This window comes from Daktulosphaira vitifoliae, unplaced genomic scaffold (assembly GCF_025091365.1).
Source record: "Daktulosphaira vitifoliae isolate Bord-2020 unplaced genomic scaffold, ASM2509136v1 Scaffold_2, whole genome shotgun sequence".
Classification (NCBI taxonomy): domain Eukaryota; kingdom Metazoa; phylum Arthropoda; class Insecta; order Hemiptera; family Phylloxeridae; genus Daktulosphaira; species Daktulosphaira vitifoliae.
This window is the reverse complement of record NW_026099573.1, coordinates 9,922,820-9,994,908: the sequence shown is the minus strand read 5'-3', so window position 1 is coordinate 9,994,908 and position 72,089 is coordinate 9,922,820. Positions and strand designations below refer to the sequence as shown.

The 72,089-nt window shown below is 25.2% G+C and overlaps 5 protein-coding genes across 12 annotated transcripts in view; all 5 read left to right on the top strand.

The window, feature by feature from the left end:
• Window positions 1-9,519, top strand: part of LOC126897387 (trifunctional enzyme subunit alpha, mitochondrial) — a 9,638-nt gene extending 119 nt beyond the window's left edge. Inside the window, exons 1-12 of the mRNA XM_050670935.1 lie at window positions 1-106; window positions 1,367-1,458; window positions 1,524-1,796; window positions 1,891-2,141; window positions 2,220-2,430; window positions 2,748-2,923; window positions 3,451-3,621; window positions 4,902-5,124; window positions 5,480-5,689; window positions 6,212-6,407; window positions 7,747-7,949; window positions 8,637-9,519. The exon at window positions 1-106 is cut by the window's left edge and continues 119 nt beyond it. Of these exons, the coding sequence (XP_050526892.1) occupies window positions 34-106; window positions 1,367-1,458; window positions 1,524-1,796; window positions 1,891-2,141; window positions 2,220-2,430; window positions 2,748-2,923; window positions 3,451-3,621; window positions 4,902-5,124; window positions 5,480-5,689; window positions 6,212-6,407; window positions 7,747-7,949; window positions 8,637-8,840 (2,283 nt within the window). The 5' untranslated portion in view covers window positions 1-33 and the 3' untranslated portion in view covers window positions 8,841-9,519. The remainder of the gene's footprint in view (window positions 107-1,366; window positions 1,459-1,523; window positions 1,797-1,890; window positions 2,142-2,219; window positions 2,431-2,747; window positions 2,924-3,450; window positions 3,622-4,901; window positions 5,125-5,479; window positions 5,690-6,211; window positions 6,408-7,746; window positions 7,950-8,636) is intronic.
• Window positions 9,520-14,421: 4,902 nt separating this feature from the next.
• LOC126897395 (LIM and SH3 domain protein Lasp) lies at window positions 14,422-20,165 on the top strand. 4 transcript variants are annotated; one of them, XM_050670946.1, is made up of 9 exons: window positions 14,422-14,709; window positions 14,828-14,924; window positions 14,996-15,090; window positions 16,970-17,054; window positions 17,688-17,788; window positions 18,210-18,301; window positions 18,363-18,587; window positions 18,700-18,809; window positions 18,916-20,165. In XM_050670946.1, exons 2-9 carry the CDS (start codon window positions 14,856-14,858, stop codon window positions 19,093-19,095), a joined length of 957 nt encoding a protein of 318 aa, XP_050526903.1. In that variant the 5' UTR covers window positions 14,422-14,709; window positions 14,828-14,855; the 3' UTR covers window positions 19,096-20,165. The 4 variants fall into 4 exon arrangements, with proteins under 4 accessions (XP_050526903.1, XP_050526902.1, XP_050526904.1 ...); XM_050670945.1 differs by having other exon boundaries at window positions 14,818-14,924; XM_050670947.1 differs by having other exon boundaries at window positions 14,797-14,924.
• Window positions 20,166-23,439: 3,274 nt separating this feature from the next.
• Window positions 23,440-44,820, top strand: LOC126897386 (uncharacterized). The gene is made up of 17 exons (XM_050670934.1): window positions 23,440-23,811; window positions 29,293-29,856; window positions 30,149-30,496; window positions 30,877-31,007; window positions 31,074-31,316; window positions 31,372-31,497; window positions 31,824-31,999; window positions 32,210-32,399; window positions 32,482-32,589; window positions 33,941-34,068; window positions 34,343-34,427; window positions 34,493-34,612; window positions 39,977-40,057; window positions 41,375-41,500; window positions 43,014-43,136; window positions 43,243-43,321; window positions 43,738-44,820. Exons 2-17 carry the CDS (start codon window positions 29,349-29,351, stop codon window positions 43,878-43,880), a joined length of 2,715 nt encoding a protein of 904 aa, XP_050526891.1. The 5' UTR covers window positions 23,440-23,811; window positions 29,293-29,348; the 3' UTR covers window positions 43,881-44,820.
• Window positions 44,821-54,369: 9,549 nt separating this feature from the next.
• LOC126897397 (acyl-CoA-binding domain-containing protein 5) lies at window positions 54,370-63,091 on the top strand. Of its 5 annotated transcripts, none has more exons than XR_007702092.1 (9): window positions 54,370-54,651; window positions 54,804-54,941; window positions 57,237-57,430; window positions 57,785-57,917; window positions 59,932-60,017; window positions 60,083-60,236; window positions 60,302-60,405; window positions 60,451-60,606; window positions 61,629-63,091. XR_007702092.1 is itself a non-coding variant. In XM_050670955.1 (9 exons), the coding sequence occupies exons 2-8, from the start codon at window positions 54,881-54,883 to the stop codon at window positions 60,600-60,602; spliced, it is 864 nt and encodes a 287-aa protein (XP_050526912.1). In that variant the 5' UTR covers window positions 54,372-54,651; window positions 54,804-54,880; the 3' UTR covers window positions 60,603-60,606; window positions 61,562-63,091. The 5 variants fall into 5 exon arrangements, 4 of the variants coding, with proteins under 4 accessions (XP_050526912.1, XP_050526913.1, XP_050526909.1 ...); XM_050670955.1 differs by having other exon boundaries at window positions 54,372-54,651; window positions 60,471-60,606; window positions 61,562-63,091; XM_050670956.1 differs by having other exon boundaries at window positions 54,373-54,553; window positions 60,471-60,606.
• Window positions 63,092-71,777: 8,686 nt separating this feature from the next.
• The window catches only part of LOC126897416 (uncharacterized), a 4,270-nt gene continuing 3,958 nt past the window's right edge, over window positions 71,778-72,089 (top strand). The window contains exon 1 of the mRNA XM_050670978.1: window positions 71,778-71,938. The gene's annotated coding sequence lies outside the window, so the exon portion shown is untranslated. The remainder of the gene's footprint in view (window positions 71,939-72,089) is intronic.

Below are 72,089 nucleotides of genomic sequence, written 5' to 3'. Positions count from 1 at the left end.
ACTTAACGATTATTTAGCTTTTAAATTCAAAACATGGCGTTGTGTAGACTGGTTGGGATTTCTAATGAAATGTCCATAACCAATATTAAACGAGCATTGACCACTGGTAAGATCAATGTATATTCAAAATATTTTCTAGTTAAATAATTTTAATTAATATGACTTAAAATGTTTTTCTTTTTACTATTCATTTTATTTATGGCGGTATTTGTAAAATTTGACTCGATTGTCCTAATAAATATTTTAAACCTATGGTACCTTTTTACTTAATAATATGAAAATCTATTTTTAAACATGAAATTTATATTAAAATAGTGTACAAATTTAAGTATTTTAATGTATATTGTTATTAAATCTCCTAGATATTTTTTCCAAAATAACTGTAAAAATATTTTTGAAATAGGATGAGAATAACTTATTGAATGTTTTAAAATCTAAATATGACTGAAATATATATTAACTATGACACCAATTGATCTGACTAATAAAATATGTCTGAATAAAAATCATTAGATTTGTATTAAACTACTTTAAATAATATAGATATTAGTTTTTATATACAACAAATTATAAATATTATGAAGCTTTAGCATAACTAGGACATTACATTACTTGGCTAGTTTCCATTTTTACTTATTTTTGTATTTTAAACTTATTTTTAATTGAGCACCCAATTTTTCTTGTGTAATATGTAAAAACTTCATTATTAGAAAAAAAAATTAATAAATAATATTACTTCTGCTGTTTATTGATACTCATTTTGATAGACAATTTTTTTATGTGTGAAATAATAGATATTAATAATTAACACTATATAATAATTTTAATTGATAGTTGAAAAATAATTTATTACTATATTATTGGCTTATAGTAAAATACTTATGACCCTTTCTTTTCTCAAGAAAAAGATATTTTGGAAATTCTATTTTTGTTTCCAAATTGTTAAATAGTATGAATTAATAGCAACATAAGTACAAAAAAACGGTTTTTAACAAAATTTTAAAATATTGGGCCTTTTTAGAAATTCTCAATTTACATAATTTCATTAAGTACCTTTATAAGGAAATATTTTAAAAATATTATTTTTTTTACATTTTGATACAGTTGAATGAAGTTTATTATATACTAGATTATTATTTAGATCCTATCTATAAAAATTAATGTGGATTTATTATAAACATAAAAAAAGTAACACATAATGTCACTCTTGTAAGAAGTCAAAACATTGAAGTTGTTTATCTTAAAATATATTTTTTTAAGTTATGTCTTTATTATACTGATAGTGTATTAGTAATTTATAACTAAGTTAAATAATTATTAGTATAATTATTAGGATATATATATTATTTGATTTATAAATTTATAGGTCATAGATTATTTAGTCAAAAAGTTCAACATACATCAACTAAGGTTGTTGATGATATTTTAGTAATTACTTTGAATACTCCTAACTCGAAGGTAAAACAAGCTAAATTTAATCTTTAATATATTATTAAGTTCTTTATTTAAAAATATGATTCTAGGTCAATTCACTTTCTTATGATGTAATGAATGAACTTCAATCAAGTTTAAATAAAGCTACACAAGATCCAGCTATTAAAGGAAGTGTTATTATATCTGGCAAGCCAAATTGTTTTATTGCTGGTGCAGATATTTCAATGCTACAATCTTGTCGTACAGCACAAGAAGTTTATAAAATATCTCAAACTGGTCAAAATATGCTTAATCAAGTTGAAAGGTCCTCAAAACCTATTGTAGCAGCAATTATGGGTTCTTGTTTGGGAGGTGGTTTAGAAGTAAGCTTTTAATTTTAATGTATTTAGGTTTTTACTTTTTCTAAGTTATTGTTTTTTTTTTAATTGTTTTAATTTTTTTTATACAATTTTACAGGTAGCATTAGCTTGTCATTATCGAATTGGAGTTAAAAGCAAAGGTACTTCACTTGCTCTACCCGAAGTTATGTTAGGATTATTACCAGGTGGTGGAGGTACTCAGAGATTACCAAAACTTGTATCACTTCCTACAGTACTTGATATGTCTTTGACTGGAAAATCCTATAGAGCTGACAAAGCTTTAAAAGTTGGTTTGATTGATCAACTTGTTGCTCCTCTTGGACCAGGGTCAACCACACCAAATGAAAGGTTTGATGATTGTTACTTAAAAGTTTTTTTTCTATTTCGGTTTATTTCTAAACATTATAATGTATTCCTCTTAACTAGAACATTAGAATATCTAGAAGAAGTAGCTGTTGATGCAGCTAAACAAATAGCATCGGGAAGCAAAAAAATAAAAAGAAACAAGAATAAGACTTTGGTTGATAAAGTACTTGATTTGGGTATGAAAAATGAATGGATTAGAGATAAGTTTTTTGATAATGCCAAAAGTAAAGTCTTAAAAATGACTAAAGGATTATACCCAGCTCCTATAAAGGTATTTTACTTTATTTATCATGAAACTTAAAGAAAAGTTTTGTATAAACATTATATTAAAAATAAAATACCAATAAATTATTTAAAATATATATTATTGTAGATTTACTTACAATAGTGTACTGTAAGTATATGAAATAGTGTAAATTATTTCATAATTTTCACTTTATAAAACATATGTTGTATTTTAAACTATATCTTTTAAAGTTTTTCTATTATGGAGTAAAAATTATAAAGTATTATTTGATTAATTTTCCTATTGTAATATTAATCAAATCTTTATTTTTAGATTATAGATATTTTACTTTAACTTTTTAGATATTAGAAGTTATCAAAACTGGAATAGCTGAAGGAAATATTAAAGGATATGCTGCTGAAAGCCAAGGTTTTGCTGACTTAGCTATGACTCCACAAAGTAAAGGATTAATTGGACTATTTAAGGGTCAGACTGAATGTAAAAAAAATAGATTTGGTGAACCAAAATCAGCCATTAAGTTAGTATTCTTGGAAATATTTGTACAAAATATAATATTATATAACTTTTGAACATATTTGTTAATTTTTATAAATTATTAGAATTATAAAACTAATCAAAAGTCATAATTTATAACTATAATATATCTGGGTATTGTGGACAATGTAAAACAACTTTTTATCTAATTCATTATAATATATATTCATTTGTGATATTTACTAAATCATAGATTATATCTGTACCTCAATTCAGAAGGGCCAATCTACAGAAAAAAAAAAAAATTCAAATAAATTTTGTAGAAAATCCTAGTAGGTTGGTAATACAGTTTGATTTATACCTTAAAAATAATTCTCAGTATACTAAAGGAAATTTAAATCATGTTAACAATATTTAAATTTAAACTTAATTAATAGTAACTTAATAATTCTATAGTTTTTTTAAAAATAGCAAACAATTTGTTTAATTTTTCTAAATAGGTCCTTTTAGACCTATTGTAAAAATATTTATCAGTGTAAAACAATTTATCAAAGTTTTTTTACTTTTTAGAACTGTTGGCGTTCTTGGAGCTGGTTTAATGGGTGCTGGAATAGCTCATGTAACTGTTGATAAAGGATTACAAGTTATTTTAAAAGATGCAAATGAACAAGGTTTAGCTAGAGGTATTGGTCAAATTGAAAAAGGGTTATCTGGTGCGGTTAAACGTAAGAAGTTAACCACGTAAGTGATTGAGGAAAAACACATTATATTATTTTATGGAATGATTTAAACTTCTCTGACTAAGAAAATAACATCTCACACTTTTAAACTTTAAAAAAATACTTAAATTAATAATAATTATATTTATCACTGTTATCCAGTACAAACTATGAAAATCTTATGTTTTTATAATGATTAATTAATAGTATTAACTACTTTTAATTACTAGTTCTGTATTCATAAGAATTTATTTTTAATTACATTATATTTGTGTATAATGTAAGATATACTTATTTTCAGATATCGGTTTCTATAACATTCTAAAGCATTCTTTAAAACTCTTTAAGTTATTAGTATTTTTGATTAGGTAATATATTAATTTTATAAATATAATATTATATTTAATAATATTATAAATTATGTATTATATATTAATTAAGCCAATAATAAAATATATTCTATTGGTTTGATTTAGATAATACTATATAGGACAAATAAATTAAATTTTATTAAATATCTACAATTATAAAAATTTTTAAAAACGAGTTTAAAAAAATCAGAGTTTGATGACTCATACGTGATAATTTTAATGTATTGAAATATAAGCTGATTGGATAATATATAATCTGAATAATAATTAAAAATACAAATAAAATAGTAATCATGTATATTAGACAAAATTACATAATTATATGAAACAATACTGATTAACTTTGTTGACATAACAATCAGTAAGTATTTAATACATTAAATAGAGATGAAAAGAAGTTAGTAGAGATGAAATCAAGTTTTGAGTACTTATTTAATAGTCAATGCTCTTGGTTGTTTGGTTAACTATGTGTTACACAACATCTTTAAAAGTATAAAACATAATTAATTTTTACTTTTCGGAAGTTAATAGTTTTCTATGTCCTATAATGTTCAAAAAAAGTTTTGTCTTGTCCCTCACTATATTATAAAAACATGTTGACCAATGACCAACCTAGGTTGCTTATCACTACTGACCCCCCGTGCCTAGCAAATAGCACCTAGTGCTAATGTCAATTGCGGTTGTAAGTGAATCTCCTATAAAAATAGAAACATTTAAATTAGTTAATACTATTTTAAAGGGGATAAAACCAAAATCTTTTTTGAAAATTATAGAACATAATACTATTAACTTTAAAAAAAAAATTAAAATATGTCTTATACTTTTAAAAATAATGTGTGAGATACAGTTAATCAATAACCATGTAGATTTAGTTTAACATGTAAAGTGTACTGTTAATTTTGTTCATATTTTAGTAATGTATAATTTTTAGGATCGAAAAAGATAGGTACATGTCTGATTTGACTAGTACTTTGTCATATGACTCTTTTTCAAAAGCTGACATTGTTATCGAAGCTGTTTTTGAAAATATCAATATTAAACATCAAGTAATTAAAGAACTTGAACAAGTAATACCTAAACATTGTATCATAGCAACTAATACAAGTGCTATTCCTATCAGCAAAATAGCTGCTGGCAGTAGCCGACCTGAAAATGTGAGTTAAAAAGTCTTTTATGTAATCAAAATTTTAGTATTGAGGGTTGTATAATATAATTAACTATTAATTATTTTTTAATTTTGAATTCAAAATTACATGTAGAAACATATTAAATTCTAATTTGTTGATTTATATTAAAAAACATATTTATTAGTGAAACAATTATTATATTATATAATATTTTAAAATAAATTCTTTAAAAATATATAGGAGTTAATTAGTAACATGTCTGAGACATTCATAAAGGAAAAATCTTTTTTTTTTGATATTAATACAAAACATTTTGTATCTTTGTTGTACTTCAATTATTATTTTATTGTTTTATAAAATTATAATTATTATCTATTTTTAGGTAATTGGTATGCATTACTTTTCTCCAGTAGATAAAATGCAACTTTTAGAAATTATTACAACTGACAAAACGTCAAAAGAAACGTCTGCAGCTGCTGTTTCTTTAGGTTTAAAACAAGGAAAGATTGTTATTATTGTGAAAGATGGTCCAGGATTTTACACAACACGTATTTTAAGTACTATGTTATCAGAAGCAATACGTTTATTACAAGTATTTATTTATTTTTCTAATTTCAAAAAATAATATCCCCATTTTTTGGGTTTTAAAAAATATTGTTTGAGCTATTTTTTTTATAATTATTATTATTAATTTTTTATATAACTAGTAGTTATAATTATAAAGTGACATATGTTGGAAGCTATATCTCTATTATGAATAGGTGACTACATAGTCACTTTAACAATGACAAATGCCTAGCCCCCTATTTTCAGCTATGATGAGGTTGTGTCAGGTTGATAATTGGTGTAAAATTCCCTGTCAAATCGTAATATAGACTCTAAATATTTGGGATAAAGGTTAAAGAGATGATTATGACTCTTATTTCATATTATAAGCATCTGATTAAATAATAATTTAGTAAAAAAAATTCAATTACTCAAATATTTTAATATTGAATTGAAGAAATTTTATCAGTATGATTTATATTTAATTTACCTAACATTCTTTAACAGTATTTATCACTAAAAATTATAAAAATGTTATATAATTTATTTTTGTTATTGTTAATTTAAGGAAGGAGTTAGTCCAAAACAGTTAGACAATATAACAAAAAGTTTTGGATTTCCAGTAGGAGCAGCTACATTGACAGATGAAGTTGGAGTAGATGTTGGTTACCATATTGCCTCTGATTTGTCTAAAGCATTTGGTGCTAGACTTGATGGTGGAGATCTCAACTTTGTAAAAAGTATGGTAGATGGTGGATTTTTAGGCAAGTGTATTTTATTTGTATTGGATGACTTCACTAATGAATGAACAGTTAAGAATTTTTTAACTTTTAAAGTATCTTATTAACTATATTTTAATTCTACTCTCATGAAATTAATACTAATTTGTTCTCTGAAATAGTCTTTATAATAATTATTATTTACTTAAACATAAATATTAATTCATATTTAATCTTGAAGTCAGAATTTCCCAGTGAATGAACACAGTTTAAAAATTGTGATATTACAGTAGGGCTTAATTTAAATATTTTTGTGCTGCAATTTGATTACTTTTTTAATTAAAAACTTGATAGTGTTCATTCACTGGCGATGTCACACTATATTATATTTAACAGAAAATATTAAGATTGGTTCACAATATTTTGACAAATTTAATAAGTTTTTATCTACTAAATATTTTGTGTTACTCTTTTAAAATTATTATAATACTTTTGGACTATGAAAATACTATTGAAAATAATATATTTTTTTTTCTATGTGAGAAATGTAAAAAAAATGTTGCTTTTTTTAAGTAGATTTAAAAAAAAATATTTGTAGCAAAATTATCTTTTAATAATTTGTAATTAAATTTCTACAGCATTTTAAGTTTTGTAAAAATTTAAATATTTTCATGTTTACCTGGGCCACGATAAAATCAGAAAAAAAAAGTTAGAAGTATTTAAAAAAAAGATATTAAGAAAAATCTTCAGTCCAAAGAGAAATAATAAAGTAGAATATGTAATGAGGAACAATGAAGAATTTGAACAATATTTTTAAAGAACTTTGTATTATTATAACTCTAAAGAGTATGAGGATTTTATTGTAATTATAAGTGGACAGGACACGTATGTAGAATAGAAGGAATAATTGGATTAATAACTAGATGGAAATTCAATAATAAGAGATCTAGAAGACTGCATTGACAATAGACTTAAAACTTTTGCATGTAAAAGGCACAAAGAAGAACGTGCAAAAGATAGAGAGAAATAAAAAAAATATGTTGTTGTGGCAATAGACCTTAAAAGTCTAGAAAAAAATGTTCATATTTATTAATTATTTAGAAATAATAATAATACAAAATATTTAGTAGACCAAGAGTAATTAAATTTGTTTATTCAGATGACTCCCAATAACCATAATTAAAATAATGAAAAGTAAGTTAGATAGTTAAATAAAATAATGTAATCAATTTTATTATTATATATTTAAATTAACTGTTAGCATTTATGTTTGATGATATTATGATTGGGTATAATATAAATTATATGATATGAATATTGAAAAATACAATATTGTTCTATAATTCTATTACATATTTGTATAATAAATTATTTTAAATTTTAGGACGGAAGTCTGGAAGTGGCTATTTTATTTATAAGGCCAATACCAAAAATAGACCAGAAAATGATGAAGTTATTTCTTTACTTGAAAAATTCAAAATGGAACCAAGAGGAGAACAAACTGTTGAAAATCAACAGCTTCGTATGGTATCTCGATTTGTTAATGAGGCTGTTTTATGCTTAGAAGAATCTATTTTAAATAGTCCAGTATGTAAATTATGCATTGACGTTTTTGAAGCATTTGACTATTGATTTTGTTTTACATGTTTGTGAAGTTTTATAAAAATGTAAAAATTATAGTTTAAAAGATCTTTGAAATATATTGAAGAAGTTTAATGGGAAATTTTAAAAGTTAAAGATCAGAGTTAAAATTTAAAATTTAAATTAGAATATTCTTTCTTTTTTCTTTTTATTTAATAAAAATTAAAAATTTGGTACAAATTAGAACATGTGTATGAGTTAGGCATTTAATAGGTGTCAATTTAGCTCAGTCAATAATACGTCGTGTCTCGGTTCATAGGTACAGGGGTTTGACTCCATTGCATTAGATTATGTAGTTTTTTGGTTTTCTTTAACACGAGCATAAACTTTCAATAAGAATGTCAAAGATAAATTAATAATAATAAAAATAATAATTTATGTTAAGTATGAAAGTAGACAGTTATTTAATAGTGTAGCTTCTATGAATTAGAATCCTAAATAAATATTTTGGAAGGTGCTACTATATATTTAATTTTTTTTTTTTCGTGTCAAATTGAGATATACAGATTTTATATTTACTTCTTGATGTTTATTTTTATTTTTTTGGTCTTTAATAATAATTATAATAATATTATTAAAATTAAATAAATAGTTTTGAAGTATAAACTAAGTTGTTATCATTATTTTTTTTAGGTTGAAGGTGATATTGGAGCAGTTTTTGGTCTTGGTTTTCCTCCATTTTCAGGTGGTCCTTTCAGGTGGGTCGATTGGTATGGTGCTGACAAACTTGTGGCAAAAATGCAAACATTCCAAAATGACTATGGAGCACCGTTCCAACCATGCCAATTATTATTAGATCATGCTAAGGATAAATCAAAGAAGTTTTATCCATCTTAAGAGACTTGTTAAATTTACATGTATATTCAGTAAAAATAAGTAAATTGCTTGGGAATTTCGAAATTTTACTTATAATAGATTAAATTAACAATTTAAAGTCTGTAAAACATACTTATATAATTTCTTTATTTTTTTAAATTGTTGGTAATTAAAGTTTATAATAATAATAATATTAATTATTTTACTTATTTATAATTTTGTTTGATTACTGATTATAATAGATATATTTTTTAATGAATTAATTTATATTCAATTGTTTATTAACAATGTCCCTTTATTTTTACTAAAAGAACAGACTAAGTAATGTAGCACTAAAAAATGATAGATAAGAGGGATTTTTTTATTTGTAGATTTAGATTTTCTAAATGGTTTAAAAACAAAACAAAATTTTAGATTCTAAAAATAATATGCGATCCTTTTCTATTACATGTAAAAACTTTTCAGAAAACGAAAATATCCTTATTGTTAATAAGTTATAAAATTTTAAAGGTCTATTGAGCCGTCTTACTCATGTGTAGGCATCATACTTTAATTGTGTTAGGCTATGTAGTTTTTCCTTTCGACTACAGACATTTGCTTTTAAGGGTTTATATTAAATTTAATGTAGTAGTTTTAGGTTCGATGTAATTGCTCATTGAAGATAAGTCAAAAATGAAAATATAAATTCATTTTTTTTTTATTAATTGTTATTAATGTGTAAAAAAGAATTTCTATCAAAATGTACATAACAATAAAATTATAATTGTTTTATTAATACCAATGTAAGATTGAAAGCTTCATATGAGATAGTTTACGGAGAAAGCGTACTAAAATTAAATTTACTATAAGTGAACTTCAGTAACAATGATTATATGGTTAAAATACAATTTTATTTTGTATGAAAGGTTAATAATATTCCCTCCAAACAAAACTAACTACGCTACTGCTATACTCGCCCACCTTACACTGTAATGAGTTCATGATATATTAGCGAACAATGTTGGAGTATCTAAGTGTAATAATTTTATATAGTTCTTTACTGTTTTACTGTGCTAACAATATTTATTTTTTTAACTAATTGGTATAGCAACGATTAGCTAACAAATAAAGTAGTCTTGCTATTCAAAACGTTAGTAAAACAAAAGAACAAAATAAGACGATAGGAAAGAATCTGTCGTATAGGTAATTTATATTAACTAAACATACTTAAAAAAATACGATAGCATAGTGGGGTAGAGTCACAGTGTGGACGTGGCATAGTTGTGTGAAGTATAGAAGATATCTCACAGTGATTAAAATCACTATCATAAAAAACGCTTCGATGCAAATCTGTAGATAGTGTTTTAATGTAAAAAATTGGTGGATTAGTTAAGTTTTATGATTTATAAGTGTAATATATGAATAAATATTTATTATACCAATTAAATATAGTATGAAATTGATATTAAATAATTTATATTGTAATTTTTTACAAAAATCGTATTTTTTTATTAACTTTGATGTCCGTTTTCACCATGAAAACAAAATAAAGTTCGAAATTTTTTTTTTCATATTAAAGTATAATACATACGATTTAATTTAAGATATGTATAAAAGTATCAGTATTTCCGAAACACTATAAAAAGTTCAGTTGAAAAAGTTAATTTTTTGTGAAAAAGTTGTCACTTTGAATCCCTTCTTGTGGGCAAATAAAGGGTCAAATTCATAAAAAATAATAGGTAAATACCTTATGAATCTACAAAAAAAAATTATATTGATTTGATCATTTTTAAAAAACTTATGGCAGTTTTAAAATGTCGAAAATCAGTGATTTTTAAAGTTTTTGGAGATTTTCTCTATTTACGGGGAACGAGGGATATTTTTTCAATTTTTGAGGGTAATTTCTTTGACTAGATACGATTAGTGATCTTTTGACGTATCGTTGAAAGAAATTGGTTCGGTGAGAGCTGAGAAAATGTGGTAACAGGGACAAAAATTAACACATAGTAAAGTTAATACCTTTCATTGTAGCTAAAATTATGTCAAATAAAAAGGGATAATCATAATTTATTTATAAAAAAAAAATTGTGTAGTACCATACGTTTTTAAAAAGTTATAGCAATTTAAAGTTGAAAAAATAAAATCGAAAATTGCACATTTTAATACAAAAATATCATGTTTTTTAACTACGGTAATAATTTGCACATAAAAGATAAGTCGTCAGAACAAATTTTTATTTAAAACATTTTAGGTAACAAGCTTAAATTTAACTTATGTTTAAAGGATGTAGTATTTCCGTAACACATTAAAAGCTTAAATTGAAAAAGTTGATTTTTGTAAAAAAGTTGCTATTTTGAATCTTCCCAAAAGTTAAATTTAAAAAATTTTACTTTTTATACGTATGTTGAAAAAGCTAAATTTTAGTTCAATAATGTTATTTTAAATCTCCTTTGTTATGGACAGATTACTCCTTAATCTTAAGTTCAGAATTTTGTTTATTCGAATTTAAACTGTAAAATGAATATTTATTTATTATCAAGTGATATCTGAGAAAAATGAATGACAGACACAAAAAAAAACCATCTTGTAAAATATTTTAATATGTATTAGAATTTTTTCCTCACAAGGGTAGACTACAATGATGGGTCTTTGATATTCATTGAAGTTATTCGATCTAAATAGAATAAAAATCAAACGGACTTCAAACTTTTTTCTAATTCAACGCAACCTTTCATTCATTTTAAAAGTATTAAACTAAAAATAACAATTTATGCTAGTTTAAAATTTCAAAGCAGCTTTTCTTAACTTTTATGATGCAAAATAATCAAAATAAGTTTAAATTTACGTTTAATGTATGTTAGATTCATGTAACTTTTATAAAAATTGGTGAACGCATTACTATGGCAAACTCTTTTAAGGTATTTTAAAATAAACTAAAAATAAAATATAATTTAAAAACAAAAATATCATGCTTTTTAACTACAGTTATAATTTGCGCATAAAAAATAAGTCACTAGAACAAATTTTTTTTTAAACATTTTAGGTAACAAGCATTAATTTAATATATGTTTAAAGGACATAATATTTTCGTAACAATTTCAAAAGTTAAGTTTAAACAATTTACTTTCTATACGTATGTTTTAAGTTGACAGATAAAGTGTCAAATATTAAAAAAAATTGTATCAAATAAATGGGAAATACGTATTTACATAAAAAAATTATTTTGGTTCGTTCATTTTTTAATAAGTTGGCAGTCATAAGAAAAAAATATAAAAATATACCGATTTTAAAAATCACAATTTTTTGGGGATTTGCCCTATTTACAGGGAACGAGGGAAATTCTTTCAATTTTTAAGGGCAATGTCTTCAACTAGATTCGATTTGTGATCTTTTGACGTACCTTTGAGAAAAATCGGTTCTGTGAGAGTTGATAAAAAGTAGTGACACAAAAAATAATAAAAATAAACACATCATGGTAAAATGAATGCATTTACAACTTCAATTTGGAGCTAATATTATAACAATGTGATTATAATATTATATTTGAGTACCCTTTCAAATTTACAATGAATTGTATTCATTTATAAGTATGTTATAATTTTCAAAATAGTTTTTTTAAATAAATATTGTTAATTAGTTAGAATGTCAATAGTTTGAGCTGTTTTAATTATGGAATATAATATTAGAAATCGTGGGAAATGCTCCTTGCGTGTTTAATTTCATAAATTTAATTTTTAGAAATGTCTACTTTTAAATACAATTGTATCAACTATATTTTTATTTTTAAATCATGTTGTGTTATTACCAGTGGCTAGGAGGGGGCAAAGCTTTTAATAGTTCTTAGGAGAAAATTTTAATAATAAAGAGTAAAATCTACTAATATTTTCAACATGCTATTGATAAAAAAAAAAAATTTATTTCAATATGTTAACATATCATTATAGGTTAAAATGATAGGCTTTTTATTTTGCTAATTAATATTATTTAAGGTGACCCTAAAAATATTAGAGTGCTAAATTTCATGTAGCCATCCCGCCCTAAAGTATTAATTGTCGCCTTGATAATTACTAAGATAAAATCTAAAATGATGTGCTCAAGAAATATTATTAAATATTATCTTATTCTCAATAATAAGATTATATAATAATAATAGGAGGAAAGGAAAGGAGTATATTAGGGCCTAATAGCAATTTTATATGTTGTTCGACACTTAGGTGTCACATATGAATTACACCTACTTGTGTGCAAATCTATTTTAAAAGTGTGTAGTACTAAATTCCTTAAAGTATAGTGATTAATTATAATACATATTTTTGAATTTTAACAGGTTAGACTTGGGTTAAACGTAAAAAATGTTTAAATACGGGTGCTGGGGAATATCGTTCAACAAATATAAAATGAAGTAAAATAACTAACTTTTAAATATGTCTCAGTGAGTAGAATGATCAAGTTTTACCCGAATCCTTATTTTTTGAAGATTGTAATTTTTATTTTCGGGAGCTAGATAGAAGTGGGGAGGATTAAGCTTACCTAGAATATCTATGAAAAGGACGCCATACTAATACAGTCCCTAGGTTACTAAAATCTTTAATGTGTTACTGGCGACTCAGGAAAACGTTTAAGAGAGCAATTTCAATGCAAAGAGTGCCAAAACACAGTGTCAGATTCGGGTTTTTATTTTGGGGAGTTTTACATAAGAAATTTTTTACTCCAAAATACATTTTCAATGTATATATATATATATATATTTTTTTTTTTTTCATGAGGGTTTCATCCCTATATCTTTTTTTTTGAGAACGTTTATGAATTCAAGGTAGATAATATTCGTCATGGCCTCTTCTTCAAAATTGATACTTTGCTATAGACTGATAGTAATTTTTTTTTAGATAGGGCGTTAAACTGTATATTCTATTTTACATTTGTGCAAGTCGAAAAAAATTTTTTTGTCTTGATTTTCATAAAATTACTACAAAGAAAAGTTGATAAGGGGAAAGAAATAGTTTTCAATTGTATATTGAATGAAATATCGAGTTCATTTTTGAAAATAGCTACATTATCATTGCTATCTTATGATAGCCAAGAAAGCTAATAATTAAATAATATTTCATATCAAAATGCTAATGGGCTAAAGCCACCACTTTGAAGTATACCTGGATTCAACATTGATAAGTGCGTGTTCATACAGCGTTTACCTTAAAGTTCTTGTCCCCATTAACCTACGGTATATACCGAAATATTATTAGAAATCAGGTACATATGTACCCGATTTATAATATTTGGAGTCATGAACTAGTGTTAGGTCTAATGTAGTATAAGTAGTTATTAGATTTTTCTTGGAGAAATTCATATTCTTCGTCGTTGTTTAATGAAATAACTAAATTTTAATTACAAATTTCCACGAAAATTTTTTTTTAACGTTATACTTATTTAAGTAGACTTCTTATAGTATTTTTATACCTACTATAATAGTTCATAGTTTTAGACAAAAGTGAGAAAATGTATGAGAATTATTACTTGGAATGACGCATTCCGATACCCCTTCCCATAAATGTTGTGTTATGTCCACCGGCCACTCTATCAAAGTACTGGCGCTAACGTTCCGCCTTCATTATCAATTATTAATATTTTAAGGATATTATAGTAATAACAATAATAATGTTTCCGAGTTATCATTTTTTGTACTAATCCACATCTATTCTGTGAATAAATTTCGTCCAACTCTAAATTTCATTTGTATTTTTCAAATAGGATTTTATTCTTTTATTATTCGATTGTCAATTTTAGACATTCGTATTGTAATCGTTTATCCCCGACATTTTCTCTTTCATTATCCACAGAACGTGTGACGTGTGCGACTCTATTAGCACAATTCTCTTGTTTGACATCGACAATCTACTGAAAAAATAATCAGGTAGCTTAAATTTAATATTTAGAAAGACGTTATGAAGTTCATTTTGAATGCTATTATTTTGTGTGTAATTTATAATTGTTGTTGAAGTGAAGTGTTAAAACTCAACAGGTTATTACAGTTGTTTAGGGTCCTTTTGAACTACCAAAATGAACAAAAAGTGTGCTAGATGTGATAAAACCGTTTATTCTATTGAAGAACTCAAATGTTTAGACAAAGTATGCACTGATTGACTAAAATATCTTTTTAATGTATTCAAATCTTAATTAATTTTCAAAAAATTTTACAGGTATGGCATAAGCAATGTTTCAAATGTCAGTCTTGTGGTATGACACTGAATATGAGAAATTACAAAGGATTCAACAAAGAACCTTACTGCGAAGCGTAAGTATTTGTTTAAATTAACTCTTTAATTCTAATTTCTAAAATTAATAAAAAATGTTATGCATTTTTGTATTATCATTTGTATAGTTTTTTAAGAACTCTTATAATTCAAATTTATTTATCTCAAAAAAAAAAAAAAATTAAATTAATAATTTTTTGTTACAAAATATTTTAATTTTCATGCTAAATATAAAGTTAGTCTAAATTTTTTGAATAATTAATATGTTATTTGTTCTATAAAGTGATAAGGTTCAAATTAATTAATTTTCTTTTTAATAGTTAATTAAATTTTCATAAGCTTTATACAATTGTTAGAAAAAATAAATTATCAGATAAAAATTAATATTATTTATTTAATTTGCGCTAATATTTATTGATGATGATTATTATTGATAATGTGCTGAAATCTGTTTAAAGTAAATAAAATACTTTTTGTAAATAAATAAAATCTTAATAATTTTACCTATGTATTACATCATACAATTTTATTTTATTTTATGAATTTGGTTGCAATAAAAATAAAATAAAAATTATACACATAGGAAACATTCTACGTTTTTAGGCCTATAAAATGAAAAATTTACTATGTGTATTGAACAATTTTTTTAGGTACATGAAATAGTACTAAGATGTATTCCATGCATGAGACCCATAATTTTAAAAACTAATGAATAATTCATAATAAATTGTTTGGCTTTTTCCATGAGTATTTACTGTTAATTATTTCAATTATTTAATTATGTAATTCAAAGATATTTTTAACTAAATATCTAAATTACTTAAACAGTAATAATATTTTTCTATGAGAAATTTGATTATTTTATTAGTTTAAAAAAGTGAATTGCTTAAATCATCACATTTTTTTTTATAAAATTTTCACTATAATACAAAAAAATTGTTTATTAAATAACTGGTTATGATATGTTATAAGTATTTTACTAATTTTGTATCATTCAATAGGTAAGGAAAAGGTTAAAAGTACTAATTAGTTAGGTAACTAAATATTACTATCACCCACATTCTTATTCTCTACTTAATAGTTTGATAAATCCACTGGCTTAGGCAATGATTATGAATTATAGTATAAATTTTTTGTTTATAAGGATGTAAAAGTTAATTTTAATTACTTAATATTTCTAAGAAATAATTTATTTACTCATATTTAAATATATTTTATCAATTTATTATTTCATTAAGAGTAATTATTGTGATTATAATTCAAATGTTTATCATAATTTAATCATATCATAATTATTATAATGTATAAATTTAATACATTTTTAGTAGATAAAAATGAAAACCTTATTATTATTATTCATATTAGAAATAATATACAGAGTAAACTGTTTATCATAACCCTCCTAATTATTCACAAAGTAGATACAATATTGTATCCCTTATACTTATGACAATGTCAGCTTAATATTTTTAAATGACAATGTGTATATTTAAGTAACTTATTAAACAAATCTAGTCTCAAGCTCCCTTGCTAAATTCTCATATGATTATTTTTAATCTAGTAAGTATTAATTTAAAAATAAAAATTCATTTTCATGTAAACAGGTTTGGTTTTAACAAAATCAAACTTTTTGAAGTCCAAATAGTAATATTTGTCAAGTTTAATATTTATCTTTACATTTTGAACAAATGGATAATTATCCTTAAGTTTTCAGCATCTAAATTCAATAAGATATTATTACCAATTTTAATTTAATTTAAATATATAGATATATGTAAAACAAAAGTATGTGTTTCATATATTTTAAAATACATTAAAAAATAAGTCATTTTTGTCCTTTTAGACTATGTTTAAAGCATACATTTTATTATTTATCACTAATTAAAAAAAAAAAAATTTGTATCATTAATTTTATTACAGACACATACCAAAAGCCAAACATACAACCGTGGCAGAAACTCCTGAATTAAAAAGAATTGCTGAAAACACAAAATTACAATCTAATGTAAGTGTTATACTAAACATTATATTTTGAATAGTAAAAATCATAAACTATCATCACTTATACTACAACAATGAGAATCCCAAAATTTGTTAAAATGAGATTTTAAGATTTGTAGTTTAATTATAAATTATAAAAATAAAACCACATTTTTATTAAAACATATATAATTAAAATTAGTTTATTGATTATCCTTAAAATCTGCAAAATGAGATACTGTTATAGTATATATAATAAGTGATATTTTATGATTGTTTATAATAATAATATATATATAAAAATTACACAACTATTAGTGAAATATTATGTTTTATTGCAAACTTTTTTTTTGGATAAATACTTAATAGTAAGTAATTCAATTATTGTAATAAGTTAAATAAGCTTAAATGGGAATTAAAGTATAAAAGTAGTTGATTAGAATTATTTCCTAAATATTATAATTATTATTATTTTTTAACTGAAAAATTGTGTTCAATCTTGTAAAATAGTTTAGCTTATTTTTAATAATCATTATTTGTTCCATACAAATTATTATCTTAATATTTATTTTGTTATTATTAAAACTTTTTAATTTTTGTACTATTTTTTCTTCCATGCTAACTATTTAATGCTTAATATTTATAATATTTGTTTAAGGCAAAATATCATGCAGAATTTGAAAAAACCAAAGGCAAATTAACTCAAGTTGCTGATGATCCTGAAACTCTAAGAATTAAAGCAAATACAAAAATTATAAGGTATAATGATTTTGTTTTTCAAATTCATTAAAATAACAAAAAAATGTAATGCACATTAAATTAAATTTTATTTTTTTGTTTTCTATATTATATTGTAACAAGGGGTGGTATGTTAAGTTAGTGTTGTGGTGGTGCCTAATGTGTACTGTTACAGTTGGTCCATTTGCTGAGTGAGAAATCTTTTCATTATAATTCGAGTCACAATTTTTCTCATTAGTCTGAGACTGATCATTAGCCCTGGAGCATATAGAAGTTATGAAAATTTCATTTAGAGATATGCCGCAATAACCCTAAATGGGCTGTAAAAGCAAATATGATAATAATTCTATATCCAATAATCTGTGATAATGTGGTTAATAATAATTATTATTATTATATTAATAAAAAAAAAAAAAAAAAAAATGTTTTTTTGTATTTTTAGCAATGCAGCATATCATGGTGACTTTTTGAAGAAGGCAGAAATGGAACAACGTAGAAATTTAAATGGAAATAACACAATCAATGATGTACCTGGTAAAAATGTTATATTTTTAAATTTGGAAATTTACATAAATAGTTGTCATTTATTTTTTAGCAAACAAAAATATTTTTGTAAATAAATCTCAAAATCATGATACCATAGTTAAACAAAACAATGCACCACAACAAAATTATAATTCTCCAAACAATGATGGGAGGTATTTACATAAAAAGAATGATAATGTCCATTATCATCCTAGAATAGAAGAATCAAATAAAGTTCCAGCATGTTTAAACCGGCAAACTTCTACTTTAATTTATTCTTCAGATGGAAACACGGGTAATTTTAAGTAATATTTTCTTAAATTTTAAATAATATTATTTTATTATTATTATTTCATTAAATTTTATATATTTTATTTACGTATATAAAAATTATATATTTTTTTTAGTACCTAATACATACAGTCATCACATTGGATCAATTGCTGATTATGATCCATTACAAAAGCAAACACCTTATGGTAAAGTGAATCATATACCAGACAACCACAACTTTGGAGTGTGTATATATAAATTTATTAACTTTAATATCATGTTATTATTTATAGAAAAATTAATTTTTGTAAAAAAAAGTAGGTTATGTAATATTTATTTTTTTTACATAGAGAGTTTACAGAGCTATGTATGATTATGAAGCTCAAGATCACGATGAAGTTTCATTCACAGATGGAGATTTAATAGTAAATTGTGCTGCTGTTGATGATGGTTGGATGACAGGTGTTGTTCAAAGAACAGGAAAATCTGGCATGTTACCTGCAAATTATGTTCAGCCAGCTGCTATTTAAAATTAAAAGTTCTATTTTTATAACTTTTGTTAAAAATTTATGTTTTTAAATTTAATTAAAATCAGATTTTTAAATTGAATTCCTTCTAATTTATAAAAATAATTAATATAATAATATATATTTGTGATATATCAAATTTACAACGATTGTATTACTAAGTTTCTACATATAGAAACAATCCTTAATCACATTCCAATCATTTTGTGGTTTTAATACATTTATTTGTAAAATTATACCTCTTCATTTTAGTTTTAAAAATTTCTTTTTATTTATTTTGTTTCTTTTTAAAATTTTCTCTTGTATAATTTTTTTCTTTTGATTAAAAACTTCTTTTTTTTTGAATTTGTAAGTAAATACTCTCAAAAATTAAGATGTAGCTTTATATTAATGTGCCAATGATATTTTTCAAGTCATTTGATTTTTATTTGATTTCATGAAGTTTAAGACAAACTTCAAATTATTAAATTGGTCAACTTGACATTTATTATGTATTCCTACATTAAACCCACTGAAAAGCTTATATTTTTAAGGGTTGTCTCACATTTCTATTGTATTTCCTAATAAGAATTATTTTACGTATATAATTATGTTATTGCTTATGTTAATTTAAACTACAGTATTTAAAAAAATTTTTATGATTCCTTTTTTTTGTGAAGTATTATAATGTATTAAATTATTATTGGATTATAATTCTTATTGAATACTTTTAACATTTCACTTATATTTTTCCATACATAATTGTACACTAAACTTGTATCTTCCTAGACTATTATGTTTGTGTTATTTCAATATCATTGTATTTAAGTTAATTAGTCTTTTTTTTTAATGTTAAATTTTTGTGTGTTGTTATAATATTTATTGTGACTGCTAAGTTTCAAAAAATTGTCACTGAATTCGTTCAGTATTAATTTTCAATGCGCTTTGTTATTTCATATTATTTTAAGATATGTTAAATATCTTCATTTAATCATATTTTCTTTTACCATTCCTCTTATAGTTTTGTTCATTAAATACATTATTTTTAATTGTTTAATTATTACAATTTACTAATAAACTAAATTTTAAATTGAGTTGATTGTTAATAATTTGATGTGTTGAATTCTACAATTAATGGAATGTTTATCATTATTACTTATAATGAGTTTTTTTTTAATTTACTTTATTTTATTTTACTAGTTGGTTCTTTAACAATATTAATATAAATATTTTTATTAATATAAAAAGAGTATCAATATTTATATAATTATTACAAATATTGTAAGATAAGAAGAAAATAATTTATGAGCTACATTTCTGCTATATTCAAATGGTTCTGCATTATAGACCAATCTATAATATGCTTATAGAGTGGTTATTATTTGTGCAGTGATTCAAAATGGAAGTAATACTATGTTAATAAATTATTTGGAGAAGCGTAAAATTATAATCTTAATAAATACGAACTATTTTTTTTAATGAACATCATATCATTTATTTTTGATTGACTTTTTTAAGGAATAAAAACGGTATCATAGTGGAGCGTGGCACAGTATGGACGTGGTATAGTGGGACAAGTATAGTTGATATATGACAGTGATTAAAAGTTCTATAATATTTAAACTGAAAGTGAAAGAATATGCAGAAATATCAGAAACTGATGAAAAAGATGAAATTAAAATTTTGATATAAAATAAAATGAAATTTGATCCGGTCTCAAATATTATTGTGCATTTGATTTGAAATGGTCACGCACTACTATATTTGAACTGTCACATAATATTATATAGTGCACTGATCATATAAATAGGGGTAGGGGATCAACTCTCAAAGTTTAAAAGAACGTTAGCACATTGGAGTCGCAGCATAGTGGGGATGTGGCATAGTTGGGACAAGTATAGATGATTCTGACAGTAATTAAAATCACCATCATAAAAAACTCTTAGTTGCAAATCTTTAGATAGTGTTTAATTTTAAGAAATTGGTGGATTACTCCAAAAGCAAAATTAACTCCTATTTTTTGTTCTACTTCGACAGCCATTTGCACATAGGACGTCGGTACAAATTTTTTTTGAACTTCTAGTTCATAAAATAAGCTTTATTTTATCATATAATTAAATGACGCATATTTCCCAAAAATGAAGTTGAAAAAGTTCTACCTTTTATACAAGTTTTCAAAAGTAGCATGTTTTTTGACTACTGAAGCCGTTTGCACGTAGAAGATAAGTCGTCGGGACAATTTTTTTTTTTTTAATTCATAGTACGTAATATAAAATTACATTTTACATATGTTTTAAAGACTCAGTATTTCCAAAACATTTTCAAAACTAAAGTTGAAAAGGTTAAAAGTTGCTATTTTAAATCCCCTTCTGTGGGCAGGTGAAGTGTCAGATTTTTAAAAACATTTTATCAAATAAATTACTGAAACTTTCAATATAAAAAAAAATTATTTTGATTTGTTCATTTTTCAATAAGTTATAGTATTAAAAAACAAAGTGAAAAACAACCCAGCACAGTGGTGACGTGACATAGATGGATCAAGTATAATGATATCTGACAGTGATTAAAATCTCTATAAAAAAAAAACGCTTCGATGCAAATTTTTAGATAGTGTTTAATTTTAAAAAATTGGTGTATTACTCCAAAAGCTACATAATCTGCTAGTTCATTATTAATATCCTAATTAAGATAAAGTATGTCGAATGAAAAAGGGATTATTAAAAAATATTATTTCTCATAAAAAAATAATGTTCATCCATACACTTTTCAATATGTCATAGCATTATAAAGTTAAAAATGTAAAAAATAAAATCGAGAATTTTCACACAATAATAGCATTCGGTAGCCATTTTCACCGTGAAGATAAAATAAAGTCCGACATTTTTTTTTTTTCATAACAAAGTACATTACATTAGCTTTAATTTAAGATATATATAAAAATGTCAGACCTTCCGGAACATTGTCAAAAATCAAGTTGAAAAAATTAATTTTTTGTGAAAAAGTTGTCATTTTAAATCCCCCCCTGTGGGCAAGTAAAGGGTCACATATAAAAAAAAATATACCAAATGAAAGGTAATGATATTATGCATCTATATAAATAAAAATTATATTGATTTGTTCATTTTTGAAAAAGTTATGGTAGTTTTAAGTAAAAAAAATTTCAAAAATTTCGAAAATTAGCGATCTTTAAATTTGTAATTTTTTTGAAGATTTCCACCATTTACGGGGAACGAGGGAATTTTTTTCAATTTTTAAGGGTAATGTCTTCGACTAGATACGATTTGTGATCTTTTGACGTATCATTGAAAGAAATCGGTTCGGTGAGAGCTGAGAAAAAGTGGTAACAGACACAAAAAAAAANTCATCAAAATCGGTTCAGTGAGAGCTGAGATTGAGCGTATACAGACACAAAAAAAAAAAAAAAAAAACACACATCTTAGTAAAACCAATACCTTCTCAGCTTCGCATCGAAGCTAAAATTTCGAAATTTTCCGATTTTAAAAATCGTTATTTTTTATATGATTATAATATTTTCTAAAAACATTAGCAAATTATCAATATATATCTAACATCAAAACATGTACTTATTAGTTACATAATAAATTTAATAAATAATAATTAACAAAATCAATAACATTATTAAAACAATAATTATCAAATATAATATTTTTTTAACTTTATTTTTTTAAATAAAGGTTTTATTTTAATTTGTTTTAAATTTTTAATAAATTTAGAAACGAAATAGGTTAAATAACACATAAAATATAATAAATGAAAAAACAACAATCTTTTGTCGTAATTTAATGCTTTATTTTAATGGGGAAAAAAAACAGCTAGAGATTTTATGCAAAAAAATAAACAATTTTGCATTGTTGGAAATTAATGAGGTCTAGGTCTCACTTCTAAAATGTACAATGCATTTACAATGATTATTGCATCTATAATTTTAAAAATCATAAAATAATCATAAAAATAAGTACATTCTATTTTATCATTGTGTTTTATCTTCAAGAGTTACTTCATTACAGAAATTTTGGACCACTGTGTCAGAAGTTATTAATAATTTATAGTAATTACTGAAGATGAGACGCGGGTGTTGCTAATTTCTGTACCTAATTCAGGATTTGAAATAGTCCAAAAATAAGTTTTGTAAACGGTTATAAATAATTTACGAATAAACATTTGTTATTGGAGGAGATTCAGCTTAAGATAATACAAATTTCAAATAATACCACACTACCCTAAGCATATAGTAATAAATACATGTACTCGAAAACCGCATGACATAATGTGCATGAGTATTAGTTGGTAGCTTCTATACTAGGTGTCGCTCAAAGTTCTTGTAGCTTTTAATCAATGAAGAGGCAAATGGCGACCCAATAAAAGAAAATAGTAAAATTGCTCTCGTGGAAAACATATCGGCGCTACTGAACTATACGTGTTGTCGTCCATTACCACGCACTTGTACATAACTATAAATATTAAATTAAAAAAACGTGTTTATAGTATTTAAATTTTGGCAATATAATAAACGATCTGTAAAAAAATATATTAACAATTAATTATGTTGAGTTTTTGTTTTTTAGCTTTTAATAAAACCATTTTTTAATTTTAAAACATGTGTTGGAATATTACAATACAATAGTTAAAAAATAAATAAATATAATTTTGGATTAAACAATACTTATAGAATTTTTAAGAATATTTTTCGACCTATTGAGGATTTGTCACCGCTTTTGAGTAAGTGTTTAAAAATCATTTTTCGCGTTTACCATTTGGTAAACAATGCATCTCAGGATTATTAAAAATATTTCAAAACGCTTAAATATGATTAAATATAAATTACTATATTAAAAACTAATTTATGAAATGTGACCGTTATAGTGTTACCTATAGGAAATTAAATTAAATTTAAGTGTTAATGTTGTTAAATATTTATTTTATGCCTTGAATTATATTAAATACATAATTAATAATTTTATCAAGAATTTTAACAATTATCATAGTGATACTAAAGTTAAATATTGTTATTATTCAATTTGATATATTTACAGGTTATCTAAAAATAATTACTACTAAATTCTGTTTCTATTTCACGATGTATAGTTTAATTGTGTACTACTATTAGGTTCAAGTCAACATTAAAAGAATCTATGAAAATTTCAGTGTTTAATTTATAATTTAATAATATAAAGTTTAAGATCTATAGATAAATATATATTAATTTATTAATTAATAAATTTATTTTTGTAATAATTTCAAAACTAAAATAAGAAAATTTTTCACAAAATTATCGAATAGTTGGGCTAGATGTATAGGGTCAAAAGAATGTTATATAAACCATAAGAAAACGTTCACTGATATATTCAGTTGAAAAATGAATTCTAAGATGAGATACTTAGAAAACTTAATGAATAAAATATGAGTTTATTCTACTGTAACAATTATTTTCTTGTTCATTAGATTTTGTTTTGTACTTATTTGCTTATCTTAACGTAACATTTCGACTTAAAAAATCGACTCACGAATTATTATTATACTTGTATATTTTTATAAAAAAAACTTCTTTACAATTGTTGATATTGATGTTTGATATTTTTGGTGTTTATTATTACATAAAACCCTATTGAATTGGTTAGACATTAAACTATAGTATTTTAGGTATAAAATTGTGTTTATTAATCAAATGATAAAAAATCATCTAAATTTCCGTATTAGAGATAAATTTTCCAAAATATTACAGTTGTACTTAGTTTGTACAATATATTGAAAAATAACTTTTTGAAAACTAGAAGGATTATTGCGAAATTTTTATGATAATACATTTGATAGTAACCTTGCCAACGGTACGCTTATTTTGAAAATCCAATCATTAACCAAAGTACTGTGGATGCTTTCAAAATAGTATTAAAATTTTTGTTTCAAATACGTATTGAAATTTTTTACGGTAGAGATTTTAACCACTGTCAGATATGAATTAATACTAATCTAAACATAATGCCTCAACTTCACTATGTATTATTTTGACTGTACTTAAATTTTTAATTTATTTTATGTCTTTTTTATAGCCGATTCTCGACATTACTGGTTTTTTTTCTCGTATTTTTTCCAAAAATTGATAATTTTACTTTTTTTGTTAACACAAATAGAAGTAATGATGTAAAAAAATAATTGTATTAATTATGTATAGTACCCCTAAGACTCTTATTATTATTTTAAACAAATTGATATTACAATAAAGTGAACAAAATATTTTTTGCTTTGTATTTTGCAATTTTATGATAGAAATAAATATAATTATTCTTAAGGAAATTTTTAATCTAAAATAATAATAAATTGCTAAGTTTAAATTATTTTTTTTAATATTGGATAAGTAAAAATCTAGTTTAGTTTAAAATGCGAGTGTTTAATATTGGTGAATAACAATAGCGAGAAATAAACCAATTTCCGGTAGATTTGATGTCATTTCATTAAATTAGAAAAGTAGATTTATTTTCATTGTAAATAAAAATTTTCAACCAAAGAAAAATAGATGAATAATTCATACAGGAAATATATTTAATGCGCTATAGTAAAACTACTGGTTAATTTATAGTAACAAAGTGTAATCAACTGTATTGAAAGAAAAACGTTTATAAATAGCTATTTAACTATTCACCCCGGAAAAGTTATTTTATTTAAAATTAACCTAATTTTATATCATTTTCGTGCATTTTACTTAATTAACTATTAAGTTTAATTGGTTTTAGTATCAATGTGTAGCTAAGGTATGGATATTACTAAGACGTTTTTTGGTGACACTATATTAATTTGTCGCGACTACTGAAACGATTTCGCTCAACGATATGACAAAAGATGAATAGAAGTTGAAAATAATTTTATATTAAAGAGACTTTTGATTTTGCTCAATAATATATTAAAAGATTACAAATATTTTCTAGTTAATACTATTGGTGCCAAAATGTTTAGAAATACTTCTCAAACCCCATAATAAAGGGAAATGTCCCAAAAAATTACAGTTAAATTAATGTTTGTTGATATTTTAGTTTTCACTTTATATTGAAAAAACGTTTTAAAAACGGACAAATTATTGCGAAATTTTTAGTGACATAAATGTACACTTTTACCTTGCTAAAGACATATTTCTTTTTTTTTTAAATAAAAACACTAACTAAAGTACTGTGGGGAGGGAAGAATATATACCATCTTATATTCATTTTGTATAAATTTTTAATAATGTTTCGAAAAACATGCGTTGATTTTGAGGTATTTCGCATAGCAACAGAACATTTACATAATTTGAATATTATATCTACAAAAATCAAATGAAAGGTTTTTTAATGTACTCTAAGATAAAAAAAAATGAAAAAACAATAATTTTTTTTCTTTTATGAGTTTTTTTTGATTTTTTAATGTAAATTGTATTTTTTCTTTTTAAAAGTTCATAATTTTAACGATTTTTTTTTATCATAGATACTATCTTATTAACTTCGATGTGAAGCTGAGAAGGTATTGTTTTAACTAAGATGTGTTTTTTTTTTATTTTTTATTTTTTTTTTGTGTCTGTTACCACTTTTTCTCAGCTCTCACCGAACCGATTTCTTTCAATGATACACCAAAAGATCACAAATCGTATCTAGTCGAAGACATTACCCTTAAAAATTGAAAAAATTTACCTCGTTCCCCGTAAATGGGGGAAACCTCCGAAAAAATTACAAATTTAAAAATGGCTAATTTTCGAAATTTTTTCAATTTTTTTTACTAAAAACTGCCGTCACTTTTTTAAAAATGAACATATCAATATAATTCTTTTTTTTGTAGATGCATGATGTCATTACCTATCATTTGGTATATTTTTTTTATAAATTTGACTTTTTACCTGCCCACAGGGGGGGATTTAAAATAACAACTTTTTTACAAAAAATTAACTTTTTCAATTTAACTTTTGAAAGTGTTCCGGAAATTCTGATATTTTTATATATATCTTAAATTAAAAATAATGTAATATACTTTATCATGGAAAAAAAAATTCGGACTTTATTTTGTCTTCACAGTGAAAATGGCTACCGGATGCTATTTGTGTGTGAAAATTCTCGATTTTATATTTTACATTTTTAACTTTATAATGTTATAACTTATTGAAAAGTGTATGGATCAATACAATTTTTTTAATGAAAAATAATACTAAAATCCCTCTTTTATTCGACATATATTTTTAAAAATAACACCATTTTCCTTTATATATTTATATATTATAAATATGTATATATATATATTCATATGTTGCACTTATAAATCATAAAACTTGTAATAAAAATATAAATAAGGAAATAAGAGATCATGTAACTTTTGGAATAATCCACTAATTTTTTTAAATTAAACACTACCTAAGAATTGCATTGAAGCATTTTTTATGGTAGTGTTTTAATCATTATCAGATATCATTATACTTGACCCAACTATTCCCCGTCGCCACTGAGCCGCAACCCCTTCTATGCTGGGTTTTGATATTTATTTATAATTAATCACAAAATAGTTTTACATACTTATCCCAAAATGTTCAAAGGTAAATAAAAAATCATTATTGTGGACACGGACAGGGTTGCTAACTGTAATCCTGTATTATGATAATGACAAGTTTATTACTACAAACTGTAAATAATTCATAGCGTACTCAGTATATCACACTTTGGCGAAATAAAAATTGAATAGTCATTGCATTTATCTCAAAATTACTATAAGAAAACATACAGCTATGTTCCTTAGTAGGGCATATTATGTATGTATTGATCACTGTCTTTAAATAATAATAATATAATATATAGCTCAGTTATGTACTAATTTCGTCTATACCCGTAATGCCGGTGATACAATCTTAAATATCATTCATTAAAAACTTCACTGTGCCGGTTTTTTTTTAATATGCATATTTTTAAACATCTAATCAAAGCCCTACGAATAAGAACTATTAGAACGCAGCAATATACGTTTATAATTTTTTTTTATTCAAATTTCATTAATGTTTTGGAACGTCTGTGTTCTTCAAAATTTAAATTAAATTAAAGCTTTTAAAATGTACTTTGAGATTAAATCAAGAAAAACATCTTGATAATTTAATAAATTAAAATTTTCAATATTTAAAATTAATATTAAATAAATATAATTTTTTTATTAGTTATGCATACCATTATGCTTTAAAATTAAATCTGTATGCTCTATAGATACTACTAAAATATTTGATAAATGAGCATCCGTGATCTTTGCGGTAACTGTCAGGCGAAATCTACATACTTTACGGTCAATAGACCAATTGTTATTCGAATAGCGTTTGTTTAGTGACGCTTGTACCGTAGGGATAAATACGTTAGTTGAACTCGCGAAATTAGGGTTTGTTTCTAATGTTTTATGGCATATTCTTGAAAATCAGTTTCTAGCGCCATCAGCCACTAATTAGTCTTTTCTCCGAAAATCGCAGTTAAAAAAGTTTTTATTATAATAATTTTCCTTTTTGTCACAATTATTGTTTATTACTAAAGTGCGATTTTGTACTTACACGAAATGAATAATTTATAAATTGAATTTCTCTCCAGTTAAATGTTAAATATACTTACGTGTATCTATTCTCTTTAATAATAGAACTGTTATAAATTCGCATAAATATGTTATAGTGCGCTGTAGTTTTGAGCATTGTTGATTAAATTTTCAAAGTAATTTGTACAATTTATTCAGAAAATATAACAAGGTTGATAGTGATTTCATGGTAAATCCTATATGATAAGGGCCATATTATTATGTATTTATGTACATTGTACAAATCAAAATTCAGCTGTGTCGTTTTAACTTAATGGTTAGATATTCCAACCTTTTTCAAAAGCTAATATATCATTTTTAGCAATTTTTCACAAAAGAAAAAATAAATCTTTCTGATAAAATTAACTCATAATTTTTTAGCACAACATAGACAACATCCTTTTTAATACAAATTATAAAAAATTCAAAATAATGTTTTGTAGTATATTAACTTTTGTATATAAATCAAATATTTATTGTTGGTTAATATAGTTTTTAAAGACTTTTATATGATTTTTAGTTTTAATAAAGTTTTATGGTTATTAAAATTTTATAAGAAATGTATCTATTTTTGAATTTTTTATCTAGTAATTTTAGATTTATGTAAAACTTAGATGAGATGCCCTTATTAATATAGATATATTACTTAAGCAGGTCATGATACACCGGAGCAAGTATTTTAAACGTTTAATGGGAGCTGTGGAATAATGCCCGGAGGATGGGGCCGAAGTCCTGGGAGCAGTGGATCTGGTCCACAACCAGGACAGCGCACCGGGCATCGATTGTTACCTTTACCATTCAACAGATCTGCCAGCGGCGGTGGCAGCAACAGCAGCAGTGGAAACGTCGGAAGAGGAGGTGGATTTGGCGGAGGGGAAAGTTATAGCGGTGGAGGTTTTTCTAGTGGCGGGGGATTAAAAAGTGGAGGTATTAGAGGTGGTGGAAATACTAGTAATAAAAGAGGTGGTTTCGGTGGCGGAGGAAATGGTGCAAGTTATAGTGGTAGAGCTGCCGAAGCCGAAGATGTAATGGGGCACTACAACCGAAATAAGAACAATGTTAATAAAGTTAGAACTGGCTTGTATTATTCACCCCCTGGTACTTCTTACACAATTCTAGAAAAACCACCAGCAGCAGTACCACCCCCACCACCTCCTAGACCAACATACCTTAGAGAATCTTCAGCAGGTTCATCTAGTGCATCAAGTCATCCTAGTAATTATCAATGCTTAATAAAATTGCTTATTTTACTCAAATATCGATTTTGTAAATTGTTTGTTTTATTTTATCTTAAATGTACTAAACATGTAATTATGTACATTGTACATATTGGTGAGGCATATTGTCTCTTACAGGACTGTATTTTGGCATTATAAATAAAACTGTTGATTAATTATCAGAATATTTTATAAACTTTTATAATCTCTTATCTACAACATGCATAATAAGTAAAATTATTATTAATAACTATTAAATTTCAACTTTGATTTGATTTTGTTATATGCAGGTACAATAGGTAGTAATAGCCGTATTAACAATGCAAATTCTCGAGGGAATTCTAACAAAAAAAGACCAATATCTCCAGAACAAGTACTTAAAATGTTTTCAGCGCCTAATTACAACGCACAGCAATCATCATCATACCATGCATCTAACAGCAGTAAAACACTATCTCCACAACGTTCAAACATTCATAGCTCAAACACTTCACAATCGCACAACAATTTGACATCTTCTAACCATAATGATAATCTTACGGTACGCACGATATCTATGTCCAGACCAAATGCAACTTCAGGCAGTCCATCCACTCAAGGATTTGGTATATGTGTCAAAGGCGGAGCCGATGAATCAAGTGAATATATAGACTTAGATGTTAATTAGATAATCAATGATAAATAATTATATATATTATTTTATAATATAACTATATAATTTATGAATGTGTTAAAGCTTTCGTGGATTGTCTTGTTGCTTGAAGTGCTTAAGGATTTATCCATATTTGTAGTTGAGTTCTGACGTTTCGGACTCATTGCAGAGTCCATCTTCAGAACTCAACTACAAACATGGATAAATCCTTAAGCACTTCAAGTATATAATTTATTTTATATTATAATATTTCTATTTTATTATCTATTTATATAGAGTGCAACCATACTTTCACATATTTTCAATAGTCCTTTTTTCGACGTTTCAGCAGAATTACAGTTGACAATGTAATTAAATTTTTTACAGATGTTGGAGTGTACATATCTCGTGTAGAGGAAGGTAGCATAGCTGAAAGCGTTGGTTTAAAACCGGGAGATTCTATTTTAGAAGTTAATGGCCGTCCTTTTACTAATATATCCCACGAAGAAGCTCTTAAAGTATAAATTCGATTATACATTTTAAAACTTATTTAAAATTAAATACTATGTTTTTCATTTGAATAGATTTTAAAATCATACCGTCAAATTACAATGACGGTTAAGTGTCCATCTACACCTCAAGTTATTCGAAGTAAAAATAATGATGGTGAAAATGTAAATTCTGAAGATTCTTGGAGGTTAGGTCATGCATACTCGTGGATAAATAGGAAAGGACATCCAGTGTCTCCACCCCTTGAGTATTCTAAACTAAATTCACCATATTCTAAGTGGTCATATACACGGTCATCTAAAGATAAAATTCGAAAAGTAAATCATAATAGCACTAACAAGTCTAACATAAAGTAACTAAATTATGTTTTAGGTGGAACTATTGATAGAGCCTGGTCAGAGTCTCGGTTTAATGATTAGAGGAGGTACAGAATACAACTTGGGCATTTTTATCACTGGTATAGATAAAGATTCTGTTGCGGATCGATCCGGATTGATGGTGAGTGGTTAAATACTTGTTTTTAGAAAAAATTAAAGTTTTTACTTAGTAAAACTGAGACCAGTTAAGAATCAAATTTCTTGAGGTTTTTTATTACTATTTCAAAATATTTCATTGTGAATGTAAGTAAGACAAAGGTTTGTTACTTTCTTCTCTATTTAAATATTGGTAAATGGGCTTAAATTAAAATATAATAAAATATATTTCTAAGCATATTTTGTTTAATATAAATGGAAAGAAAGCTTACTTTACTCTAAGTTATAATTAATTGAATAATTCAAACTAGTAATAAATTATCGAATAAAAACTTTTATTCATTTTACTAGGTTGGTGATCAAATATTGGATGTTAATGGTCAATCATTTTTAAACTTATCACATGATGAAGCAGTTAACCTTTTAAAATTTCAAAAACAAATGACCCTAACGGTTAGAGATGTGGGTAAAGTGCCTCAATCATGTGCCACTTATAACTCCGAGACATGGAATCGTTCGTTGGATAAGTAATAATTATTTGTGATTATTTTTAGTCATAATACACGTAATTTAGTTTATTCGCGACTTTTAGAATAGTGGAATGCACCTAACATAACTATCTATCACAATAAAATTTAATAAGCCACCTAATTTTTTAGATATTTTTTTAAATAGTTACATTTTATTTCTTATGCCTTGAATCTCTATAAACGTAAACAATCTTTTAACTTCCGCAGCATTACGGATGGTACTTTAAAATTGGGTACATCAGCCGCTTCACAGATGGTCGAAGAAAAAGCTAGGATATTACTGACAAAACACGAATTTAATACTTTACGTTACTATCTTGATGAGTATTCGTGTTCTCGAATGTCAATTGATGCATTTATTACAATACTTTTCGAATTGCTCAACACCACCGATAAGGTGAATAATAATTTTGATAGTAGTTTTTAAAACTTATCTTAAAAGATACAAAAAAAAAAAATTCATATAATATGACTTATAGTTCACACTATTGACGGAACTCCGAGAACTAATTGGCTCATCAGATCGAGATCGTTTTGATCAGTTGGTATATAGAAGAGGACGAGAATCTAGGAATCTTCATCCCCGAGTAAGTCAGAGCCTTTTTTTTAACATTTCCGTCATACGATATTTGTGATACTATTTTGTGCTAGACACGATATTTAGTTTTTTTCATTTAACTAAAATTGTTTATCAGTTATAACAAATTTTAAAGTTTCGAGTTAAAAATATACAAATATATAATTTATAGAATTACAACTATGATTCTATTCTATCTAAATATTTTTACGACGCTCTTTTACACAGATGTGTAACGGTTATTGTAATTAAAATAATGCTGATTAATAACGGTAATAATTGCAGCGTAACTACAGACTACATATTTTCATATGAATAAAAAGACAAGTATACTAATTGTAATGACTTAAAAAATATATTAAATAAAAAGAAAATACCTAAAGTACTTATAAAAAAAATGACACTGCGATTTATCTATGTTTTAAAAAGTCATAACAGATTAAAGAAAAAAAACAAAATGGAAAAGGCGATTTTTTAAATAAAAATTAAATTTTCTTTTTAATTATAAGCGCCGTTTAAGTATGTAACATAACAATATTTTCAAAAGTTGAAAAGGCTATCTTTTACGGAAAAGTTACAATTTTTGGATTTCCCTATAATGGGCAGGTTAGAGTCAAATTTTCAAAAACAATTTACCTAAAAAAACGAAATTATCTAAAGCATTTATAAAAAAAATCGTTTTGATTCATTTATTTTTTAAAAAGCTATGACAGTTTTAAGTAAAAAAAGTTGAAATTTACTAATTTTAAAAGCACTAATTTTTTGGGGGATTTTCATCATTTACGAGGGACGAAGGAAAAATTTCAATTTTTGAACATAATGTCATCAACTAGATACGATTTGTTTGATATTTTGACGAAAATTAGTGAAAGACACAAAAAAATAAATATATATAATGAACACATGGTAAAATTAATACCTTCTCAGCTTTGTATCGAAATTAAAAACCATGTTATTGTTACACAATTTTTTAATCTTTCACATAAATGACAACGTGATCTATATTTCTTTGAAGTTTCACTTTTTGTTTTATTTTATATTTGGTCAAACAATATTTTATACGTGTAGGAAAGTTTTTCATTTATAACCTAGATATAAACTGACAAAATTGTGAAGTGTAAAGTAACTATTTAAATATTACATATTTTTTGAATTTAGAATTACATATTGTGTGTAATATATTTATAATTTTTTTTTTATATGTAAATTACTTTAAGGCTTAGATCTTAGAGTAAGTTACAAATATAATTTGTTAGAAGTGAAACACTACAATTTTTCAAGATATCGATAAAAACATAGTGTAATAGATAAATTTAATTACTATCGATAATAAGGTTCATAATAATGTGTTTTGTTTGCAGAACGTCGAAGGAGGGTTTATAACTGGAAGTCAAAGTAAAGTATTCCAATATTCTGGCGATGGCGAAAGTATGGACTGTAATTCACCAACGGATTACCCAATTAGTCCGAATTACAGGAATATTTCTAGGTAAGATTATTTAAAGTTAATAAATTTACATAAGTCTTGTTTTATACGTATAATAGTTTTGATCATCTGTATAATGTACAATACAATTTTATTACTCTATAAAAATAGTGAAAGGATAAACGATTAATAAACAATAGTTTATTTAAATACGTATAATTATTATTAAATTAATATAACAATAAATATATTTAAAAAAATTAAAGTATTTAAGATTATACTTGCATTAGTATTTTAAAAGTTTAATTGTTTTTGTATTATTTTTGGTTGTAAACAGTGAAAGAAAACTAGAGGATAAATGTTCTCCACTGAAAATCAGTGATAGAGAAATGGAGATCGAAGAATTCGAGTTTAGTCATCAAGTAGGTTTATGTATAAATTAAGAATCAAATTGAATTATCTAAATTAACTTTTGTACTTTGTTTAGGACTTTGGTGATTTAGAAACTGAGCTGTTACCAAGAAAATACCATAGTGATTTGGCAGATCTTAGTTATTCACATAGGAATTCTTCTCTATATGATGAATCAAATATGACCAGGTCATCGGTAAAGTACCAATTAATTAATTTAATTATATCATATTAAAAAATGGCAATTACCATATCATTAAAAATATTTTTTACGGATTCGTCCTATTGATTATATAAGCATATCATAAAATGCTTTATTTTTTTTTTGTTAACTTTATTGCTTTTGAAATATTTTTGTATAAAATAGAGTATATTTAATTGATAATATGATATATTTTACCAGAGGCTGGTTTTACAAGAACTAAATATCGTGTTTATCAAATTTCGTTATGTATATATTTGAAAATTATAAAACTACAAATTAATATTTATTGTTGAAGATGATAATCGTAAAAAAATATAGACTATGAAAATTACACTGCAATATTGTATTTGATATTAATGTTACCACGAGCACTACATTCCCCTGCCACAGAAGTATTTACACTTGGATGTTATTGAAAAATGATGGTGGATTTTAAATATTTATATATTAAAAAATTTAATTAGATAATTGTATTGATATTTTGATTTCCCAGCATGATAGTTATCTTGTTAAGTTTATGACTCGTAGAAGGAGCTGTTAAAATTTAAAACAGGGTTTGGTAAAGAGATTAATTTCATGGTAATTTCTATTTAATTTAAGTTTTACTTAATTTAATTATTTTTTCTGGTTAATAAGTTATTAAAAGTGATGTAAACACGTTATTTTCTTATAGTTATAAAGTTTTCAGCAAGTAAGTAAACAGGTCAGTTGTTACAAATACTGAAAACAGTAGAAATCCGTCTCCTTACTAATTGAATATACTATATATAATTACATAGTTTTCTTCGTTTAAATTTTAAAAAAATAATTCTTATTTTTACAATTTTTACATCAAACATTTTTTACTTGATAAAATTTGCTTGACATGGATATTTAAAATTTTAATATTTATTTTCTTCTTCTTCCTTGCCTTAATCCCAACTACGTAGGGTTAGCCACCCTTATTCTAAACTTCCACTTGACATGATCTCCCATATCGTCTACGCTCACATCAGCCATCCTCATAACGGATTTAATAACATTCCTCTATCTCATTTTGGGTCTTCCTCTACCTCTTCTTCCTTCATAATTTATTTCTATAACTGTTCTTACAGCTTCCGATTTCTCTCTCTTCATAACATGATCAAACCATCTAAGTCTATTTTCTTTCATCTTATCCACGATTGACGCTACACCTATACTCCCTCTTATATGCTCGTACAGTCTTGTAGTATAGTCAATACTTCAGTCTTGTAGAATTTACCTTTTAGCCTCATTGGAATTCTTTTATCTCATAAGACGCTAGACGTTTCTCTCCACTTCAACCACGGCACTTAATCCTGCGTCTTACATCTTTGTCAATACCATCGCTCTTTTGCATAACTGATCCTAAATACTTAAAACTTTTCAACTCTAATCACGTCCTCGTCTATCCGCACTAATCTCCTCATTTCACCTACCTCGTGTTCTCCTTTGTCAAACTCGTACTCTATATACTCTGTCTAACTTCTACTTTTTCTTAAAACCTTTTCTCCAAAAGCTGATCTCCACACCTCTAGCATTTGATTAATTTCCTCCCTATTTTCTCCTATTAACACTATATCATCAGCATATCTTCTATTATAATAATGTACCATTTCGAGACTCCTTTTCTCATTAATGCCCACTTTAAAACCTCTCTCGGTACTCTATCATACGCTTTTTCCAAATATATAAATACCATACACAGCTATTCCCTAAAATTTTCTGTTAGTTACCTCACACAAAATTCTGGCTCCATTGTTGACTTATCAGGCATAAATCCAAACTGGTTTTTAGATATTGATGTCTCATTTTTTTTTTCTTATCTATTACCTTTTCCGAAATTTTCATGCTATGACTATATGCCACCTTTACCTTTAAATATAGGCACCACAATACTATTCCTCTATTAATTTGGAATTTTCACTTCTAATAAAATTTTATTTAAAAGTTCCTTCAACCACCTTATGCCAACACCGGCTAATATTTTTCATACTTCTACTGGCACTTCATTTGGTCCTACTGTTTTATTCTTTTTCATCGATGCCACAGCCTCCCATACCTTTTTCTCACTAATTAAGTCTACCAGTCCCTCATTCCACGAGATATCCTCTAATGTCCCTTTTGGATACTCCTCATTCAGTAATTTTTCAAAATACTCTTTCCATCTTTTTTTCGCATCATCATCACTCGAGAGCACTTTATTATCAACACTTTTTATACACCTTATATAATGATAATCTTTAGACCTTTTTTCTCTTACTTTTACAAGACTATAGATTTCTTTCTCGCCTTCCTTTGTGCCTAGCCTATCATACAACTCATAATACCTCTTAAACTTCGCCTTACTTACTGCACACTTGGCTTCTTTGCACAAATGCTTATACTACATCCAGTCTTCTCTCTTTTTGCTCTTCTGCCATACTTTGAATTTCTTTTTCTTACTTTCTATGATTTTTTGAACGTCTTCATCCCACCACCAGGTTTCCTTGTTTCCTGGCATTCTACTCCTACTCTCACCAACAATCTCTTTTGCAGTATTCTTTACACAACTAGCAAATCTATTCCACGCATCATTTATGTCTCCTTCTAAATTCCACACTGTCCTTTTTTTTGCCGTCTTGACAAACTCTTTTTCATTTTCCCCTTTCAATTTCCACTAACGGATTTTCGATTGTTCTCCCGTGTTCCTTCTGTTTTTGTATATTCTTTTCCCGGTACTCCAAAACTCCATTACCATCAGTCTATGATGTGTAGTTACACTTTCGCCTGGTATAACTTTACAACCCTTTACTCGCTTTACTCGCTCATCCATTTCTCTCCAAAACACTTCCTTGTCTATTTCATCACATCCTACTTGTGGTGCACAGGCATTTATTACATTCAACACTTATTGTTCGAATATCAATTTTACGGCTATTATTCTGTCACTTTTCCTCGCTACTTCTACTACTTTACTTTTCATTTCCTCATCCATTATTATCCTTACACCATTATTTGTGCTATACTTCCCTGTGTATATTATTTTATAACCCTCACCTATTTACCTTGATTTCTCTCCTTTTCACTTAGTTTTCCTGCACACAACAAATGTTCATTTTTGTTCTCTTCAATACTTCTACTAATTCTCTACTTTTACCAGTTAATTTTCCAACATTCCAAGTACCTATTCTTAATTTGTATCTATCTTTTTTTTTCTCTCTCATACACCAGTACAGCCTAGAGTTAAGTGGTGATGTCCCTACACAATTGACACTACAAACGTTGGGTAGACCTGTACACATGACTGGTGAAACACCTACCTTGTGCGGTGTTGTCCGGCTAGTATCAAACACTTTATTCCTTAGGTCTTCTTCGTTTTTAATTACTTTATTCCCTCTTACCTGTTGTCTCCGCGTACATCCGAGATGGGACAATTCGACAAAATTACTTTATAAATGGTAATATTTTGATATTTAACATAATATTTCTAACAGATTTTAAAAGTTTTGTCATTATTTATTGAAGCTATATCTTTAAAGACGGATTTGAGGCATATAAATCTTAACATAGTACAAAGCCAAATTATAAAAAAAAATAACTGTAACTCCAACATTTTATCAATTCATTAAAATTAAACTCGTTTAATATTTTTTAATTTTTTAAATTAATAATATTTGTAATATAGTTTTAATTATCTCTTTATTTAAAAACATTAAAGTAATAGATAAAAAACAATTTCACTGCTAATTTGTAAAATTTAATTGGAGAATTTATTTTCTAATTTTTTTCTTTATGATATATTTATAGTTATTATAGGATATAAAAAATGCCCATGGTATTGATTATTACATTATAATAACAAAGACTAATGAATTTCTGTCTTGTAATACAGTTAAATCTTATGACTAAGTTTTGAAACTTTAAACTTTATGCATTTATAAAATTTGTTTGATCCACTCCCGAATACCTAACTTGATAAAAATTTATCATATGTATTTACAGTACCATTATGGGAATTTTATTTATTCTAGGGAAAATTGTCCCCAAAATTACATCCTCAAAAATTAAACCATAATATACTTTTGTTAAACCTAAATGTATATTATTTTTTGTTAATTTTGTCTGTATTTTATGCTTAATAGACGTTTATTATTCAAATAAAATAAAAATAATTAATATATATTTATTAGGATTAAGAAAAACAATATATATATTTATAACATTAATGTATTTGGGAATAAACTTTATAAATGCACAAAGTCCCTTTTGTGTGACTTTTTGGAAATTATTTTTTTAATCAAGAACTACGAAAAGTTTAACTTAAAAAATCAAAAGGAAACAAATTTAAAATAAGAAAGTACGTTTCAAAATAATCACTTTTACAATACAATACAAAAAATTATTAAATATAAAATATTACTGACTGATTAATATTTATAAAAAAATAGGCTGGGTAGTTCAATACTGTAAAATTGTATTTCAGAAATATTAATAAATACTCAGAGGTTTAATTTTAATTTTATTGGTTAATATCTTTTTGGAAAAAGCCATTTGTATTTATCAATAAAATTTATAAAAGTAAATAATTTATTTGCACGCAGACTTTCCTAAAATTATTATCTGCATCTTTGGATGTTATTTCATTAATGATATTACATAAGCACATAATAAATCAAATCGACTTGACGGTTCTTGGAAACAGCAGAAATTTACCTGTACGGTTGGCTGAACGTTTTATTTTAACGATCTTGTTTTCTCGAGTTGATATATTTCTGTGTATCGAACTTAAAACAAACCAGAAAAGCTTAGCCTCTAGCAAAGCAATGACATGATACAAATTTAATCAATATGTTTTATTTTAGTAATAATAATTTTAATCGTTTAAGATTAGTAAACTTCACTAATACAAAGTACATAAAAAAAATAGAATTTATTGACTAGTGTAATTTGATAAATTTATTATAGTAAATTTTAAACTGTATATAAATTATATAGTAATCGAATCTATAAGATTGTTACTGTACCTTATTCGATTGTGAATTTTCGTTAATGTTATAGAAGTGCACTTAATAAATAATCGTAAAATAGTTGATAAATATTAGAAGGAATATCGCATTAATCTGTTATGTAAATATTATAATTAAAACGTGTAAATAATTGTTTTTTTCTAATTGGTCTTGAGTGGCAATTACTAATCATTTTGATCACTTTTCTAATATTTTTCGTTAAATAAATATGTATATAAAATGTAAATAATTTTGTAATGTAAGTCTGATTGAATTGTATGTAATAGAACGAATACGTGTTTTGAGAATCATTAAATTTATTAATACAGTTTTTTTATTTTATTTTACTCTGTACGAATGCTTTCAGAGTGGATACTTGGAGGGAATACGATCCCACTTAGGGGGATGGACCCAAAAATTGAAATCCTGGTACTATGGAAATCCTCTAGTAAGTCTCTGAATAAATGTTTCAACTCCATTTAGTTATTGTATGTGAAGCAAGTAGTTAGTATTATTTTTTCTTTAGTATATCATAATTTTTTTTTTTATAATATGTGTATATTATTTATAACTGAATCACTCGTTTTCCTTTTATTGTCTTTCGTGTACTTCTCTAGTTAAATATATATTATTTATTGTCTCAGTGTTAACAAACTTTGTTTTATTCTGTGTTTGATGGTATTCATTTTAAAGCTTCTAATTATAAGTAGATCTTAATACTCTGCGAACAATCTTCTTTTTTTTTTTGAGTTAACTCTAAAATCAAATACATTTTCAGCATGTTTTTAGTCAAATAACTACTTAAGACCACTTATAAATTTTTAATTTCTTCCTAGATATAAATATTACTATAGTTAAATATTTTTTTAGAGCAGGTCCATTTATAAGGTTATCAGTGCACTTCTGGGACATTTAATTAAAACTGCTTTAATATCACATTGCGTCCATTTATTTATTTCGACTATTTACTACACTTCTCTTGTGTGTTTGGCTTACAGATATACATGTTTATTATATTCTTAAAATTAATGATCCATTACTATTTATTATTTAACTGTATTACTTTTATTTCAAATGTCTATATAATTAATCTTAGAAGTCATGACAAACAAAAAGTAGTGACAAATTAATATAAAAAAAAATTTTTGCGAGTAGAGTTTATGACATTGCTTATATCAATTTCGTCAGACCTATCTGTAGCTATAAACGTTGAAATATTTGAGTTTTCCAAAGATAACATTTAAAACTGCAGCATGTGTGTATTAGATATATTCTTCTTAAAATAATCTCAATATTTGTGAAGTTTACAACAAGTAGAAGTCTTTTAGTTATCTATATTTTCTTATTGTATTTATTATAAAACGTGTTTGAAATCATAATTGCCTTTGATTGAATTTTTTATATTTAGTAACTAAATTGAGTGTGAATTTTAAAACAAATTCATGATTAATGAAATGACATAAAAATTAAATATTTTTTTATCAAATAGAAATTTGGATATAAATTTTTTATTTCTATAATTTTAGACGGTCTTTTTAAAATATAATTTTACAGTTTGTGTCGTCTTGGTTGATATGTAACTTATAAATATCTGAAATAATTTTAACTGTTTTTACTATATGGTTATAGTAATTTTACATAATGATTTAAATATTGATTATATTATATATTCAAATTGTATTATAACACCAGACGTAAAAAAAGTATTTTTATTTGAATATAACTTACATTTCAAATAATAATTTTAAATAATTAATTTTTTTAGCAATTGTCTAGTAAACATGGACGATCGTATGATGGAAAAAATGAATTGATAGACGAAGATTCCTGCTATCGAAGAGAAAGTGGTTTTATTGAATCTTCGTGTTCGAACTCTCATCATGATTCACAAGTAAAAATTCCTCATTTTCCCAAATATTTGAAGGAATTTTTTTTTTATAATTAATGTATATCAAAGAAATAATTATTAGAAAAAGTAAAATTGTTAGTAATTACTAAATTATTACACTTGTTGAACTTAAAAGTAAGGTCCAAGTTTGATTTATGTATAATAGATGTAATTATTTGTACAGGAACTCTATTTATACAATAATATGAGGTATGATAAAAAAATACTAGGATTTTTCAAATAAAACTTTATTAACTCAATATTATTCTATATACACATTATCACCTTCAAAATAATCTCCCTGAGAAGCAATACACCGATGCCATTTTCTTTTCCACTTTTGAAAACATTCCTGGTAGGCACTAATTGGAATGCCCTTTAGATTGATTTCCGTATTTTGTTTTATGTCATCAGTTGTTTGAAAACGACATCCTCTGAGCGTAGATTTTAACTTCGGAAACAAAAAAAGTCGTATGGGGCCAGGTCGGGTGAGTATTGTGGTTGTGAAACTACTGAAGTCTGATTTTTCGCTAAAAACTGACGAATGAGCAATGAGATGTGAGCTGAGGAGTTATCGTGATGCAACAGCTAAGAATCATTTTTCCAATTTTCTGGCCTTTTTTTTCTAACATTTCACGTAATCATTTCATGAATTCTAAATAAAAATGCTGATTTACTGTTTGTCTTTGAGGCACCCATTTACGATGAACTATACTACGAAAATCAAAAAATGTGATTAACATGGCTTTTGATCACCTACTTTGATTTTTTTGGTCTAAGGGAATATGCTGACTTCCACTAGGACGATGGACGCTTGGTTTCAACATCATACCCGTAAATCTAAGTTTCATCACCAGTTATAATATTTTTTAAAAAGTCTAGGTCAGTTTCTGCTCTTTTAAAAAGTTCTTGAGAGGAACATATTTGGCTGCGATTAGGCTCATGCTTAATTCTTTGGTTAATATTTCTTGGCAAGAACTATAAGATATTCTGACGTCTTCTGCAACTTCTCTTATAGTTGATCGACGATTATTTCGAATAATTTCACAAACAATATCAACAATATCATTTATTTACTGGTCGAGGGTCTACCAAGTCGTTCGTTATCCTTAATGGATGTCCTATCTTCCTTAAACCGTTAAAACTACTCGAAACATGTTGTCCGAGACAGAACATCATCTCCAAAAGCTTGCTTCAAAAGTTCAAAAGTTTCACTAGAACTTTTCCCTAATTTAAAACAAAATTTTACGCACATACGTTGTTCTTCTATTGTTTCCATTTCGAAAATCGACGCATGACTGAAACATGTTTTCGTAAAAATACCATGAAATAAAAATATATATTTTTTGGTTTCAAACCAATGCTCAAATTTTCGTTAAAAGTTACTTTATTGAATGAAATTATCGGGATTTTGTTATCATAATTGATGCAAATATTATTAACACAGTCCGGGTATTTTTTGATCACACCTCGTATTCGTATATAAATATTATATACATATAATAAACATTAATAGGTAATGCTCGACCAACAAGGTAATCTTCGAATTATTGTAAAGAAAGTGAAACCATTATTGGGGATTGCTATTGAAGGTGGCGTCAATACTAAACATTTACTTCCCAGAATAATAAATATCCATGTAAGTAAAAATAATACAATTTTCGTGTTACAATTATTTTATAATGTATATTTTAGTGTATCGTTAATAAGCTAACTATTTTAAAATAATCTAAATACTAAATCAGGAAAATGGTGCAGCTTTTGAAGCTGGAGGATTAGAAGTTGGTCAGCTAATATTGGAAGTTGACGGGCAAAAAGTTGAAGGTAATGAATATCATTGTTATTAATAAAAATATGTAATTCTAAATGATTTACTATTTAATCGTCAAAACATTCGAGAACATAAGCAAAATGTTTTTTCATTTTTCAAACATATTTTTAGGTCAATATTCATATTTAAAGGCTAATAAGTTACATTTTGATAGAGCTTTATTTTAATCCATTTTAATATTGGGGGTATTTTTTTAAATAAATTAATTCTTTAAAGAAAAAAAAAATGAGGCATAATAATGTAAAATAATTAATGAATAGAAAAAAAATTATTTGGTTAATTCCGGTTCAATTTTTTTTGAAGGGGGTATAATCTATACTTATTTTTATCGAAAATTATCTTTATCTCTATTTACAATTATTCCTAAATATAGCCATTATTATTATTTATAATACTGTTGACATAACAGGTATGCCTCATCAAGAAGTAGCGAGACTCATCGCTGAATCATTCGCACAAACTAACAAACCTGAAATTGAGTTCCTTGTTATTGAGGCAAAAAAATCAAACTTGGAACCAAAACCGACTGCACTAATATTTTTGGAAAATTAATTGACTGTGAGTAGTGATAAGTTGTTTTGCCGATTACTTGATAAAATTGTTTTATTAAGTTAATTGTAATACATAAAATAATATAAATTAACTATGGTACTTCAAAGATATATATTTTCATTATTTTAATATTAAAATGTATAAATAATTAAAACACTATATAATAATAATTATCAATACAATAATGATTATAATATGTAAATGCTTTTCAGTGTTATTTATACATCAAATAATATTTGGCTTTTATTTCATATTTTTTTCGTCCGCAAACTTCATAAACTTAATTATTGTCTCTATTTTTAATTTTTTAAACACATGTAATTTATATACCATTTAAACAATTCTATCGTAATAATATTATTACAACCAAACCCTGGAAATGTAAAAAAAAATAATTTTAATTCTATTTACCTTTAAAAGCTTGTGTATTATAATACAGAATATTTATTTTATAAATTTCCTAATTAATTTGGTAAATACCAATCCACAAATTAGAGTGCCTACTTTGTAAAATAATTAATAATAACTTGAAAGAAATAACTCAAATCAATATCACGTGATAAGGTTGGGTTTTTAACATGACAAAATCTTTCACGGTTAATTTACTAGTTTTTGATGGGTCAAATCATTAAATTCAATATAAAAGGTTTTTTTTTTTTTATTTAAAATAAAGTATAAATTTCAACTTTCTACTATAGAAACTACTTCAAAAAGATTTATTTTTATAATTTTATAATATTACTAAAAAAACTTAAATACTACATAATTCTATTATTGCTATTCAAGACATTAACAGTACAATACCATCACGCGGGGTATTTCTTTGGTCAATTGACATTGTTCCAACTCTATTAACTGACAGTCGCAGTAAAATATTTAGATAAAAATTTACAGATATCTAAATGGATACAATATATATTTTTACTTTTTTTTATATGAATTTTTTTCTTATATTAAATATTAGTTAACAGTCATAATATTACATTAATGTTAGATTAACAAATATATATGACCGATACTTGAGTTCTATGTTCATTAATATAGTTTTAAATACATTATACCTGTAATATTTTTAGAGTCAAATGTTATTCTTTAAGATTATGAGCTGGCCCTACGCAAGCATATACAGTGGGTAAAAAAAGTATTGACACATTGTGTATTTTTCGAATTTCCAGTCGAAGGAATCATTTTTATTTAATGGTTGTTATACATTATAATAATAATTGATATGTTAATTATTTCTATGCTAAAAAAAATAAATTTTAGCCGAGACATTTTAGTAATAATAATAATAATCTTAAATAACTAATCAATAAATTATTGACACACCGGTTAAATCGTAATTCAAACGGGTCTCTACATGTCCATGGTCTATTTATAGCTGGGTTTTTCTGTTCTACGACTACTTTGATGTCTCTCAGTCAATTAATTTACAGGCATTCGACAAAAAGCGTCGTTATCGAAATGTCTACTAAAAAATCAGAAATCTCCGTTATTTTGCGAGATCGTATTATTTTTTTAAGATCTCAAGGATGGAGCTACCGAGAAATTGGAAATTTAGTAAAAATAAACTTTTCTACAGTACGTTGGATAATAAAACGTTATGAAGAAACTGGTCATATTAATAATAAACAGCGAACGGGACGTCCTAAAATATTTTCTGAAAGAGAAAAACGTGAAATTGCGAACGAAATTCGAAAAAATCCTACAATAAGTGCTCCAGAGTTGGCCGAAAATATTGCTCAATCAACCAAAAAGACATTCCATGTCCAAACTTTAAGAAATGTCTTGCATGAATTTGAGTTTTATGGAAGAACAAAAAGAAAAAAACCTTTGATTACTGAAAAAAATCGCTTAAAGCGACTGGAATTTGCTAGAGAACATATAAATAAGCCTTTAGAATTTTGGGATAAGGTCATATTTACTGATGAAAGTAAATTTAATGTGTTTGGTGGAGATGGACGTCAATATGTATGGAGAAAATCAAACACGGCCTATTTAAGTCAAAATATTGAATCTACAGTTAAACATGGTGGCGGTAGTGTTTTAGTTTGGGGTTGCATGTCCAGCGCTGGAGTTGGAAATCTCCATTTCATTGAAGGTATTATGAATGCCGACGTATATATAGATATTTTGCGATGCAACTTGATGGATAGTGCCACCAAATTAAAGCTGAAAGATAACTTTATTTTTCAGCAGGATAACGATCCGAAGCATTCAGCCAAAAAAACTAAACATTGGTTGCTGTATAATGCACCACGGCAACTGAAACATCCTCCTCAGTCACCAGATCTTAACCCCATCGAACATCTTTGGAGTATTTTAGGTAAAGAAATCCGTAAAATTAAATGCTCGTCCAAAATAGAATTCAAAAGAGTAATCCGCGAAAAATGGCAGGAAATTACCAGAGAAATAACTCAAAATCTTGTACATTCAATGCCTCGAAGACTAGAAGCAGTAATTGAAGCTAAGGGAGGGCATACAAAATATTAAAAGTGATACAAAACATTAATTTTCGTATTTTAAAAAGTAATTGCATTTTTTTCATTGACTGTGTCAATACTTTTTTCATTAGTTATTTAAGATTATTATTATTATTACTAAAATGTCTCGGCTAAAATTTATTTTTTTTAGCATAGAAATAATTAACATATCAATTATTATTATAATGTATAAAAACCATTAAATAAAAATGATTCCTTCGACTGGAAATTCGAAAAAAACACAATGTGTCAATACTTTTTTTACCCACTGTAGTAATAGCTGATTAAATTTCTCTAAATTATAAGTTATATATGATAACTGTTATCATATATTTATTAACATTTCATAAGGTATAATTTATTATAAAATAATTTTAACTTAATGCTAGGTTAGAACACCAATTGTGCACATCTAATACGTTAAATATATTTTTAAAAATTCTATAATTACCATTATAAAAAAAACCAATGTATTTTATAAGTATACGTTAGCACCAAATATTAAAAAATAGTACGACGTCGCATCTATAAAGTCTAAGATTTATCGGAAACAGACTAAACATTTATACGTTTACTTATCTTTACCGAATATTGAAATAATTCGTAGTGAACTTAATTTTTATGGGAATAGTCAAATTGTAGTAATTTGACTATTCGTATATAACCGGGAATTAAAGAGACCAAAATAGCACAGAGGAGACTGATCCTTGCATCTCTTTAAGCTTTCAGTACATCCTTAATACTTTTATAATAATTTTGCAGGAATATTAAAAGAGACCTATTGATACGAGAGGACTAAGTACCTCTTGCCGTCCCATTTTACACCCATTATTAGAATCAGAATTCTATTATTTTTTTTGTGGGGTGGTGTCAAACACAAATTTTCTGACTTAGTACTCATCAAAAGAGTGTAATGAACAAAAAATAATAATATTTAACTTGTTTGTAAATTACGATTAGGACTAAAATGAACAAAATTACCGACTTACGCTCAGAAAATCCGAAATAATTTCGGATCATAAATTTGTGTTAAATAAATGGTGGGGATAGTTAATGTCTCTTATAGAATCCCTAATATTTAGGTAAATTGAATTCGACCCTACAAGATACGATTCTGCATGTTACAACGAAAAATACGTACAACGCATAGCCTTAACACAATTATTCTTGTAGAAATAGAATGCACGAATTTATTACAAATTCATAAAAAAATTTCATCCATGTTGTAAGACTGGCATTCAGACTCAAAATGTAATTTTATTAAAAAAAAATCTTTTATATGTATGTAGTATATTTTTAGCAAATTTATTATATTTTAATAATTTTCTATCAGAGCAAAAAGAATTTGGTTGTGTTTTTCACTTAATTTTTTTTCAATCAAATGTCGCAATTCATTATTATCCTATTAGAGCATTAAACATTTAGAGCAACTAAAAATAATACTGAAATATTTTTTTAGTTAAATTAATACTTTTTATTGATTAAGTTTATTAAAGAAATCTATTATTCCATCGGTGCATTTATTTCTTGATATGTATTAAGAACTTTATATATATATATATATGCACTTAAACATAGTACATTAATATTAATTTATAATATACATACAATACATATGCATTGTTATAAATCAAAGATGTATTTTAGAAATATTTAATATTGTTATCTTATTTGTACAAATTATTTTTTAATTATAATTGTTATTTGTTGAGAATAGGTATTTAACTTTAAAAAAATTATACATATATATAAATATATATATTATATACCTACAATTATGTGAAGTATTTATTTTAAATTATATTATGATGCAAATATAAAAAACTATAAACATGCTAATCTGTATTTTTTAATTACTTTAGTCTTGTTTAAAATAATAAACTGTAGTCTATAATTTTTAAATTATCGTATCTGTTACATATAATAGCTACGTTTGACAAATTGTACATATGAGGTGTGTTCAAAAAAACACAGGAATAATTAAAATTCGTGGGTTTGGCGATTAATTATTAAAAAAAATTTTCATAATTTTAGTTCACATGTCCCTGAAGTATGATAGAATTTGTAATATGATTCATTTTTTACTTTGTCAGTGGCAGTCTATAATATTAGACGTGTTTTATGAACTCGGTGATTTTCTTTTGTTAAAAAAAATGGATCAAAAGATTTGTATCAAATTTTGCGTAAAAAATGAAATAAAGTGTAACAATGTGTATAAAATGTTATCAAAGCTCAATGGTGAGTCTGCCATGAGTTTATTGTCACAAGGATTTACAAGTGGTGAAAGCGTTTCCAAGATTGCTTTTAAGATAACGAACACCCTGAACGCCTCACCACATCAAAATCCGATGGAAACATGGAAATAGTGTAAGAAATGCTTATGAACAATCACTGAATCACAATCGGAAAAGTCGCTGATGATGTTGGATAATCGATTGGTCCATTTTATAAATTTTTTTTGTATGTTTTGGGTATAAAACGCGTAGCAGTAAAATTTGTTCCAAAATTGTTGAATTTTGAACAAAAACAGCGGCGATGGAAGTTGCTAAGGAGTCACTTACTGAAATCAACGACGTAGCAGAATTACTGAAACGTGTTATAACAGGTGACGAAACATAGATTTATGGATACAACGTCGAAACTAAGGTCCAATCATCTCAGTGGAGGCATTCTGGATCATCAAGACTGAAGAAGGTGCGATCGAACGTGAAAGTTATGTTAACTGTGTTCTTTTATTTTAATAGCTTAGTGCATCATGAATTATTGTCACGAGATTAATAAGGAGTACTAACTACAAGTTCAATGCTGTTTGCGTTAAGTACTCCGAAAAAAATTTGAATTTATGGCAAAACAAATCTTTTGCATTACAATTTTGCACCTGCTCACACTTCATTGCTAGTTCGTGAATTTTTGACCAAAAATAATACTGTAACGATGCCTCAGCCTCTATATTCGCCAGATATGGCTCCGTGTGACTTTTTTCTATTTCCAAAAATAAAGAGAACTTTAAAGGGTCGTCGTTTTACAAGCATAGATGACATTAATAGCACATCGCCGAATAAGCGGATGGCTATCCCAAAGATGGAGTTTAAGAAATGTTTCGAAGACTGGAAGAAACGTTAATAAAAGTACATAATATCTAATGTGGTCTTTTTTGAAAACGACATCATTAATGTAGACGAATAAATAAATAATTTTTTCAAAAAAAGAAAATTCCCGTTATTTTCTAAACACACCTCGTATTTTAATAAGGGTACCACAAAACAATTACGTATATAAAGAAAAAATTTGGGTTGGAACATACATTTAATAAACGAAAGCATTCACATTGGAAATTATTATTTTTTAATTATCCAATGTTCTTACTACCATAAAAGACTTTGAGCATATGTGCACAAGGAAATGGAAAAGTTTCGAAATCCTTTAAAGTTGATTTTTGAGAAACTTTATATAAAAAAAAAATGAATTTATTACCATAAGTTTTAGCTCAATTTACAAGTTTGAAATTGACATCATTAAATGGGAAATTTCATGAGAATTAAAAAAATTCTATCGTTAAGATTAATATGCAGCCAGGAAATTTTATAATTACTATTTATAGTAAATTTATCAGAAAATCTCAATATTTTTTTAAATTTTTATTGTAATAGATAACTTAAATATAAATAATAGCATTCATTTCCTAGTAACTTTTGGCGTTTAAAAAGATTCTACAATTGAAATATATAGAACTGAATTAATTTTAATGATTTACTTTAACTAAAAAACTAATCAAAAAAAATTTGTTAAAAAGATCTAAAAATCTATTGTTAATTCAGGAGAAACTAACAATCATATTTTTTTAGAAATGATTTATATAGCAACATGTTACCAAAAAATTTGGAATATTATTGTCTTGTAGTCGTACACATAAGAATTATTAAATTACAAAGTACAATGATATAATTTTGTAATTGAAACCTATCATATCTAACTTAATTCATCAAAAATACTTTGAAAACATTATAAATAAATGATTTTACTTGTCTGTATGGAGAACATGGGATAAGTAACTGTTTAATTGATAAATTAGAATTTTTTTCAATTTTTGAGGGTAATATCTTCAACTAGATACGAATTGAAATCATTTGACGTATCGTTGAAAAATGTAGTAGAGTAGAGAAAATAAATGATAGTCACAAAAAAATACCTTTTCAGCTTTGCAAAAAAGCTAAAACCTAAAAAAATATAGTAAAATAATTTTAATATGAATAAGAAATTTCTCCTGGTGAGGGGTGACTACAGTGATAGGATTCTTGATCTTTATTGAAGTTATTGAATCTAAATGAGATAAAAGTCAAACGAGTTGAAAATTTATTTATTTACTCAGTATAAAAAGAATTAAGAAAAAAATGCAAAAAATTTAAATAAAAAATAGCATATTTTTAAATACGGTAGTCATTTTCACTATGAAGACAAAACCAAAGGTCATATTTTTTTTTCAAATTAAAGTATATTACATAAGCTTTAATTTAAGATATATATAAAAGTTTCAGTATTTCCAGAACACTTTCAAAATTTAAATTGGAATATTCTAGTTTCATTACGTATGTGTAAAGTTTTGACCCCCCTTTTATAAAGGGGTATAATCCGATGTATAAAACAAAAGTGTCAGATGAAAAGAGTATATAAATATTATTTGTAATAAAATAATAATATTGATCCATAAATTTTTCAAAAAGTTATAACAATATAAATTTAAAAATATAAAAAGCCCAGAACAGGGTGGTTGCGGTATAATGGTGACGTGGCATAGCTGGGTCAAGTATAATATCTGACAGTGATTAAAATTACTATCATAAAAAACGATGCAAATCTTGAAATAGTGTTTAATATTAAAAATTAGTGGATTATTACAAAAACTAAATGATTATGCTATTTCCTTATTTATATCTTGATTAGAGATAAAGTATGTCGAATGAAAGATGTATAAAAATATTACTTTTCATGAAAAAATTGTATTGATCCATACAGTTTTCAAAATTTTATAGCATAATAAAGTTAAAAATGTAAAATATAAAATCGAGAATTTTTTCACAAAAATGGCATATTTTGGCATACAATAGTCATTTTTACCATATAGACAATGTCAGCTTCGATGCGAAACTGAAAAGGTATTGGTTTCACTATGCTTTTTTTTTTTGTGTGTCTGTTACCACTTTTTCTCAGCTCTCACCGAACTGATTTCTTTCAACGATACGTCAAAAGATCACAAATCGTATCTAGTCGAAGAAATTATCCTCAAAAATTGAAAAATTTTCCCTCGTTCCCCGTAAATGGGGTAAATTACTAAAAAAATTACAATAAAATAGCATTTGGTAGCCATTTTCACCGTGAAGACAAAATAAAGTCTGAAAGTTTTTTTCATTGATAAAGTATATTGCATTAGCTTTAATTTAAGATATATATAAAAATGTTAGACTTTCGGGAACACTTTCAAAAGTGAAATTAAAAAAGTTGTTATTCTAAATCCCCCCTGTGGGCAGGTAAAGTGTCAGATTTACAAAAAAAAATATACTAAATGAAAGGTAAAAACATCATACATCTATAAAAAAAAATATGGTTTATGTTTCAATTGACATAATAAAACCTTGTTTTTCAATAAATCCATCAATAGAAAAAGATAGCTGTCAACAACATCATTTAAATACAGTTAACAGTTCCAGCAATCCACAATCAACATCAAATGTAAAGGTAGAGAAAAAATCTATTCGTTTTGAACGACTTGTACGTTTTTCAAAAAAATTTCTACCGTGACTTTCTTACTAGGAAGGGAGTATTGTGGCGACTATTTAAAATTATTGTGTTTTTGCATGATTGTAAAATTGTACTTTTATCTGTTATCTGTGATTTTAGATGTTAAGTGTAATTTTTACCAGTTTTAGCGTTGTAACATAAAAGTAGCGTTTTTGTTTATAATGTAAAGGGATATTGTTTTTTTTATAATAAATATTAATTTTATGTAAAACAGACAATAGATAAATTATTATACATTGTCGTACAAAATGTAAACTACAGCTATCATTTATTTTCTCAGCTCTCGACTAATATTTTGAATGATACGTCAAATGATCACAAATAGTATTTAGTTCAAGATATTTTACCTGAAAAATTAAAAAAATTTTATAATACGTTCAATTGAGTAGATTCTTTTAACAACTTTTTGTTTTGCGTTTTTAGTAACTCATTAAAATTAATTCAGCTCTGTATATTTCATTTGTAAAATATTTTTAAAATCAAAAGTTACTTAGAAATTATTACTATGATTTCTATTTAAGTGATCTATTACGATAAAAATTGAAAAAAATATTGAGCTTTTCTGATAAATTTACTATAAATAGTAGTTATAAAATTTCCTGACTATATATTAATCTTAACAATAATATTTTTTTAATTCTCAGAAAATTTCCTATTTAATAATGTCAATTTCAACTTGAAGTTGAGCTATAAGTTATGGTAACAAATTCAAATTTTTATCATTATAAACTTTTAAAAAATCAACTTTAAAAGACCAAAAAATAGGTTACAAATGTCATTTTGCACTAATTATTTTTAACATATTAAAAATCAAAATTAGTAATAATTTGAAAAAAAAAAATGTTTTCTAATTATTATTCTATATGTAAATACTCATTTTTCACTAATTAGTAATAATATCAAACATTAGAATAACTTGAAAATGTCTAATTGCAGATTTAAAAACAGCGCGAAAAATTAATTTCGAAATGTATATTTTTGATTATGATGAAAGTTCCTTGTAATTCAGTGTATTTATTCATAAGCAACAAAAATTTTTTTTTTGAAAAGTATTGCATCAATCCTTTTAAATTTTTATACACGTTAAAAGTAAAGAAATATACAACTACTTTATTATTTCTATAATTTCTCTGTATGAATTACAATATTAAATTAAATATCAATTTCATTCTAAATTTAATCACTATAGGTAGTATTTATTCAAATATTATACTTTTAAATCAAATAAGCACTAATCAGGATATAATTAAGAAAATAAGAGTTGATGTTGCTTTTGTAATTATCCAATTTCTTAGAATTAAACACTATCTACAGATTTGCATTGAAGCGTTTCTTATGTTAGTGATTTTAATCACTGTTACTGTCAAATATCGGCTAAACTTGTCCCAACTATACCACGTCTATACTGTGCCGCAAACCCACTGTGCTACCGTTTTTTTATTGGTTTCTTTTTTAAATTTTTGAGAACCGTGAATTTTATAAATCTTGTCAGGTATATCGTCATTTAATTATGTTTTATTATTGTGTCGTACTCTTTATCTTAAAATAATTATAATTATGTGCGTCTTATATAGATAAGAAAAAATAGTACCTTTAAATTACAGAGAATATGTAAAAATTAAGTTTTGATAAGATTGTTGGTTACTCTATTTTATCAATGTTCAGCTGTATTGTGTGAAAAGTAATTTACTTTTGGATATTTAAAAATAAAACAAAGTTTTGATTTTAAAAATTTATAAAATGTTCTATAAGTCCCCTTAAAGGACTAACATGGTATCTACGAGCAGAAAGAAAAAATAAAAACAAATTTTGTTCCAGAGCAATTTCTCTATTTAAAAATAATTCTTAAATTTATGCCTACTTTAAAATATAGCACGCACATAAGTAACATAATACCGCCATAACATAAAAGTGTAGTGTGGTTTGTGATTTAACTATAATATCATTTACAATTTGATTTCATTATTTTAATTATTAATTTTATAAATTTGATAACATCATTATTTTCCTTTTCTATAATTAAGTAGTCAAACGACTTAGTAATGAAGGATGTCTACGTCAGTATTACATGGTCGACTAAAAGCTAGTATCAAGAACTGTCTTATCTCCCAAGGCTCAATCAGTGCTGGTAAATGTTGTTATCATTATGATTATCAAATAACATTACTAGAAGATAAAAATATAAATTCAAGAAAATAAACGATGGTGTTAAAAATTTCACTGTTATTACCTAATTATCCAATTACTTTTTTGCAAAGTTAAGCACTCATAAATTATCCTCATAAAATGTTAATTATTTTCATCTGTAATATAGATTAAGTGATTGATTAAAAAAAAATACTTTCGAATTTCGTATGAAAATTAAATACAACTATATAACTGCTAGTTACCTAGGTATTGTCTTTACCAAAATTAAATTATTCATTAATTATGTCCTTGAACACAATTAATCAATGATATATACCCTGCTCAATGTTATGAATATTTATTCAGTAGGTATTATTAATTAATATTCAATAGTTTGATTTTATAAAATAATTATTATTATAAAGTTTTATAGGGAACATTTGAGCAGTTGCTATTTCTGCTTTTTAATTTATCTTTATTGTCTAAATATTTATATATTATTAACACATTTTATTAGATCGTGTTAACCAGACTATCTAATTGAATATTATCTAAGAAAAAAAGTCTACTTTACATTAAAGTTGAATTGTCAACATGTCTATTGAAGAAAGATTTACAGCAGCTGTCAATGTCATCAGAAATCTCCCTAAAAATGGTAAGATTTCTTTAATAACAAAGTGATCTTAAAAATATTTGGTAATTTCTAATATTTGAGAATCAATAACCAATTTTAAGTGTTATTATAAAAAGTTTAAAAAAAAAACAGTAGCACAGTGTGGATGTGAAATAGTTGAGACAAGTATAAATGATATCTGGCAGTAATTAAAATCACTATCATAAGAAACACTTTGATGCAAATCTGTAGAGAGTAATTAATTTAAAGAAATTAGTGAGTTATTCCAAAATAAAAATTAACTCCTATTTCCTTCATTATTCTTAATTAGTAGTTCTATGATTTATAAATATAATATATGAATAAATATATATTATAGAAATTCAACATAATATAAAATTGATGTATAATAATTAGGTATTGTAATTTTTACTGAAAAATTATAAAAAATTATAAAGCAGTTGTTACTTTTATGAGTAAATACAAAATATACAATGTATATACAAAATGTATTAGAAGATAATTTGTTGTTAATTATGAATAAATGGTCTATAAGGAATGGTTTATAAATGTCAAAAAATATACTTTTCTAAACCTATTTTTTGTGTTAGTTTCCAATCTGTAACTATATTTTTTCCATTACCACTAATTTTGAATATTATTAAAAATTAGTTAAATATGAGTATTAATATATAAAAAAATATAGGTTAATAATCAACAACACACAAGTGGACGAAATCATATTTGAAACTAGGAATGGTGTATTTTTGAATATCAGTACATTATAGAATATTATAGGATATAACTATACGAAATATAGTTCTAAATATTTCTAATGTAGCATCTTTTTAAACACCAAAAGTTACATAGAAATGATTACTATCACTTCTATTTAAATGATTTATTACAATAGAAATACAAAAAAAATGTGACTTTATTGAAGTTTAGAGTTTTCCATATAATTTTACTGTTGATAGTAATTATATAAGTTCCTGATCGCATATCAATCTAAAAAATAACATTTTTTACTTCTCATAAAATTTTCTATTTGAGAATATAAATTCTAAACTTGCAAGCTGAGCTAAAATAGTATTTATAGGTTCAAAATTTTAGAATTATAAACTCATAATAAATCAACATTAAAGGATAATAAGTTAAAAATGACATTTTAAATTAAAATTTTGCACGGATTATTTTTAACATTAAAAATTAAAAATTTATTCAATATTATGTTATAATAACAAGTATATTTTAATAATGAATTATGTTTAAAAGTTATAAACTAATGTTAATATTTTGTCACAATTTTTTTTGTAATGTGAACAAAAAACTAATTGATATTTTTGAAACATGTATTTTTATTTGCATGAATTAATTCAAGATTGATTTTAACATCATTTTATAATTATCTAATTTATTAAGTTAGTGTATAAAGATTTACTCATTATTTTCTCATTTAATTTAAGTTATATATAATTTTTTTTATAAATTGATGAATGTATGGAGAATGGATAGATCATAATTTTTTTATTCTTTTGTATCTTGGCAAGTTTTTTTTTTTGAGCGGACTTATTTTTAAGATTAAGTGCTAATTAGTAAATTTTAAATTCACTTGAAAAATATTTAAAATATTTATACCCCTTTCTCATCAGTAATTTTCAATAGAATTTTTTTTTGTAAATTTAGTATTTATTAAGTTTATTTTTTTACTTGTATCAATTTTTTAATTTTTTTTATAGGTAATTTTATGATAGATTAAGTAAAATTTCACTCATTATGTATGTTATTAGAATATAATTTTAATGGTTTCTTTTTATTTTAAGTGATTTCTTAGTGTTTGTGGGAGACAGAATAATAAAACTAATAGGAACGCCAAAACTTTTCATTTAAATGTATATTTTATAATAATCTCAAAGTATATTTAGTGTTTTCTTATCTTAATAAAACTATTTACCTGGCTTCTATATTTTGTAGTCCTTCTTTAAATAATATTTTTAGTTTAACAATTAAAATATGCAGGAAATAATGAAGTGTGATTTGTTTTACATTTATGTGTAATTCTGCTTAATCAGCAATTAAAAATTTACTACATAAAACCCATTCAGCCCCACACAATAATAGAGAAACATATAAAATATGTTGTTCTTGCAATAAAAATGTTTTTTTTATATGGAAGGGGATATACTATATAAAAAAGTGATAATAAAAAGAAAAAGTGATACAAATGTTTTAACTATGTTTAAGTTTACAATTATTGTTAATTATTTTGACAATATATCAATATTACTAAAGCTATTCAAAAAAATTAATCATATATAAATTTTACTTTATTTTCAGGTCCATATCAGCCATCAAATGAATTAATGCTTAGATTTTATGCATATTTCAAACAAGCAACTTTAGGTCGTAATACTCAGTCTAAACCACATTTTTGGGATGTAGTTAATCGAGCAAAATGGCAAGCTTGGTGCAATTTAAAAGATATGTCAAAAGAGAAAGCTATGGAACTTTATGTAGATGAATTAAAAAAGGTAAAAAATGTTGGCAGCTATATACCAGTGAAATTTTTTTTAATATAAATATTATATTTTTAAATGATAAATTTTCAATAATGAATTATACAATTTTAAATGTAAATGTCATTTATTTCATTGGAATGTTATTTATTTATATTTTATTTTGTTATGTTAATGCAACAAATAAGTAATATAATTCTGATATTAAGGTTGAATTTGAGTGCTAGAAATAATTATTAGATATAATATATCCAATTCTCATATCATGAGAACTTCAACAAAATATGTTAAGGTCAAAATAAATATAAAAATGTAATTAGTATAGTAAAAAAAAGAGTACATATTATTAATTTGTTTTATTTATCTTAGATTGTAGAAACTATGGCTTATACCGATTCTGTTGCTGATTTTATATCCAGTCTCGATCCATCATCTGATTTTTGTTCAATTGATGACTTAAAATTAGTTGTTGGAGTAACAAATGATAAAAATATTATTAGTGGTATAATTAATGCTAATATTTTTATAGTTATCACACAAACAAGAATCTAGGCAAAATTTATACATTTTGGAACAATATTATTTTTTATTCAGAAATGCACAATGTTGGCTCATCAAATTAATAAAATATAATTTTATTATAGTAAAAGAAAAATATTTTAAATAAAAAATATCCCTCATATTTATTTAGTTACACAGCTAAGTAGCATAATAATACATAATAAAAAAAAAAAAAGTTGTCAGTTGCATAGGTGAGACGGGTCTTTTTTAAGTATTCTGATGTCATTGAATGCAATTCTGTGAACAAATATCAATATTTCCATTTTTTCATGTATTGGTATTTTTGCTTTAATTAATCTAATTTTCAATCATTCTGTATCAAATTTTTATAGAAGTAAACTAACACTAAAAATAGTTAATGTTAACAGTTAAATAATTAATAAACAGTTTTATATATTTTTTGTAAATTTTTAATTAAACTATTAACTTTTAAAAATGAAAAATAAACGTTATCATAAAAATAAGATCTAGGACAATTCATTTTTAGAATCAGTGACACAGGAATACTTAGAACAGGCCACATACAATCTTGCAACTTACAACTTTTTTTTGGTCAGAGTATTTCTTTCCTAATTAAGCAACATTCTTTTAAAATATATTCACAAATTGAATTATACTATTTGAAAGGGTTAAGAGTAGTCAGGTGAAAAAATTAGTTTTTTTTTTTTTACAGTTATTAATTTACTTTATTTAAAAAAATAAATAAATTATTGGAGACCAAGTTATAAATATAATTGTTAAACTCCTTTAACAAACCATGCTTTACATTGACTATCATAAAATTTTACTGGTTCATATGAAATTATTTAAACAAAATTATTTTATGCTTTTAATATGCAGTATAAATCCATCTAGTGATTTCTGAATTATAGTGGTTACTAAGAGCCAAAAATATAGCCATAATATGTTTTACATTTATTTTTACTTATGTCAAATAATTTTAGTATATAATTTTATAAAATTGTATTACTTGTATAAAATAAATTAGACTTGTCAAAACAATATGTACAGAGTGATTCTGTATTTCCCGCTCAAATTATCAAAAAATGAAGTATTAATTTTTTATTAGTTTCATTTAATTCAACGTTTCTTTCAATTTTTCTATAATAAAATTTTTTATATTCATCCCTTATACCTTATAAGGGTGTCAAGTTAAATTTTTTAAATGGCAACACTTCTAATTAACTAGCTTATTTAATACATTATGATTTAATTAAATAAATGGCTGTTCAATAACAATTTTTGGACCAGTATTTTGGAAGTTATTAACAGCTTAAAGTAATAACTGGAGGTGAAGAGTAGGTGTTGCTATTTGTATAACTGAACACTTTCAGGCCATACTCTTCCTCTCACCTAGATATAAATATGTCGATAACTCTGGTACTTCCTCTTAGTGCACACTGTAATTGAAAAACTGCTAATCAGATTTAAATGAAATTTATACTGTAAATTAATAGCATAAAACAATTTTGTTTGAATAATTTCATATCAATAAATACAATTTTATGATTGTCAACGTAATGCATGGCTTGTTCAACAATTATATATATAACTTGGTTTCCAATAATTTATTTATTTTTTCAAATAAAGTTAAAACATAATAAAATAACTTTGTATAATTTTTTTTATAAAATAAATAAATTACTGTAAAAAAAATAAAAACAATTTTTTCACCTGTCTACTCCTAACCCTTTCAAATAATATAATTTAACTTGTGAATATATTTTAATATTCTTTATAAGGTATAAAGGATAAACATATGAAAATTTTTATGGTTGTAAAATTGAGAGAAACATTGAACTAAAAAAAACAAATAAAAAAATAATTTATTTTATTTTTATTTTTTCGATTAATTAAACAGTTCTTGATAAGTGAATCTGTATATATATATATATAACACTCATTTATTCATCATTCTAAATACCCTTAACCTCTTCATTATCATTACGTTTCAGACAAAAATATCTTATCCCTTTCAAAAACATCACTACATGACACAGATACAGATATTGATGATGAATATTTTCATGATGTTATGGAAGTTAGTTATTATAAACTATTTTCAATCATAATAAATATACTACTGTGTCCATTTGTATATTTTAGTCAAATGAAAATCATGAAATTGAAGATCAAGGAAAAAAATATGATAGCAGTTTGAAACAAATAGAGAATATCTCAAATTTTAATCAAAATTCTACTTCTTTATGTCAATCGAATGGTATTACTCGGACTGCTCAGAAGTTTGAACTAATAGAAAGTAAAGATAAATACTTAATAGTATATGTTATTATTTACTATTAACTTATTTAACAAATTTATAAGGTGATTTTCAAGTACAAATTAGGTCAACAGTTGCAAATATAAACAATGATTTACGTGATATAGCCTTGAAAGTATCTCAACTAGAATCAAAATTAAAAACCCAAGTAATTATTTCTTGTTTACAATCTCTATAATTTACTGAAATAAAGTATATACTTTTTGATCATAGAATAATATTATGACAAGAACAGTTAATCTATTTAACAATCAAATATTATGGCAGTTAATTCTTATATTAGGATGGCCGATTGTAGTTCAATTATTATTTATTTTTCTTCAAAAGAAAAATAAACATAAATAAAAAGGTAAACTGTTAACATACATTTTATAATATATAGCTTTAACAAAAAAATGAATGACAATTTTTGCATCAAACATTTTTTATTAAAAATTTGTTTGACATAGATGTTTACAATTTTTATATTTTTTTTCTTCTTTTTTCTTCGCCTTAATTCTAATTACTTGGGGTTAACTACCCTTATCCTAAACTTCCACTTAACACAATCTCCCATTACGTCTACACTCACATCAGGCATCCTCATAACGCATTCAATAGCATTCCTCTATCTTATTTTTGGTCTTCCTCTACCTCTTCTTCCTTCAAAATTCATTTCTATAACTGTTCTTACAGCTTCCAATTTCTCTCTCTTCATAACATGATCAAACCATCTAAGTCTATTTTCTCTCATCTTATCGACGATTGACGCTACATCTATACTCCCTCTTATATGCTCGTTCCTTATCCTATCTTTTCTAGTCACTCCAGTCATCCATCTAAGCATTTTCATCTCTGCTACACTCATTCTTATCTCTAATCCTTGTCAACCTCCCAATACTCTAAATCATATATCATAGCTCGTCTCAATACAACCTTATAGAACTTACCTTTCAGCTTCATTGAAATTAAATTTATATTATAAAATATTAAGGTAAATTTACCTTAAAAAGGTAAATTAACCTTCACAGGAAAGGTAAATAAGATTAACTCTTTTATACTAATTAATAATAAATCAAATTTTTCAAGACTAGTGAAATTAGTAAGCTGAAACAATAAAAATCCCCTGATATTAAAGTAATACTTGATTATTTAATTTTTTTTATGTACCAATAATTGCCCATGGACATTCTTTACAATATGTGATATTTGTAATAATTATTATATTACACATACAGAATGATTCCTTAACTATACCTGACAAAATATTTTTGAAAAAGTAAAAGCTACTTCCTTTTTTTATGTAACAATAATGATTACTTAAGCTACTTTATGAGAAAAATTAAATTCCTACTGCCATTTCATTTGCCTTAAACTATCATCCAACTTTAGTTTTCAGTGACACAAAATTTTAACTTGAAGTTTACCCTGAATCAATGCTAAAATTAAAATATCTTTGAGAGGACTTCTTCACATTTTACCAGACTGCATAAAATTTGTTAATTTGTATTAAAGTTAATTTGTGATGGTTTTTTTATATTATATTGATGTTATGTTGAATATTTAAATAATTTTCTGTAAAAAAAAATTGTTAATTTTTTAATTTGTTAATTATTATTTAAATTTTATACTCTCTCTTATTTGTAGTACATATTACAAGTAATATGAATAATTTATACACATGTAGTGACACGCTACATATTTTTTTACTGTTTTAGAATTTTGTTTTAGATTATTTTTTAAATTTTACTTTTCTATTTTATTACTAATGAGAAACAAGCTGTCCATATTACGTATATTTATGATTTTTTGATACATCACACAATGAATTTTTCTTTTTTAAAATTTACAGTTAAACTATTTATATTTTTACAATAGTTTTATTGAATATGATATAAATTTTTTATACATGTTATCATAAATATAATGTTTATCATTTTTTAATATTTTTGTGTAATAGAAGCCAATCCCCACCATATTGAATATAATTTCATTTTAAAGAGACTTGATTTTGCTCAATAATATGTTAAAATATTACAAAACGTATTTAGATAAAGTTATCAGTTAAATAATTTAATAAAAATTCAAGGTAATAATGAGAAATGTCTCAAAAAAATATATTTGTCATAATCGATTTTGATATTTTTATTGTTTTACTTTATTTATCTATGTCTAAATATATGTTACGATATAATTGTGATAATAAGAGGTTATGGGATTTAAATAAAAAATATTTATAAATTAAATTTAGTTTTTTTAAAAATCAATTTTAATACGCTTGTCCGTTTAAATAATTTGTCTCTTGTCTAAAGTAGGTACCTTTAAAATACTTTTGTTTTTTTTTAAGTAGTAAATATGTAAAATATTGTACTAATATTGATAGATTTTAGCGACTATTTTCATCATTTAAAATCATCGATGAATTCATTTTTAATTATGATTATGGTTATATTCAGATATTTTACACTCAATTCTCGCATGTATTGGTTAAAATAATTTCTTAGTATTTATAAAACTTGACGTTTTAAAATAAGTACCGAGGTCTGTGGGGCTGTCACGTACTTTTCTCGTCATATGACGAACCCGGTTACAAAAATCAGAGGCGATTAGAGAGAGAGGTCTATTTCTACGATAGACGACTTGGTTTGTGTTTCTACTGATGATTCTGAAATTTCCTAGTTATCAAACTTCAGAAATTTAAAAGAAATGTTTGTATATGAAAGGTAAAATATATATTAAGCTTGAGGTTGTTGCTGATTGTGCTAAAAACGGGTGGAAACCTGCAACTTAATTCTGTAAAAGAAATTCCATAAAAACAGCCCTGAATGACGAAATGTCATAAAAACCTTTGAAAACGTTTTGTTATGACATGATAATACAAAATTTGTTCTTGTACATCTTCCTCAATAATAATTGAGGAACTAGAACACGTAAATTGTCTGATAAGTGACATCACAAGTAAACGCCAATCTATTCTGTGACTATTAACCTTATAATTCTTTCACTTGTTATCTGGTAATTCAGATAAAAGTGCATATCTTGGTAAATTGCTGATCCTGTAATGATAGGTAATCAATTTACTAAAAATTCGTGCAATAACGGTCATGAGCTTTCAAGCGATGTGATAAACCAATTGCAATCTCGTACGTGTAGTCCCAAAACCCTACGACCTCGGTCGAAATTTTTTCTTTTTAATTTCAATACTTTTTTTGAAACATACATCATTAATATTTTTTAATTAGAAGCACATAAATTATTAAGTATGATAAGATCATTGTTTTTGATATTTTTTAGTTTCATATATTTATGAATTATTAATTAGTTTTTTAATTCATTCTTTCTAAGGGCGTCAACGTTATATTTTTAAATGGCAACATACATATTTTACTAGCAAATAAAATCAAAGGTAAATTAGATGATTTAATATATAAATAAAGAAAATGGCTGGCCGATAACAAATTTTCAGTCTTTGGAAATTTATTAAAACTTTTATATCTAGGTGGGAAAAAAAGTGCGCCCGAGAAATAAGTATTGTCACATCAGCGCTTTACCTCTTGTGTATATTTTATAATAATAATTTCTTCGGAACCAGTAACATGAAAAACTTCTCTAGTGAACTTAAAATTAGTCAGACAGTAAAAGAAAAATTCTAGTAAAACTCGCTAAATTTTGTTATTACGAGCACGTTCTAAATTATAGGTACACAATTATGTCGCATATTTTGCGTGCAACTTTACACATGATCTGCATTACAATAATACTTTCACCGCGTATTTTAATTTTTCTCTATCTTGCCATTAATTTTTAATTTCACAAGTTTTGTCTTAAGTCTGTTGCAGTCGCAGCTGATTATAAATAATAAAATTATATTTGCTTCCATAAACTAATAAAATTGTCATTTGTTATTCCATTAAATTTCAAATTATTACCATGCAAGTTTGAAAAAACATAAATTAAAAAAATTAAGTTTTATAAAAAATTATAATACAGTTATAATTGTATTGCTGTAAATTAGACTTCAATAAGAAGTCTATTTTTTTTTGTGTAGACAACTGAGGACAGAAATGTAAACCTCTGCCCTTGAATTATATTTGCTATATATTTGAATGTTGATATTAATCCAAATATCAAACGATTGTGTTATCATTTTCGCCTACTAGCATATTCGATTTAACAAATTAAAATAATGTTATTATGATATTGTTAAACAATCCGAGTACCTTGGCGATGTACTATGGCCAGGTTTAACCCAGATGTGATAGCTGACATTGTATAGGCGTTAGTGTTGTCTTTTATTTTCTTGGAACAATTTTTTCACGTGGGAAATCCTAAACTAGCAGTGTTAGCTCAAAGCAAAATTGAAGTTCAGTGAATGTTGTTATTCTTAATGCATCAATTGGATCAGTGGGAGTTTAACAGAGTACCTTATTACTATGGTGTAACCATAAGAGTAAAAGTATACTAAACGCATATTTTTTCAATTTTGCAAATTCTTCACATTGTTTGCTACTATACAAAAAATATATCGCTAATATAAATAATGATGACTACTTTTGGAGTTATCCAGGTAGGCATTATACGTGTACATATTGCGCAAAAACGAATTCACAGATATCTTCGCATTTTATGTTTTTGTTTACAATATTCTGTGAATTGTGTTGCATAATACCACAAAATATTCACGTTTAATCCAAATAAATATTTATCGGACTATAAAAGTTTAAATGTTATTCTATGTAGTAATTAAGAAAATATAAGTACAATAATAAAATTGCACAACTGTACCACTGTTAATATTTTTTTTTATATGAATTATATATGTATCTTTTCAATTTATCCTATTATTCTAATGGACTTAGCAGATAACGAATATTTTCAGCAATTGACTTTAAATTAAATATTTATTCTGTTAACAATGTCAATTCTTACTATTTGTCTTCGTATTTTTTCTTATAGTATACAAGGTTGAATTTAAATTATACGTGTTAAAGCAGTACAAATATATGTCTGAATCACCGGGCAAAGCCCAATCGTTAAAGTTTCAAGAAAATGTTCAAGTTCCTTAGGTCGTTTATGATCACCATTAATTATGTATTAAAATATTATAATGTAATACTTAGAAAATACTGTGATATAATTAAAAGTACAGCTGCACATAAGTTGAAATACATCAGTTTAAACCACTAATTTTTAACAAATAAAAAGTTGTATAGTTGTTGTAACATGTGACTAGCTTTATTTGTTATCCCGTAGCAATACATTTAACAATGCTTCGCATTCGTCAGTTGTCATTAGTTGAATGAAAAATTTAATTACTGTCATTATACAAGTTTGTTTACATGGTAGAGATTGGCATGAATCATGTAGTTTCTATTAAAGTATTAGTCATTCATAAAAACATAAAAAAAGTATAGTTTTACTAAGTTTGGCATTTAAAACTTTGTTTTAAATTTGAGGTTTTTACTAATATTCAAGTTAAGTTTGAAGTAGGTTAGGAGAGTTATATCAGTTAAAATTAATATTGAAAACAATAATATCCTAAAGAATCTGAATTATCTGTAATCCCATGTTTTGAATGTATTATTGTTTATAAATTAAGTACTACAACTAGTATTATCTAATTATAATATATTATTTAATTAGTAATTTAGTGTTATTAATAATAATACTTAAATGAGGACAATATGATTGCAAAACATGTTAAATATTAATAATTAATCATATTTCATAATAATCTCTAATATCATTCTAATAAATGTATTTTTTGAAAAAATTACTACCTAATAAACTTGTTTGGTCTTCGAAGGTAATTAACGAATTAATAATTCAATAGAATTTGAAAGAAAATTACTGTATACCGTATGCAAAGTAAACTAATTCTTTAAAAATGTATATTTATATTTGATTTTTGGCAAAATGCCTGAAAATAACAGCACTTTAATCGAATAGTAAAGTTATTCAAGCCTGCTAAATTATATACATTATACAGAGTGATCCATTCATAATAACCTACTTAATTACTTACAATATTAAAATAATTTTAGACGTTTTTTTAAAAAAATTTTTTAGTTAAATATATATCTTGATTTATCAGTTATTAAATACTTTGTCGGTTCATACCTAATACCTTATAAGGGTGTCAACTTAATTTTTTTTTAATAGATATATATATATATATATATATATATAGCAATCCTATAAAATATAAAATATTCTAATTAAGACATTAACTGGCCAATAACAACGTTCAAACTAGTACTTCAAAAGGTATAAGGGATGAACCGAAAAAGTATTTAATAACTCAAGAAATAGAATATATGTTTATATGTAACTAAAAATATTTTTTTATTTTGTAAGTAATTGAGTGGGTTATGGATAGAGCTGGAATTCTATGTATTTGAAGGGTCCCAGGTTAGTACAACTTTGTCGTAGAATTATTTTTCGTTTGGGTGGGCATAACCATTTTAATCTCCCCAAAAACTATAACCCCGATAATTACACATTACTAAATATTCAAGTTAACTAATAAAAATTTGTACTAGCTGATGATGTTTTTGGAAAAAAATGTTTAAATGCATATAATTTGGGCTCTATCCGTTCATCATAATTTAAAATAAATGGATCATCTTGTATGTTATAATAACATTCATAATTATTAGTTCAATCACTTAAAGGCTGGAAGTATATTAATACGTGTTAATCAATTACCAAAATGACTAAATCTGACATGACGTAATTCAGCATTACCGGTTTTTGAAATAATACAAAGAGGACATTTTATAAAATATATTCGTGAAAACCTGAATATCGATTTCTATATAACTTTTAATAAATATAAACAAGTATTGTATAATAAAAAAGATTACCTTACTCATAACATAATATAAAACTTGTGAAAAAGGGTTTACCCCGTGAAATAATCTAAATCTAAAAAATTAATTAAAACACTTTAATTATGTGAAAAATAATTAATTTATCATAGGCATGGCCATCCTAGGGCAGGGTGAGTCAGGTTCACGCTCCTCCCCATATTTACGGATTTAAAAAATCCTTTTAAATACGACGTTTAATTTATATACAATGATTGAATTGTAAATGTTACAAAACTTTTATCAGACAAAATTATATTATTCATCATCGTATGCTTAACTTCTATGTTAACTATATGGGATCGACTCTGCCTTAATGATTTGACAGGATTTTTACAACATTAGTATAAAATATTGTTTCAAACATAAATTATTAAATATTTGTCAACATCAAATTATTAATGGATTTAAGTATTTTCCTGATTGCTTCAAGTTATTTTATTAAAATGAATATTTTTTAATGAATTTTTTGTGTAAACTGTAAAAAGAAAAGTAATCAAGTGAATGGTAATTTTTTAAAGCATATGATAATTCGTCAAATTTAAAAAAAATAGTAAATTTAGATCTAATAGATTTTTAACTACTGTTTTGTTTCTTTAAAATGTCTCGTATGTAAATATGCTATAATATGCTATAGTTTACTTAATTTAACATTTTTTTAATATGTATCATTGCACTAAATGTACGGCGGAATATCGTCTTAGATGTTTCAAAAGACAGAATAATGTTTTCTTATAGGAAAACATTTTTGGAGGTCCTAAATTTAATTCTGCTTCTTTCTAAATATTTTTATGAATATTTTATTTTTGAAGGACTTACGCTTAAGACTCTCAAATTTCACCGAAGATAACTCCTTAAAAGACAAAATATGAAATTTATATTTTGTTTGAAATTTTAGAAAAATTTTTATGTAGTGTGTAGTATGATTTTTATTTTCAATTTTGACTAAAATAAACATAAAATACAAGGCGATTGTAACTTCAATTTTTTTTCCTCAGATCTTATTCTTCATATTTTTAATCTTTTTTATTGAAATTGTTTCATATTTGGTTGTTTAATAGGTGAATTATGTTTTAAAACTCATCGAAGAATAATCACAAATTCTTCGAAGAGTTTTACATTTAAAGCAATTGTTTTACAAACCATAAAATTGATTTGCATACATTTATATAAAACATTTCTCTCTACTTAACTAAAATTAAAATTGATTGAATAATTTACTATAACCTAAACTAAAAATAAAAGATATTGGAAAATTCAGTATATTTAGTCCAAAATAAAAGATTTTTGATGAATCCTTATTATCGTCGTCCTTATTCGCACCATTAAGTTAAAATGTGTTCATAGGTTTGATGGTATAAATTAATTTTGTTATTCATAGGCTTATTAAAAAAAAAATCAAAAAGAAAATAGTTTTTGATTGTTATAAAGCAAATGAATTTCATTCGTTTTCCATTGTCTAATACAACATAAATAATACATAATTATTATTTTTAATAAAATTTGTGACGGTCAAATGTAAATACGGGATATAATTGTAGATTTGATTGCTTATCTTGAGTAAAAAAAATTATACAGATACTCAATTTAGCCAATATTATTCCAGAAACGAAACCGGTACCAAGTTCTCGGAATGAGTCATAAACGTTTAAACTTGTTATATAATGAATTCATTATTTACACTTACATTTAATTATACATGCAAACGGTTAATAATAAGTCAGACGAGTAAAAATATATGAGCATTATTTTTTGTCGATATATATAAAATTATTATCTTATCAAAGGAGGGATGTAATATAGATGGAACTTAAGGTCCGATCTTTCAATAATATTATAATATTTATTACATATTAAATTTTGGGAGCTTCGTTTATAATCTACAGTTCCTAAGAAAACCTTTAAACAATAACTGGATTTTCCTTAATCTTTTACTGCGTGTATTTTGCGAAAATTTGACCTTGAAAAAATGAGTTCTAATACAATTGTTCACAAATTATAAACAAGTCCTTTATTGTACATGAAATTTAAAACAACTTCTGTAAGTTGGTACCAGTGCATTTCCATGCAATGTAGTTTTAATATTTCTTAAAACTCATTTATAAAAAGGCTCTCAACCTCTTTTTTTTTTGAGAATTGAAAATGTTTAAATCGTAAAAACTATATTTTAAGTAGGGCTTTAAAAGGCCGTAATCAGTGTATACAACATAAACCTACTAATTAACAAGATTATAGGACACGTGGTCAATTTGACCGTGACCGTTAGTTGTTTACAAAATTTTACTTAAAATAAACATTAGATAGGTATTTTGGTCTGTTAAATTTTGTGTTAATAGTATCGAGAAAAACATTTGTGTTCAAATTACAAGCTGATTTGTAATTAATGAAAATTTTATTGTTAATCTTGTCGCCTCGTTACAACCATTGACAATCCTATACTTATTCTGTCAGTTTTCTGAATTAGGAAAATAACAAAATAATGCATAATACTTTCGAGATCGTTAGGACTACATCGCCGTCACTTTTCCATAACCATGTTATAGTTTATTATATTGTCCAACAATAATAGTACAGTAATTACTCAATTTGTTTTCCTTGACTTAATTTATGTAGTAATCTGAACATAATACGGTCAGAAACAATTGCTAGTGTCGTGATTTTCGTTATGTTTTGTTTTTTATCAAAATCATCTGCTTAACGATAATCGTACAAAATTACAAGTATGCATACTTCATGTGTTCTTGTTATATGTATAGCTAATGGCTAAACTAAGTTTCGTATACGTATGTTATGGCTTAATTTATTGTTATGAAACTATGAAATTATATAAAATAGTAATCTCGCCGGCGATTTGATTTTATGAAACGCATCGTTTTTTCTTAACATAATGTCCTATTTATTTTTTACGTGGAACGATTTTCAATCTTTTGACTAGTAACGTTATATGTTTTCATTAGTTTAAAGTTTATGAAAAGTGTCATAGATGTAATTATTTACTTAATACTTAGAGGTATTATGCAATTATTATCCGGTCTTTGTGTGATGTTTGAAAAGACGCATTGCTAAAACAATGTTAATTGATTATAAAATTAGAATTTTTTGTATTATTTTCATAACGGGGACCTTGAAATTATTTCAAATCGAAGGTAACGCTAATCACTTAAGGAGCATAAATGAAATCTATAAAAAATGGTAAATTAGATGATACTGACTGTTTAACTTGGATGTTACATTCAATCATTGTGATGCATCCATTATGTGTTATCGAGGTGACTAAATTATCACCTCGGAAAAGAGGAAGGAAGTGAATGAAAATGTCTCATTGTTAAGTTTCTATAGTTTCAGTTGGTAAAGTACATTTTGAAAATTAAATACAAGTTTTTATTCCTTAGAAATGGTAAATTTAAACTTACAATTTATGAGTAGACATATTAACTACAGTTATCTGTTGTTAACTTATATTATATTTAAGGACTCCTAAGTATACTTTTGTATGTAAATATCATAGTTAGGCTTTTTATTGCATTAAATATTTTTGAATTAATTATGATTTAACTTCGTGAAAAATAAAATAACGCATTAAAAGTACGCAGTAAATTTGTGTTTATTTTAGTGTCAATTTAAATAATCAAACAGTATCAGTATAAGAATTTTTCTTATGTGAGCCTTAGAAAAAACAGTAATAAGTTTTCATAAGTATAAGTTTTTCATTAGAATAGAGCTCATATGAATAGAAAAAAGTTAAATTGCAATATACCAAACATATGTTGTTCTATTTTTATGTTTTTTAAGAAATAAATTGTCGATGATTATCGGACAATATTGAAGGCATTATAAATTCAGAACTCTATGATTAATTCAAAAGCTTTGTTTTAAGTATTGCTTAAAAATTGGGTGGCAAAACCATCAATTAGCAATGGGAAAATTAGTAACGCATTCAGAAGAAATCCTATTAGTTTTGGCCCTTTTCAAATGTTGAAAATTGCTCAACTAAAAGCTCGTTTGGTCTAAAAAGAAATAAAAATGATGCTGCAGTAATAATGCTAAAAATTAAAAAAAGGATTGAGTCAAGTTTAAATGGGTAGCACGTAAAGTACTACCCTGCTATTGTGTATAAGATTTTAAATTTGAGAATTCAAAGTCAAGACAAGAAGCGTAGAATCATGAAAAATTATATTCTTTAATATCTGAATGTGTTTAATTTGAACCTTGAACGACCGCAATCAAAAAAACATTTGATATACTTGTCCGAGTTTCGTACTTTTGCATGACAAATCATACACCGAGTATATTAATACGATAATTGGTATCGTTATAATAATAATAGTAGTAGTCGAAAATAGACACAAGTTATAATCTGTATCTTAGATAGTAGACCACTACATTTAAATGTTTCAGGTAGATCTTGTTAGTGTACATAATTTTATCAACCAATCAAATTTACTTCCCAAAATAGTTCGTTATTATTATTGAAGAGAAAAATACAATGACTAATTGTGTTATGTGGATAAATGAAGTGGTAATGGAGAAGAAGAATCCGAAGTGAAACCAAAAGTTTCCCCACCACCCCCGCAAACGAGGAATCGGCTCAGCGGCCTCCTCTGCGTTCACCGTCTCCGCCTCCACCACCACAAGCAGGTCTAACGTTATGTATTTAACTGTCGACCCGGCAAATGTATATAAAACAATCGGACGCGGTTTTCAGATGTTTTATTTCGAGTAAACCAATAACTAAACCAAGTGAATACACATAAATCACAAAGAAGAGACATTTAAGCTCTTCAACGTCAAGACTATTAAACTAGCACATAATTCAGCAGATTCTAATTCTCTGTAAGTACAGTTATGACATTACATTATTAATTTTAAGCAAATATTGACTACTTTTCACGATATTATAACAATATCGTTATGATTAAATAATTTGTTTAATTATTAAATTATTAACTTGCTACAAAATCAAATATACAATTTTTAATTTTGA

What these genes read in the sequence shown, in the direction of transcription:
- LOC126897395 (XM_050670946.1), top strand. Translation starts at nt 14,856, where the DNA reads ATGAACAAAAAGTGTGCTAGATGTGATAAAACCGTTTATTCTATTGAA. An exon ending in GCAAATACAAAAATTATAAG is followed by an intron (nt 17,789 to 18,209) that starts GTATAATGATTT and finishes TTGTATTTTTAG; the next exon opens with CAATGCAGCATATCATGGTG. An exon ending in TTCTTCAGATGGAAACACGG is followed by an intron (nt 18,588 to 18,699) that starts GTAATTTTAAGT and finishes TATTTTTTTTAG; the next exon opens with TACCTAATACATACAGTCAT.
- LOC126897386 (XM_050670934.1), top strand. Translation starts at nt 29,349, where the DNA reads ATGCCCGGAGGATGGGGCCGAAGTCCTGGGAGCAGTGGATCTGGTCCA. An exon ending in TGGAATCGTTCGTTGGATAA is followed by an intron (nt 32,000 to 32,209) that starts GTAATAATTATT and finishes TAACTTCCGCAG; the next exon opens with CATTACGGATGGTACTTTAA. An exon ending in TGCTCAACACCACCGATAAG is followed by an intron (nt 32,400 to 32,481) that starts GTGAATAATAAT and finishes TATGACTTATAG; the next exon opens with TTCACACTATTGACGGAACT.
- LOC126897397 (XM_050670955.1), top strand. Translation starts at nt 54,881, where the DNA reads ATGTCTATTGAAGAAAGATTTACAGCAGCTGTCAATGTCATCAGAAAT. An exon ending in ATGTAGATGAATTAAAAAAG is followed by an intron (nt 57,431 to 57,784) that starts GTAAAAAATGTT and finishes TATTTATCTTAG; the next exon opens with ATTGTAGAAACTATGGCTTA. An exon ending in TGATAAAAATATTATTAGTG is followed by an intron (nt 57,918 to 59,931) that starts GTATAATTAATG and finishes ATTACGTTTCAG; the next exon opens with ACAAAAATATCTTATCCCTT.